The sequence below is a fragment of the Ambystoma mexicanum genome, chromosome 5q, assembly GCF_040938575.1.
Source record: "Ambystoma mexicanum isolate Mex_15411 chromosome 5q, UKY_AmexF1_1, whole genome shotgun sequence".
NCBI classification, from domain to species: Eukaryota; Metazoa; Chordata; class Amphibia; order Caudata; family Ambystomatidae; genus Ambystoma; species Ambystoma mexicanum.
In genome coordinates this window covers 538,836,818-538,908,906 of record NC_090933.1, presented here as the reverse complement: position 1 = coordinate 538,908,906, position 72,089 = coordinate 538,836,818, and positions in this window count along the sequence as shown.

Sequence of the window (72,089 nt, the reverse complement as noted above, 5' to 3'; positions counted from 1 at the left end):
TGGCCAGGGTGGCCAGACCAAATTCATTCCAAGCACTAATGGACCTGGCCTTGCATATAGACTTTCGCATCCAGGAAAGGAAGGCTGAAAGGAAGAAATCCAAGGGAACCCCACCCAAGACGTCCTTTGAGAGCACAGCCAGAACAGACGCAAACCCAAGTGCAGCCCCAGAACCTGAACCCATGCAAATTGGAGCCTTCCATGGACCCATATCACCTCAAGAAAGATTGAGAAGGATCCATACGGGGTTGTGTATGTATTGTGCTTCAGACAAACATTTGGTCAGGGAATGTCCTTTGTCACCTCCTCGGCGTTCGGGAAACGCCAGCTCCCGATCTTAAATGGAGCAGAGATTCGGGAGAGAGATGTTTGTTCCACATCAATTCCATCCTTGAAGTCTCCTGGACAAAACAGTTTGGTGATACTACAGGCCTTCCTGTCGCCCTCCAAAGACAAGACCTATCCCATTCTGGCCTTGGTGGACTGCGGAGCTATGGGAATTTTCATTGATCAAGACTGGGTTGTTAGTCATCATTTTCTGTACGAGACACGAAACACCATGCAGCCGGTGGAAGCAATTGACGGAAGACCCCTCTCTTCAGGACCCATAAGCCTGCAGACTAAAGAGATCCAACTTTCCAGGAGCTATGGGAATTTTCATTGATCAAGACTGGGTTGTTAGTCATCATATTCCGTACGAGACACGAAACACCATGCAGCCGGTGGAAGCAATTGTTGGAAGACCCCTCTCTTCAGGACCCATAAGCCTGCAGACTAAAGAGATCCAACTTTCCATAAACCATCATCAAGAGCGGATTACATTCGACATCATTAAATCAGCCCATTACCCCATGGTTTTGGGAATGCCCTGGTTACAAAAGCACAATCCGTATATCAATTGGTCAGCAGGATCATTATTCTTGGGCTAAGAGTCCTGTATGTCCCACTGTCTATCCCTGGACCCCTCCTTGGTAACTTCTAAAGAACCACCAAGAGACAAAGAAACACCACTCATGGTTTCCAATATCATACAAGTTCCAGAGGCCTATCAGGGATATGCTGATGTATTTTCTACTGCCATAGTCCAAGCCTTACCCCCTCACAGGCCCGAAGACTGTGCCATAGATACGGATCCCTCAGCTGTAATTCCCTTCGGCAGAATGTTCATTCTTTCCGAACCTGAGATAAAGGCCCTTCAGGAATACCTAGACACTAATTGTGAAAACAGCACCATAAGACCCTCGAAATCTCCAGCGGGTGCTTTGTTGTTCTTCATTCCCAAGAAGGATACCAAGGAACTCAGACCATGCCTCGACTATAGAGGCATAAATCAATGCACCCTCAAGGATCGGTACCCACTGCCCCTGATCTCGGATATCCTGGAAGCTGTGAGAGGAGCCGTAATATTCACCAAATTGGATCTCAGGGGTGCCTACCATTTGATCCGTATCTGGGAAGGAGACGAGTGGAAGACCGCCTTTAGAACACCCTTTGGCCACTACGAGTACCTGGTCATGCCCTTTGGACTAGCCAATGCCCCAGCAGTATTCCAACGTTTTATGGATAGGGTGTTCTCTGATATGTTGTTTCTCTTCGTCATTGTCTATCTGGACGACATATTGATTTTTTCCAAGGACCCTCTAAAGCATGAAGGACATGTTAAGGCAGTTCTACAAAGACTCTGGGAACATTACCTCTTAGCCAAGCCTGAAAAATGTTTGTTTCACGTTACCTCTGTGCACTATCTGGGATTCATCCTTAGTCCAGAGGGGATTGGCATGGACCCTTCAAAAGTAAAGACCATTCTCGCCTGGCCTACTCCCACGTCCGTGAAACAAATCCAATCCTTCCTAGGACTAGCCAATTTCTATCTAAAGTTCATAGCCACCTTTTCCGAGATTCTACAACCTATAGTGGCTCTGCTAAAGAAGGACACCCCATTTGTCTGGTCAACATTACAAGAAACTGCATTCCAGCGTTTGAAGACCGAGTTCACACAAGCTCCCATTTTGGCTCAACCCGATACAAGTCGACCCTTTTTAGTGGAAACGGGTGCCTCTAATTACGCTATAGGAGCAGTGTTAAAGCAGAAAATGGAGGACGATTTGGAACACCCTGTTGCTTATCTTTCAAGAACTTTAACTCCTAGTGAAACACACTACTCGGTCCTGGAAAAGGAACTCTTAGCCATTCGCCAAGCCTTCACTGAATGGCGACACCTACTTCTGGGAGCCAGACATCCTGTCCAAGTCCGTACTGATCATCGAAACCTTCAGATTCTACAGTCACTGGAGTGCAGGAACAGTCGTCAGGCACCATGGGCCTACTTTTTTGCCCAGTATCAGTTCCACATTACCCATGTCCCTGGATCACAGAACCTGATCGCTGACGCCTTGTCTCGCCGTCCTGACTACGTGACCACTGAAGATAAGGCATTTCCTAAAATGTTTTCTCCCACGATCTTCGTAGCCCAAGCAGTTGATCTCCTGGAAGAAGTCCCATCGCAAACCCAATCCTCGGAAATATGGAAGGAGATTTCAACAAGAAATCACTGGAAATTAAGAGCCAAAGAAGGCTACTTATTCAAGGACAATGCACTACTCATTCCTACACGGAAGTTACAGCAAAAAATAATAAACCTTTGTCATGACACACTCCATTCCGGGCACCAAGGTATCACCAACACCCTCCGTCTTATACAGAGACAGTTCTGGTGGCCTGAAATGAAGTCTGACGTACAGCAATACATCCATGCTTGTATAACCCATGCCCAAAATAAACATGATAACAAAAGACTGGCGGGTCTTCTTCTGCAGCCCACTCTACCCTCTAAACCATGGGAAATCATCGCTACAGACTTCATAGTGGAGTTACCACCTTCCCGAGGATATACTACCATCATGGTCACCATAGATTTGTTTACCGATATGGCCCATTTTACGCCACTGATGAAACAACCCTCCTCTTCAGAGCTAGCTGGAATATTTCTGGAACACATATTCCGACTACATGGGCTTCCTTCCAAGATCATATCTGACCGGGGTCTCCAATACATTTCACAATTCTGGAAACACCTCTGTCGGGTACTAGGAATCCAACGTGCCCTCTCTTCAGGATATCACCCCCAAACCAACGGAGCCACAGAACGTGCAATCGGACCCTGGAACAATATCTCCGATGTTTCGCCACCAAGGTCCAGGATGACTGGTCTCTCCTGATACCTGTTGCAGAATTCGCTTACAACAACTCCGAACACTCAGTGCTACAGACCAGCCCTTTTTATTGTAGTCAGGGGTTCCATCCATCAGTTTTACCCTCGGTTCTTCCTTACCCTACACCAGTACCTACTGTTGACTCCTGGATCGAAACTCTTATCAACATTCACCGGGAGGCTAAAGAACACTTAGAGAAAGCCAGATTACAGACCAAGAGGTATGCGTATTCCAAGAGAAGACCAGGTCCTTCCTATGCGGTCGGTGACTGAGTGTGCTTGTCATCAAAACTACTCCCCCGACACTTGCGACCAAACAAGCTGGCTCCCCGCTACTATGGTCCATTTCCCATCAAGCAGATTATCAATCCTGTCTCATATCGAATCAAGCTACCTGACTCCTGGAAAAGAATTCATCCAGTTTTTCACACATCCCTATTGAAGCCCTACATCCAATCCTCTCGAAAATCCAGCAGACCTCCTCCTCTGCTGGTTGACAACCAACTGGAATATGAGGTGTCCCGGATGTGTGACTCCAGGTATAAGCGGGGCCATCTGCAATACCTAGTGCAGTGGAAAGGATATCCTCCTAGCGAAAGGACCTGGGAACCTGTGTCAAATATCAAGGCTCCTCGGTTGCTCAGAAGATTTCACCTAATAGACCCGGGCAAACCTGGAGGGAAAGGCCTTCGGAGGAGGCATGCTGTCATGAACTTCAGATCACGCCCCTTTTGGTCCTCCTGGTCCTTGTCTCAACGGGGCTTACATTCCGTACTACTTCCAACATGGGCGTCCAGAGCTGAAGCCCTTGCTCGCTCCATGCGCTGAACGTGGTGTGATCTATTAATAGACCACGCCTTCCGCGGCTCCACGCATCTCAATGCTATTGCAGAGTAGCCTCAGATGTGTGTTCGTAGCTTGCGGTATTGTTTCCTTTGTCCCAGTGCTATTACCCGCTCCTGACCCTTTCCCCCTTCCTGATTCCGAGCATTACTAGCCTTTCCCAGACTCCCGGATTCCTGGACTCCGCGCTCCCGGAACTAAACGCAACCTGGAACCAGACGAGACTCGAGCAGTGCTGTTCAAGACCAGGAGCGTTCGCAAGAAGGCAGCGATCGAAGAAACTGGCAAACACCGGACCCAGGTGAGAAGGGGGGAACTCCTTGACAGACAAGCGCCTACTGAACTAATTATATAGCAAACAGCATTGAACACAGGAGATGGAAACAAAGACATCCCCAACATTTTGCAGCACAGTTTGAGCTGCTGTGAACCTTAAGACCAGGCACACCATATTTGCATTTAAAGCACTTAACTTCCAAGTGATTGCATTCACATTCAATAGCACTTAACTCTCAAGTGATTGCATTGTGGACCACAGATTGTAACCACCCCATGATGATACCAATGATCTGCTTACACATTTTGTGTTTTTGTTCTTATTCAATATACCTAAATATTTGTGCTAAACAAGCTAACTCATAGCCCTTTCCTTGCATTTGGGACAATGGCGGACTCTTGCTTTTAATTGAGGAAATGCTCAAATCAGACTGAATCAGCAGCAATCACAATAGAGTTGACCACAATGGCGACAGCTATATGTGCCCACCATTTCTACTTACGGTAAAATCCCTGCGTTCAACTACAATTTTCCTCTTCCAACTACATTAGCAGTGAGTGCTAGATAGTACCAAAAAGTAATTGAAAGGAGTTTTTTTCAACCTTGCTCCTAAGCACTGCGCCGCATCCGGAATTATTTGTGGAAAACATTGATTGTACAAACTGTTCCAATTCATGTAAAGGTGACACCTACATTTGGTGGAATGTGCCACCAAAGTAATATACTATGCTTTTAGGTGATTAAGCAACCTGGCGTAATATCAAGTCTGGTCCTGCGCTGTAGGTAACCATGACAACTCAAATCAAACACAGAACTGTTTGCGTGTCTGTTCGGGTTTCGTTTTGTTGTCACAATGGCGATTAATCAACTCCAATGGTGTTGTACATTGCAATTGGGCAAAGCACTTGGGGTGGCACCACAAGGCTCCCGCCGCAATAATGTGTTTCTCCTTCCTCTTTTGTTTATTTAATGAGCACACTCGCAACAGCCTGAGAGCCTGCTAGAGGACACACTCTGGTTGCGGACCTAAATCAGGCAGACATATAGGTGAGTCTGAAATAAGTTCTGATATGAGAGTAACAATCGTCTTATATTCCCTGGTAACACCCGATGGAATAATTGTATAACTACTCAGGAGACTTGGCAACACCGAGTTCTCGCAAGAATTGAAAGGAGAAGCGTGCAAGCCACTGGATCGGTAACCATGATTGCAAGGTCTCCAGAGCGATGGCACAGAAGCAGCTCCCGGTGCTCATATTTCATTAGGAGCTGGTGACCTACCCAGCACTCAGAGACTGCTAAAAAATCCCATCCTGTTGGACATCTAAGGCAGTGGAGTAAACTGTCTCATGTAATTTGATATGTATATGTTACTACAAGTTTGCACCATTAAAGCCAAGGTTACAACTCAGCACACAGCCTAATTGGAAACGAGGACTGATGGAAACCCTGCGACTCACCATGCAAGGTGCAACGCTACTCCCGCAAATTCTGCAAACTCCAGGTAGGCCCACGATTCATGGACTGAATAGGAACCGCTGTTTCTGACATATGTGGATGCGCTGGGGATGTGGACTACACAGCTGCGAGGCCCAGAGTGATGCTCCTATATGCATTGGGAGTAGAGGGACAAAAAGTGTTTGCCAGTCTTACCACCAAAGTGGTTGTGGGGGAGGATGATGATGTGTACAAGGAAGCTGTGAGGAGGATTGTCAGAAGATTTGCCAGCAAGGAAAATACAATACTACATAGGATTAGGTTCTATGTTCGCAAACAAGAGCCCTCCAAACCCATGGATGACTACGTCACAGAGTTACATGAGTTGGCAGTCCTTTCCAATGTTGGGAATAATGCTGAAAGTGTGATTTGCGAAATGCTTATGGTACAAACAAATAGCGGGCAGGTGCAGGACAAGTTTATCATTGAGAAAGAACTTCAGTTGGATAAAGCCATTGAGATTGCGAGAGCTGTCAAAGAAACTGCGGGCAGACACAAAGATTTTGCCAGTCGCTCAGTTGCAGCAGAAGTCCAGGCCACTGCATTTAGAGGGAGGCAGGAATAGCAACTAGCTGAACCCAGAGAAGGAAGGTGGGGGGAAAAAGGAGCCCCTCAAATGTCATGGATGCACCAGTACAAAGCATTTGGCCAGTAACATGGAATGTGCCATGAGGGACAAAGAATGCTCCATCTGCAAGAGGATTGGGCACTTTACAATCGCATGCAGGTGGTGTTACAAAAAGGTGGGCACGTACAAGTGGAAGAAGGTGAAGAAGCAAACAGTTTGTCCGAATGGGGATGGAAGACCCACCGTCATAATGGTCAACAGCTCGATAGCCAGGAGACAAAAGCCCCATTGTGTCATCAGGGTAGACAGGATGGAAACTAGAGTGATGGCTGATTCAGGCTCTGATCTATCAATAATACCCATCCACACGTAAAAAGAGATGAGATGGTGGGAAGTCACAAAGTGGAAATACTCAGCACCAAACACAAGCCCATCGTATTTGGAGGCACCTCGGTAAGTTTTTTGGGGTATACCAATGTTGTCATTGATTTTAAAGGAAGAGAAACCAGAATCAGAGTTTATTTGGCCAAGGAAGGTCCAGTGGTCCTAGGGTGGGACAATGAAGCCAGACTGAAGATTATTCTATAGGAGCTTGGCTGCTGCGGTTTGGTCTAACATGGTGACATTGTTAGATTGGTTATCAATAATTTTCAAGATGAGTCTGTTCAGTGTGGATGGTAGCGTCCCACCAGGTTTTGGGTTTGGCCAAGAACAAACCCTCTTAGTCATATAGGTAAAGGTTGAGTAACCCGGAATGAGAATGCGCCCGATGTGCAAAGGTGTGATTTATTTAACAAAATGCCCTTTTACAATGACACGCGTTTCGGTCTCCCATGAGACCTTTTTCAAATCAGGGCCAATGTACTTAGAATCTTCTAGTGCCCCTACCAAGTTTGGCAAAACGTTGTCCACAATAATCGGGTTAGATCCCGTCTGAAAATGTTGCGCGTTCAATAGCTAAGCTGGACCCCAGTTGTTTTCCGATGGGCCAGGAATAATAAAAAAAGATGTGCACAAGATAATGGTAAAAACCATTGCAGTCCCTGTAAAGCACAAGGTGCGCCCGGTGCCGCATTGTTGCTTGCTGCTGAAGGCTGGTTTCTTGGCACCTCTTTTGGTACCAAATCTTTTATCGAAATGCAGAATTCTGCAGAATAACCTACTATTAATACATGTGCCTCCATTTTCCTAGGGTAACTGTTCACCCATAAGTAGAGTACATCCACTTTGACTGTTGAAGGCAAAGGGGACTGTTGTGATGGGCCGTTATTCATTCTTTTTGTGCTGCCTGTCTTTTGCTCTTTTGTGGCATTGTTGCTCGGGGTGACCTGGTAACCCCCTGTAAAGACTGGAGGGGGGTGCCTGTACTTCTGCTCTCTATATGGTAGAGGAGAGGCACAAAGGACCCCAGCCATGATTCTCTATTACTGGTACGTGGTCGAGCAATCAAGGCTTAGCTTCTCAGGAGGTGATGCAGGCTGGTTCTTAAGTACAGTGTAGTCCCCAAGCCCCCACAAAGGAATGTCCACACACTGTATTACTGAAAACACAGTCTTTATATAATTAATATTCAAAGGTATATACACTATCACAATAATGCACTTTGTACTCGGAAATCAACAATGATAAATATATACAATTCTAAAGTGGTACCACCAATATTATCAGATCTCATTAAAGTCTATCAACTATACTGTTAGAATGTCACACAGATCAATAACAAGGAAACCAGCAATATAGATAGGAAGGAAAGCAAGATGGTTGACACAATTGGCAGACTACTAGCCCAGTTACATAGACACAGTTCTGTGTGGAGATCCCCCCACCTGGGCAACCTGTAAAATAAAGATATAGCACAAGCCCAGTCCATATATTGCTCAATCATCTTGTTCTCTCCTATAATGTTTTTACCCCCCAATGTAGCTGGTGGAGTAGAGTTCTTCGAGGAAGCGTCGACGAATCCTTCTTGAGTGACCCCCTTTCAAGCAGGAGTCAAGGATCGTTGAGAGACGCCGAAGAAGGTGAACTTGGTGTCGACGGTGTCGAAGAGAAGTTTGAGGGTGCCGAGGCCACGGCGTCGATCCAGGCAGTGCTCGTTGTCGATGTCCTGCGAGGATGAGGTGTGTGGGGCACCTCGGCAATTGATTGTTCAGGACGGCAAAGAGTTTCAGAAGAACTGTGGCCCAGCAAGGGCATTGAGTCGTCAAAGTCTTTGTGGCCTTCAGGTGGCGGGAAACCCACCGGCGGATTCTCCTCGGCGTGTCGGCGGCCTTGACTCTCTCCGGCAGGATAAAGCGGTCGTCAGTGCGGACAAGGGAGTCCTTCGATTCGAATGTTCTTAGGCAAAGGAGCGGGCAGCTCTGGTCGTCGGTGGCACGGCGTGAAGCGGTCCCCTCTTCTGGTGCAACACAACTTCGACGGGCCTCCAGCGGTTACACAAACCTGCGAACCCTGGTCAACGTCAATAGACTTCAATGGCGGCGAAGTCCGGGTGCTTCACTTCAATCTCCTCGGTGGTCCTGTCTTCGGTCGGCAGCCTTTCGAGGGTCTGACTTCCAGGGAGCTTCGGCGAAGGTCAGCGGTGCTCAATGGTCCCTCGGAGCATGGGAAGAGGGCGCCTTACCAGGTCCTCTCTCGGATCAGTCTTTGACAAATTTGGCAGCTTTCAGATCAGGTCGAAGCAAATGCAACAGCAAGTCTTCTTCTTCCAGCTGGGCGTCGAGGATCATCAGTTCTAGTTACTCGTCAAGTGTAGACACAGCTTCTGAACAATTTCCAGTGGTGAGAGGGCCCCAGATATACCATCCTGTTTCTCATCCACACTGCTGGCTCACACTCAGCAGCCAATCATCCAGAAGGGCATTCATGCAGTCAGTCAGCCAATCAGGCACATAGTGCATTCAGGCCATCCACCTCCCTCTCAAACACTCACAACAAGGAATGTGGATTGGGACAAGTACCCAGCCATTCAACACTACACACTGCATTCAGGCCAGTTTCGGGCAGGGCTGTCTCAGTCTTTGTCTCTCATACCAGAAACCAGACAGCCACAACAAGAAGTGCATATTGGTCATACACTCCATTCACCCAGGTCCCACCAACAGGGTGTACCCACAACATACAGTCACTGGGAAGGCTCCAGCCAGTCTGGACTGGACTTCACAACAACACCATATATGGAACTTCCACCCAACAGTCAGTCAGGGGCAAGGGACAGAGTCAGGGCTTCCCAGGACTTTGGAAAAATAAGGTAACAGGCAATAGATAGTAAGAGGCCACAGGGGCCATCTTGTTTTCTATCAGGAATCCGCTGATTCCAGTGGCAGGACCTGGGTATCCCAAAATGGAAGATACTCAGAGCACCTGTCAAATTCAGCATGGAGCTGCCACCAGCCCATACCCTGCTCTGTGGGCCACCCACAGGTGCCCAAAAACATACACTACGTCACAGGGTTGTACCCCCACCCATGGGTGCCGTAAGGGTATCCGATGGGTCTGTTCACCAAACCAAAAGAGAGAGAGCTGCACCACCAGAAGTCCCACATGAACTCCTGCGTGGAAAACACGACAGAACACACAATAAAAAGGCAGTAAAGGACAAGGGTACGGAGGCCCTGTCCCTCCGATGCATTTCCAGCATCACACCACCAGAAGAAGCATGCATGCTTAAAGTTTCATATTGACCTGGTACATGCCTTGGTGTTGAATGCCCAACTTGTTCCCCTTATATCTCCCCGCGCCTTGGGGGTGGGGGCCTAAAGGACTGTCCTTGTCTAAGTGTCCAAACCCCTTGTGACCAGGTCCGTTGAGTCTTCATCCTTGTTGGCTGCCCATAGTGCAAATGGCCCATAAATCCATCGCCCTGGTACCCCATTCAAGCTGCACACTCCCTGTCTTGGATGTTCTGAAACTCTCATCACAGCTAAGTCATGTGTCAAATGTGCATTCCAGGTACATGGACATTATTAGGTGTAAATATGGCCACATCCTTTGATGTCACTCAGGGAATTGTTCTATCATTACTGCTACAAATATTTTGAAAGCCATGGTCCAGATAACAATTGATTTTTCCACCTGCACCTTCTTCTTCTTCCCTTCCCCTTTGGCCTCTCTTACTTCCTCAGAAACAGTGTAATTGGACAAAGAAAATATATCTGCAAATGTATCCTTCCAAATGTTTTCCTATAGTTCCAGCGATATGTAAGTGAGCCTACCAGAAGGGTTATTTATGGGGATGCTGGTTCTCTCACATCCCCCATTGAAGTGCATGTTGCCGGAAGCCCTGTCATTCCTTGTGTTCCTATTGGGTCTGTCCCATTTACTGGAGTCGGTGTTGCCCCTTCTTTTCCATTTTGTGTAGGGCTTGCAAACCCAGTGCCACCGTAGTTCCCTGCTGTCACCCTCAGCTCTGTACCTGGCACACTCTGGATGGGTGTACCCTTTTCCTGGGACCATGGAACACCCTGTTGTCCCGGCCACAAACTATTGGCTTACCCCTGGGCCTCCACACAGGCTGATTCTCCCTGGCCCTGAAGCCCACTGCCCAGCCATATTCCCATTACTTCCAGTCCCCATGGCTCATTGCCCCCTCTGATGGTCAGGAGTGCCCCCGCGTCCTGCTTGCTCCATCTGCTGGTTCCCACCCTATGTGTTTAGGCCTGCTCTTGCCTCCCTGTGTCCCTTAGTATTCCCGGTAAACTCCTGTGATTACAGGGTGGTCTCTCTGGCAAAGTGGGTTGTTTCAGTGCTTGTTGTCCTTTTATGCAGAGGGTTGATGCTTCCAGTCCCACCGGGGCTTCCCATCTCACAGCATGTACCCCTCCACCCTTGAAATACTGTGTGATTGCGTGCCTTGCATTATGGCCGATACCATGTTGTTTGCCTGTGTGTTCACTGTGCACCTTGTTGGACCTGTTGATGGTGTGCACTCCCCAGTAGTCCCACTGACCACAGTCTGTGCCAGTGCTGGCTGCCCGACTGTGGGTGTTACCACTACATACACCCTTGCTGCCCTTGATCATTTCCTTCTCTTTGTGGGCTGGAATGCGACCCTTGAAGCCACATTCTTTCTCCTGGGTCTAGTTACTCTTTCACCTGCCTCCCCAGCTGCTTGCTGGTGACCCACAGTGTTCCCAGTGCTCCCCTCACTTAGTCGTGCCATTACCGCATCTATCCCCTTCTCCTGCAATAAAGCAAATATTGCTGCTACTTTGCTTGGGTCCATGCTGCCCCTTATTTCTTTTTATCTTATAAAACAAAGTATTATTAAAGCTCATAAAGCCCAAACCATAACAAATAGTTATATTAACTAATTCTGGGAAGCTGTGTGCTCAAGTCCTTAAAACTCAGACACAGTCCAAATCCTGGATTCAACACTTAACCATAGTGTGTGATCCTGTGAAAATCATATATCTCTCTGGGCCAGATTCTCAAAATGTACAGTGTTTGCAATGTGCCCTTTTGCTTCTCCACATGCACTGTAGCACTCAAAATATGCTGCTACATGTTTTCCCACAATCATTGTAAATCTTTTGTCATCCCTCCCTTAATCAGTTTTCCTCTGTTTTGCCCTTTCACATGGATAATCTATTAGTGCTGACAACTCTTATGCCTGTTAATTTGTATAACTATAACCAACATGTGCCAGAAAATAATCATGCAGTTGTTCCCCAATTTCAGTAGTAGGTGTTCCTAGAAGAACTATACATGATTCCTTGTAATATTAATATTTTGTGATGAAACGCTCTTATGTGATGTTGATGTGTTTGTATGTCCTCCTGTAAACAACTTATAAAATGTTTTGTTGAAAAAGAACCATATGTTCAAACATAAAATCAGCAATGTCATCCATTGTGTAATGTGTTTTCACGTTTCAGCATCTCTTTCCCCATACTCCCGCCTTAGCTGCGCTCCAGCCTGCCAAGCATTCCACGCCCCCAGGGAAGCTAAGAGGACTAGGATCCCCTCTCCCCTCGCATGTGCTTCCCGTCTGCCCCATGCCCCCCACCTCCACCAATAGCGCAGCAAGAAAGAACGTTACACGCTGCACATGCTTGCAGTCTCACAATCCCCCACTCCCCTGCTACCCGTGCCACCAGCTGCACAGTCCACCCAGAAAGCTGTGCCACCCACAGAGGCAGCCCACCACTGCCTCCCCTTCTCCTTACCTGCACCAGGAAGTCTGTCGAACCTGGAGCTGGAAAATGCACAATTAGAAGTGCCCGGCCTCAGCCCATGGCCCGCAGGTGACTTGGGGCGCAGCAGAGGCGAGCCCTCTCCCAGCAACACGCCCTCAATAACGAACAGCAGCGAGATGCAGGAGTACGATGAAAGGACAGTTTCTTGGGTGCGGCAGCAGTTCCCCCGGCGGCAGCAGGCAGATGAAGTCCAGCGAGTCCAAAAGATCTTTGTTGGCGTTGGCAGGGTCATGGTGCAGAAATGGAAGAGCTGCTGCTCTTTCTCACTCCTCAGACCCCTTTTTAGTAGCCAATGCCCCTGCTGCTTCCTTATTGTACTGGCAATGGGCATGTCTCCAGCACATCAGACAGTTCCCAGTGGTTGCTCACTGTAGCCTCCAGTTTCTCACACCTTGCAGCGCCTCCTGCCCCAACCACCCTGCAGCCCCTCCACTGGGGAGGGGACCTGCCTCCATTTGCTTCACCCATGAAGGGTGCACTGCCTTCAAAAACAATGACAGAAGCGGGAATGATTTTCAGGTATCCGTTGTTTGGACACATTTCGGTCAATTGCTTTAAAAAGGAAATATGTGTGTACATTCCAAAGTGGTGCTTCACAAATAAATTACAATAATTTGATTGTCCACAGGGACCAGGTCCCCTTCCGATCTTCGTTCTGAACCTCAACCACAATCTTTGGTTCCATGCGTCATCTGCCAGTGCTAAGCGCACCAAATAGAGAGACAGACTTCTTGCGTGCTGAAGTCACTCACTGTGTTTACAGTCACTTTGTGTTTTATCACAGCAGCAGCCCTCTCACTAGACGTATGGTCAGTTTCATTGTGTTTACATTTAAAACAATGTAAAGCAGACACATTTAAAATGAACAGGAAACACATTTTTGTTTAAATATTCCGCCTCAATTACATACAACCTGCTGCCTTAGGCCAGGGCCTAGAAGGCCTTCATGAAAATATGTCACTGATGACCAGCTCATTTAAGGCAGTTAAGGAACACTTTTGCATGGTGAGTGGATTCAAGACTCCAAGGAAATATAATCGGCTAAGGGAATATGAGGGTGAGCGTTAACATGTTGACTTTGGAAGGAAGTGTGTAACACAGGGTTCCATGTCTTTATAATGAAAACTAAATATTGAAATTATATTAAACGAAAATCTAATAACGAAAAATACTAATAACGAAATGCATTGCGTCCAATGTAAAGTGTACAAAAAACACAATTGAAACGACACATGTATTTAACAAAACCGTTGTGCGCCCTGGCAAAATAGAGAAAATAGCATATTTGCACAGCCTGGCATTTCATTTGCAACTGTAAATAAAGCAAAAAAGACTTGCCAAGAGGTGTCCAGAAAGCAGACATTTCCGATTGTCATTGAAAACCAAATTCAATTAAATCCAAGTGAGAATCCGGAACACTGATAAATAAACCCAAAATGAACATCCAGGAACCAAGTCATGAGGAAAACCATAAACATGTTGAAAAAACTCAAGGTAAGCAAAGAAATACAAAAGTCCACCGAGCAGAAAGAGCCAAAATCCACATCCAGGAACCAAGTCATGAAGAAAACCTTAAAAATGTTGAAAAAATCCCAAGCTAAATGAAAATATCCCACCAGAAACTTGCAGTCCAATGTGCCCAAAAGTCCAAAATCCACACCCAGGAACCGAGTCAGGAAGAAATTCATAAAAAAAGTTGAAAAAATCCCATGTTAAGCGAAGAAATCCAACTGAAATCCTGAAGTCCATTGTGCGAGAAGTGATCCCAGGAATCCAAAGAACCAGTGTCGAACTGAATCCTGATACCCAAAATTGAAGAAATCCGGCAACCACCAGATGACAAACCATGAAAAAATGAAAAATCCAAAGGAAACAAGAACTCCAATGAAAGGCCGCCAATCGCGTACAGAGTTGAAGCCATAAATGGCATCAGAGTGTTTCCAATCGGAATTTATTCATTTGTTAGTTATGTTATTCAACAAAAGATGTTTAGTTATTTTTAATTAACTGAAAATGTTTCTTGCTATTTTTCATGTCGTTATTAACACTGTATACCATAACACAGAGCAGGATGGGAATTGTGACAATTTGGTAACAAAGTTCTGATTTATCTCCATGTCGGAATAGATATGTGTACTCAATCCCTGAGCCATCTGCACAAAAGCACTGTGTTATTGTTATATAGACAACAGCAAGGGCCGTCCTGGGAGGTATGGACCACAGACCAAGCAAGTGAGGGATCATCACAACCAGCATGGCAGGAAGTGCAGGTCTAAAAGCTATTGTAACCGGTTATTGTTATTAAAAATAAAATGGGAAAGCATGGCCCTTGGATAACATATGATTCTGCCTGGCCTTTTGGGGAAATTGGCAGTGGGGTTGCTCCCCGTTGCAGTTGGATTCAGGAATCAAGATTGCTTTGTTCCATGCCACCCTTGTGTTATTCAGTTTAATAACTACAATATCAAAAGAAATTTCAAATGTGCTTGAATGATTTTTGTATTTCGTCAATCAGTCAGTCAGAAGTTTATTTCGACAAAAGAGCCATAAAAGCACATACAAAAATACAATACATATCACAACTAAACAATTAGCATCATATAAAACAAATGAATCGGTACATATTGCACTTCCCTGTATTCACAGCTCATTTAATCTGTGCAAAAAATTACGAAGAAATAATGTAATCATGGAGTGAACTTTCATGCAAAATTGGCACAAGTAAAACAAGATCTACAGATATCACTATTTTAGCTTAATTTCCGGTTTAGTATAAAACCTGTATCACATCCAAAAATTCAAGCATATTATAGAAGAGCGACCCGATTATCTTTAAAAATACCGCTGGGATTAACACCCAATGCTAATAGCTTTACTGCAGCTCAGTCCGGCTCAATTTGCGCCAGATCACGAGTTGCGGGGGAGGGCAGTGTTAAATCCCAATTCCCCATCCCAATGGGGTTGAGGAGCGCTATTACCACCGGTGGTAATATCACCAAAAATGGCTGAAAACGGCCAATAAATTGTCATTTTTACCTGCAGCAAAAAGCTTGCATTAAAAATGACATTTTCCGCCCAACTTGCCTTGTTGAATTTTTAACCGTGGATAAGCTTGTATATTCTAAGCCTGGCTGTTAGTACATAGCTGTCATTGGGCCTCATCGAGAGTTTGCCGGACTCCTTAAATGCTGCAGTAATACTGGTATTGCCGCATTTAAGGGCTCAGGCCAAACTCGTGATGAGGCCCAATGACATGCTAACAGCCAGATTTAGAATATGCACGCTTTTCCGAGGTAAACAACTCTACAAGGCAAGTCATACTGCAACTATTTCATTACCTTGGCTCTATAAAGCCATGCTCGGTGAAGAGATGTTTGTATTTAAGGAGATCAGGCATGCCTTACCTTTCCAAGCATGCGCCTGTGAAAATACTGCTTTATTTAGGATGCACTACCCCAATGAAAGGCACACTGCATCAGAGAGCAGCTGGTACGGATTGTGAGAATTATTTATTATATGCTTTAACCACACTAACAGTGGCATCAATAGAAAAATTAAAAGACAGCTTGTCATATAAATGACAAAGTAGTCAATGTGCCAAGAATCCTAAATAACAAGTGTGTAATGCTTTGGTGTCTGTTAATATACCCCTAAATTACTACCAACCATTGTCAATCTGTATATTAAGACGTTTGCAATTATTAGATGGGGCTTAGGTGCTGACATTAAGGACACTCTCCTGGTCAAGAGGGGTACCCCTCAAGTATGCATGTTGCCTCACCCCCCAACTGTTTTCTATTTTTACTAATGACTTAGCACTAAAGCTGAGTGACTGGGACATGGAGGCACTCAAGATTAAAGGGGAAGAGACAAGTATTTTGCTTTTTATGGATGGAGCTGTTTTGCTTTAAAGCACTCATATATGCGTTAGGGAGCATTTTTATTCAAGCACATCAGCAAACGTAAGGAATTAATAATTAATACCACTAACAGAGTTGCAATGGCCTTTCATATTTTCAAACCCCCAAGGATTCGTCTGGAGTAAGAAGGTGTGTTAATATGGTTCCATGTGTTAAAAACACAGCAGAAATTGCAGTGGTTACAAAATATTGTGGCAAAAATGCCATGGTTTTGCCGCCGCAATCCATGTAAAGGATGCAGGGGACACCGCCTCAACCCCCAGGCCCATTATACCATTTAAGGGAGCAGGGGACACACCCGCAACCCCTGCTCCCCTTAAATGATATAACAGGGTTCACCTTTACCGGGTCAACCCACAGCATTTTTGCCGTGATTTCATCACTGCATACCGTTAATATCACAGATGGGTGACTTTGATAACCTAGGTATACATTTCTCTAAGAATGGAACCTTGTCTATTCGGATGTTTAGGAATTGACTCGAGAAGGAGTAAGAGTGAGGTTGCCTATTAGTAATCAATGTTGTGGTCATGCCATTTTCCATCAATTGAGGTCTATGCAGCCCAATGCTAATTCGGTGGTAAATCTGCCGAATCACCCCCAAACACATGTATTGCCACTCAGCTCTGTGGGTTTACTATAAGATCATGAGTGGTGGCATGGTGGTGTTAATCCCAATTTTTTGAGTCCATAGACTGCATTGGCAGAATTATTGCAAGCAGTAGTTCCGTCACTATAAATCTGGCAATTATTTTCCACAATTCTGCTATAGGTAAATCTTCCACTTCAAGGTCCAACTCGTTATTCGTCTGTGCAGTAAAAAATAGTGATAATTCCATTACCGTCAAAAAGAGTGTTGGTAACAGAATGGCCAGCACTTTTTAACACGCTGCTAAACCTGTCAAAAATCCCTATGTATTTTCCCAAAGCAAAGTAATACAAATGAGCTCTGTACAATATGATTACTAGAGTCCAAGGTTTGCCTCTTGTGATTGAAAAACTGTGAAACAAAACAATATATATAGCTGAGCCCTAATTTGACCAAATAAGACCTGAATTCAAGAAGACTATACATATACATGTTTATTTGAACATCTTGCCCTTAGCACAATTAATAGCCTCCTGGCACAAAGGGAGCTAAAAAACAAAAAAAAGAGTGGTGTTGAATATATTGCAGATCTTGTGTTATTTATTTTGGTTTGACCCCTTTGCACAGATCTCAGGAAACATTGGCTGCTTCCATGTTTTTGGACAAACAACATCAGGACAGTAACTGAAAAAATTAAGCATACCCAATAACCTGATGATATTGAAAATATTTTTGTGGCCTCTACATTTTTCAGCAGGGCTTGGAATAAGAAATCCAGATTACTAAAAGTAGTATAAGAATACATTTTTTATGATGATGCTTACTGTTTCAGTTTATTAGATTTGTATCCATTGGTTCCTTTCATGCAGTTCATAAATATTTGTATTGTTGAATTAATGTTTATAAAAATGAAATGTGCATGTATTTTTGTTTATGGACATATTCAGCGAAAACAACTTTAGTTGCAGGGACCTTAAGGTGAAAATGTAATGCAAAAACATCTTGAAATTCACCAAGAAATTCAGGCAAAGGAACCGTAACTTTACGCCCCCTCCTGCACAGCGTATGACAACAATGATGACATCAGAGTTTACATCACTGATGACGTCACTGACGACATCACTGGTAAAATCACTGATTACATCATATATGACAACACTGATTACTTCACTAATGGAAAGTTGGAAGGTTTGATTACAAAGTATTGCTCACCTTAACCTCCTTGCAGATAAAGTTTTTTCAGTGTATTTCAAGGGTTTGTATACCAAGATTGATTTTTTTTCATGTGCCACTAGCCATGGCCTTCGGCCGTGTACACTCTGCATGTTCTCCTGAGTTGTTTGTTTTCAATCCACTTGGTGGCAACGGCCTTCAGTTCTACGCTGCGCAACAGGGTTCATAACGTTAAGGTGCCTTTGCTTGAATGGTCTTCCAGGATTCATGGGTTTTGTTGCATACAATTTTCACCTTAACGTCCCTACAACTAAACATTTTTCCCTGAATTTGAAAGTTCTTATTACAATGTATTGCTCACCTTAACAGCCCTGCAACTAAAGTTGTTTTCCACCTGAAATTTAAGGGTTTTGTTATACCATAGTTTATTTTTTTTACAAACCACTATCCATGGCCCGTGGCCACGTCTTCAGCTGTGTCCACTATACATGTTTCCCCTAATATGTTCCTTTAGACCCACTAAGTAGCCACAGCCTTCAGCCATGGTCACTATACATGTCTTCCGGGCCCACAAGCCAGGGCCATCGCTCCTGGCCAGTGAGCACAGCCTTGGGCGGTGCCCACTGTATATTTTAAAGCACTGGCATGCCACTAGCCATGGCTTTCAGCCATGGCCAGTGGCCACGAACTCCGGCCGTGTCCACTGTACATGTTCCTTCATGATGTGTCTTTTGGACCCATTAGTTGGCCACATCTTCACCCTTGGTCAATATACATGTCTTTTAAGCCTACTAGGCAATGCCTTTAGCCCTGGCCAGTGAACATGGCCAACGGCCATGCCCACTGTATATTTGAAAGCATGACCCTGTCACTAGACTTGGCATCTGGACAGGGCCAGTAGCCACAGCCATTAAGCTGTGTCAACTCTACACATTCTCCTGGTATGTTTCTTTTGGACCCATTAGGTCATGTTTCTATTTGTAGTTGTGTTTACCAGATAAGCATGTAAAGCCGTGCTCAGAATAAAGAAAAAACTACCCAGGTTTCACATGAGCATCCACACTAGCATTTAATTTGTTCATACTATAAAATGCAAATTTGAAAACCAACCCATAGTGCACATTTACATACATTGACCATTCACCTGGAGATTTAACTACTTCCCTTTACAGTGCTCCCCTCTTCTGTTACACACAAATGATGCATATGGGCCAAAATGTATTAACAATATTACCCGCAACTGAAACACAGTTCAACCTGTTCTCGGTGTTGTAATCTACAATACCCATAAGCCCTCACCATTCACTATGCCATTAGAAGCTGTTACAAATGGAAAACCAAAAAATCTTTCATGAAATATTTCCACAACCCTAAACACATTAATGACGCTGTTGTAATGCATTGCTTTTATAGACACTTGCAGTGATATGCACCTTAAGGCAAGCATACAATGAAGCATCACACTACCAAAACGTCTGACACATTTTGAAACTTTACAAACTATCAAATGGCAAAAAATAAAGCATCAGCACAACAGAGTTTCTGCAAACACAATGACAAGTGTAAACAAGTGTAAACAAAATAGTGCATACAAAACTTTTCTAAAAGCAATGGAAATGAAGCAAAGTCCTGAAGAAAGTGTTTTCATCCACATTACAACACTGAAACCGGTAGACAGTAGTTGCTGCATTTAGGAGGCTAAACATTCTTTATTAAGCCCGAGCAGCCATTACTCTCCACTTTGTGTTGATTTACAATAACTATCTTCAGCAAGTTGAGAGTTGGTGTCTTCATTTTAGTCATTAGTGGCTATTGTTTTAATATAACCATTATTTTTTGTAAACTAGAGAGATCCTAGGAAAATTCAATAAGTCTATAGGATAATAAAATGCTTGTACCCTGAAATAGACTGCTGCCATAGGTGTTTCTCCTTTGTTTCTTCTTTTAAACTGTCGGGAATGAAAGAGCGTGGTCGAGGAGGGAAGGGTTTGTAATTTTCTCACTGTACTTGATTCATTATAGCTACCTAGTTGACAAATTGTCTAGGTCTTTCTCTTTCTAGTCCTATCTACTTTTAGATAAGCAGCACATCAGTGCTTCCTAGCATTCGTTAATCACGAGGTAGTTTTAGATAGCAAATTGCTCTATCCTTGTGTCCTTCTGAATGGTTATAGCTTTCAGTTCCTCCTATGACCACAGGGTGACTAAGAAGTATGTTGCAGAGCAGTTATGTTCAGATGTGATGTGCCTTTTTTGTGTTAAAAACTTGATCAGTTAGGGCAAACTCTTTTTCTCTGTTTATTAATATATTGGCCCCCATCCGTGTTATTGTTACTTGATCTCTCCCCTGCTAACACATACCACTGCCACTGTTTTGTTTAGACAAGCAAGGGAAATGCATATGCAACAGATTTGTAGAACATTTATAAGTGGCAGTTGGTGTGTGGAAGTTTAATATGTTGATAGGGTCAAATGTAGAGTTTTTTTTTTAAACTGATAGGTGGATATATGTGTGACTGTTTCAAAGCAGGCAATAAGGGAGTGATACAAACATAATAGTAAATAGCGTAGAAGGCCTGTCTTGTGTGACGGTGTGCACCTGCAATCTGGGTTTTTTAATGATGTATTGGGTGGAGCGGGGAGTGCAGAGACCCCGGATAACCATTCTTCTTATTGTATGCTAAAGAAAAGCATTTGGGACTGAAAATTGTTTCTGTGCTTTTTTATTTTTCTCAAGTATGCAATTGTCCATTATTTCCATTAGCATAGCATACATTGCTAATGGGAATGTTGGATAATATTATTGAGTCTAACTACTTTACAGTAAAAATGTAAAGTAGATGGATTTTATAAGCTTATTTTTTTTACTTCTATTTTTAAACTGTGAAAGGTGGTTCCCAAAGGAAACTTTTCTTGTGTTTTTTTATTTTGTTTTTTTCTTCTTTTTTATTTTCAGAAAAGGTTTGTAAGTAATGTAGAGGAGATAAATAAAAAATATTTTGTTTTTTTCTTCTTTTTTATTTTCAGAAAAGGTTTGTAAGTAATGTAGAGGAGATAAATAAGGGAAAGGACACCAACCACAGATATGGGCGGGCAGGTGAACAGGGGAAGATGTTGGACGTGTGCTAAATCTAAGGTAGGGGGCAGTGCTTCTCATGCTCCTTGATTACAGCCTCAAAAGCACTTTGAAACTGCTTAACCCTGGATGGTGGTGTGTTGCAGTATATACTGTTGTAATGGAAAGATATGTATCAGCAGCCTCTTCTATGGCTTGCAAGGTAGCTGGTGAGATTTTCTGCACCCCAGGAGTAGCCTCTCTGGTGGCAGTATTGGTTGACGAAGATGACGAAGGAACAGCATTTCTGAGAGCATTGAGGTGGTCCACGTAGGAGCACTGCCCAGGTTGTCCGTGACTAAGTACAACATTGCACTCCTCACTTTGGTAGACTTAGGTACAACCCCAAAGGCGGTAAAGAACTGCCACACTCATGGTTCTCTATGGGTGCTAGAGGTAGGCATTTCGTCTACCTCATCTTGCTGGTCCACTTGATTGTTTTGTGCATCCGTGCAATTTTTCAGTTGTCTAGGTCCTCCATGTGGTGGTGGTGGCTTTTGGGTTGGAGGGATGGCAATAGCTGATACCATTTTTGAAGATAAATAGCAGTTGTGCTAATATTCTTCCAAGCATGTGGTCTCTACTAGATTACTAATGGATAATCAGTAAGAATTGCAGTTTCAACCTGTCAGCGACGCACATACTAGTTTGCAAACACGTCATCATGCCATGCACACACGCGTGGTCACATCACACTGTCCGCAAAGTTAGCAATTATGTCAGACATTTGTGAACATCGGCGAACAAAAAACAGTGGAAAAAGTTGCACAAAGTTTATAGTAGTGTTAAAATTGTTGCTATATTGGTGGTAAGTATAATATTAGGAAGTTGTAGCAAATTAGGGTGCACTGGTAAAAACACATGAAATTCATTGTAGACGCGGTCAATATAACCACAGCTCAAAAAAGAATAAAAGAAAACACAATACACACTACATTTTCAATATTATTAAATACCCTGTATGGGTGCCTCTTAAAATCTTAAACGAGCCTTTGTGTTTTTACACGAAAATTGTACCCAAAAAACAAATCTTCATTGCGACAAGCTGTCTACTTCTCCAATTCCACTACAAATTTCCTTTAAAGGATTCAAGGAAACTTGTAACATGTTCTGTGCTCTTCCCATAGATGCTCTGTTAATATTTGTTTCCCAAAATTAAAATATCCTGTATTCCCAGTCAAAAATATCTGTCTGCAATACATAGATGGAGCTCTTCTTTCAAAAACTCCATCCAATGTGCTATTGTAAAACCAAAAACATGTCCTCAGCCAATGCTTCTGATAAACGTTCCCAATTTATTCCACATCATGATTAGTTCTATTCTCAAAATCCCACGCAAACTTATGAACAATGAGATTCATCACCTGACAAAATCACTGAATGGGTTGTAAGCATGTTCTAATTTTTTCCACCTCAAAAACATATTTCAAAAGTGTCCACCAATAACAGTATGCATACAATCTGCAAACCCACGTCTGCTAATAACACACCTCTCTCTCAGGACAATGTAAAGTAAATGCCACCTCCCAAAACTATAACATCTTTAAAAATGATCCTTGGATCACCCAATCACAGGTTCTTTCCAAAACACTTTTCTCATTGGTGCACATTTTTCATCTTTACCTGTATGCCAGCGGTTACCAAATAATTAAATGGGACCCAATAACCGTGGGTATCCAGCAGCCGTTATGGCTGTGGTTATCGTAGCCCACCTGGAATACACAACGTCTTATTGGATGTCAGATAGCCACGGCTACGTTACGCACCGATATTCATGACTACAAATAATGATCCCATATTATTCATCACCATACTTGTGAAAATAACAGCAACTGTGTATCCGTGGTTTTGATACACACCATAATAACGCGACGGCCAATGCCTGGTGAAATAATCACGACTAAAAGCCATCACACCAGGATAATCGCGCCTACATTATCACGTGGGTACCAAAACCCACTGCCTAGCCGTGAAGAATCTACCGCAGCTACGCAGCACCGCCTCTCATTGGTCAGGGGCATAGCCACGATTAGTGACACATGTGATGTTGCTTCCCGCAGCTACACAATGCATCTCCTGATGGTGGCACATCTAATGATTCTTCCTGCGGTTACATGAGGCGCGATGATGCATAACATGGCTACCCAAAAAAGCTTATGATTAGTCAGGGGCGTAGCCTCGGCTACATGAGGTACGATGATACATAGCCACCACTTCTGATTGGTCAGGAGGCGCAACTGTGGTTATTCACCACACCCACAGGAAACCTCTTAAATGTTCTCATTGCTTTTTGGTCTTCCACTAGATCTCTCAGTGTCCCAAAAAAGCAGACACCTCTAAAAAAAAAAAAATATGTTTCCGATCCCTGTGCACCCTCCCATGTTCCCAAACATCTCTCCCTTGTCTTGTGATTTGTAAGTACTGTCTATTCTTTATTTTAGCTTTTTTTTTTTTTAAAACGTTTGTCTTTAAAATGGCTTAGTCCTTTTTGTCTTGTCTTTTTATACTGTTTATACATTTTCCTCCCCTGTCCGGCAGTTGGTAAAATTTCTAGACATAGCAGTAACAGCAGCAACGACATCCAGTGCGTCACCGTTTTAGGAGACGATGAGGATGTCACCTGGGTCACAACGCCATCACTCACCCATAAGAAGATGTGCAGGATGCACAAAAAAAGGACAGCTGGAGGTAATATCTAGTAAAGAAACACAGCAGCCTGAAAACGGTGGAGGAGGTCCAGTGTATCTTCTGTCATTAAGTCCTTTCTGCCACAGTGCCTTTGCACATTGGTGCTAATTCAACATCTGGTATGTGTACACTATGATGAGGTCGACAAGCCCTACCGGCAGGCACACCAACGGCACAAGGTTAAGGCCCATGGGTCTAAAGTGGCATGCTGTTGTTCCACCAGCGCCGCACCCACCTCCTCACCATCGACATCATTGGCTACACCCAAATTATCTCCAGTTTCATCTGCACAGCCCGCATCATCTTCATCCAGCGGGGCACCGGCAGCCATACCAACAGCGACCCAACCTGCTGTCATTAGCTGGGCAATCAATTTAAATGAGTACATGGTGCTCTGCCTCGTTTGCCACAACAGGATTGCCACGGGAGCTGCCACTCTTGATGAGTGGGCACACCAGGGTAGATCAACACCAGGCCAATTTCCATCAGAAGGATTTTTTTTAAGTGCCAATTTTCCCACTTTAAAAAAAATTCAAACACAACAAAATTAAAAAAAACAACAAAACGAAAAACATAGATGTTCCTTTTTTTAGCCCCCTGTTACATGTTCCATCCCTAATGTTCTCTCCATCCGAGTTCCACCCTACTTCTTCCACCCACAAAAGAGCTCTTTTCAGAACCAGCCTTCCAGTCACAAAAATAGAAATAAACACAGACTGTATAAATGGATCAATAACCCTTATATAATATATTTTATTCATGTTGCACTAAAATGTAATAGGATCATACCTGTCAGGGCTTTGAAGAAAATGAAAAAAGTGTGCCTTTCCAGTGTTTATGCATGTTCACTAATGTCATTATTCTCCCCTTGCCCTACTCACATCCAAAACCACCTTCCATCCCTCTTTATGATGCCCCCTGCGCTCCCTCTGTATCCACAGTATGTTTCCTGTGACACATTTATAATTTGCATATTTGACGATATGGGCATATAGCACGCATTACAGCTGTGGCCATAGCCGCAGTTAAAGTAAAATTTATGTTACAACATCATTATTTCATGGATCTTATTCTCAACAATTTCACATACTGTGCTTTTTCCCTCTACCAGCCTCTAGTTTGATGTCATTTGACCTTTTCCACCACTCTACATCAGTTTTTTCAATTGTTTAAATGTCCGCTAACCATGACTACAACTGTATGTGTCGTGTGTATGTTTAGCCGGAGCTATTGACAATTTCCAAAAGCAACGGTTATTCAATATTCTTCAAGGCATACTTCTTCTTTCTTGTGTCTTAGATGCCACAATTTCACATAATGGCCCTCATTACGACCCTGGCGGAAAGTGACTGACCGGACCGCCACAGCGTAAATAGCGTTTCCGCCATTGCACGAAGGAGCAAAGTGCGGCCCATTCCGACCCATCGGGCACGAGCACCACGGCATGGCGGAAGTGCAAAGTCCGCGATGGCGGAAATGACCCCAAAACGGCCCACACCGCCGCCGTACGGCGCCCTAGGTGCAATACCGCCACCCATCTTAGCGGACACCGCAGTGAGCGCCAACCGGAAAGTACGGTGACCGTAAATATACGGAAACGGAAGTAAAAACATGGGCCCGGAACGGGAAACATCCCGCCGTACACCTATAAAACCACAAAATCCACACAACCACTAAAAACACTACCCTGAGACACACCCCAACCCGTCATCCACCCTAGCGAAACCAAGAAAAATGGGAAAAGTAGCGAAGAAAGCGTACGACCGCAAGCGGCAGGTCCACTTCTCCCGTGAGGAACTCACCGTGCTAACAGAGACCCTCCAGGAGAATGCTGCCGTCGTCTTCTCCATGCAAATGACCAGGACGGCACTTGCGAACAAGAAGGCCATATGGGCCCTGGTGGCACAGCGTGTAAGTGCGGTGGGGACCGCACCCCGCAACCCACAGCAATGCAGAAAGCGATGGGACGACCTGCGGATACGCGTCCGTAGCATACTTTCTGCCAACCGCAACATTGCCACAGCCACCGGGGGAGGTCCTGAATCACCCATCAAGTTGACCCCCTGGGAAGAAATCTGTGCCTCCACCATTGGAATGGAGAGCATAGAGGGAGTCGGAGGGATGGAGAAAGGAGTGCAGACATCCGAAGAATCAGGTAGGTGGCCCAAATAAAACAATGCTAAATCCACAATTTCCAATCATGTGAAGTACCATGTGTCCCCATAGTGCAACAGAAACACATGTCCAGGAGAACGTCCACACACATTGGCCTGATAGCGCACTTTAAAACTCACAATAAATACATAAATAATTAAAAACCCCTAAAACACCCACTACACGTGCAGCAGGCACACCCTAACTGCAGGCTGCCAAACAACTGCACCCTCACTCCACACACAAATGAAAGCACCTCCAAGGCCCCGACCCAAATCACCCTCAGGTACCACCCCAATGCATGTGATACAATGCCATTCCAATTCCCACAGACCCATTAATAACCCTCGCCCTCCTTTACTCCACCACAGGGTCCGATCCAAACGACGAGCATCAGGACACCCCTACCAGCACACCTGCAAAGAGGGCCAAGACCAACGGCCAAAGACCCTCCACCTCAGCTGCACGGATCAAGACACGGCAGCAGCACAAATCAGGTGGCAGCACAGAGGAGGGAACATCAACAGGCACCCCAGCAGCCAGCATGCCCACAACACCACCACCACAGGTCCCCCAATGGATGCCACAGAAGGCACTGCCTCTGGTGGCAGCAGCACCATAGGTGACACCCCATTGATGGCAGCATGCTCCGACACAGAAAACGGGGATGTCGAAGTCAGATCCATCCATGACCTGTCCCAATCCCCCTGTCTGTCCCATCCCGTACACCATGAGGATACCACGCAGGGGCACCCACAAGACGACGACTGGCCATCCCCCACAAGCCCTGTGGCAAGGCAACATGAGGTCACCAGCCCCTCTGTGACACCACCGCAAATGGCCATGGCCCAGCAGAGGCAACAGTCCCTCGACCAGTTAATCGTGCAACAGCAGCAACTGGCCACGCTCCTCAAGGACCATGCCGATGAATGTGGGGGCACTAAGGCAGACATAGAAACATCAACTGAGACACTTAGGGCAGAAATGGAGAGAAGTACAGAGACACTAAGGGCACAAATGGAGAGTAGCACCGAGAGCCTGAGAGTACAAATGGAGAGTAGCACCGAGAGCCTGAGAGTACAAATGGAGAGTAGCACCGAGAGCCTGAGAGTCCAAATGGAGAGAAGCACCGAGAGCCTGAGGGGGGAACTGCATGCGACGTCCAAAGACGTATGTGCCGAACTTGCCGCAGTGCGCCGTGTGCTCACTGAGCTCTCACAAACCCTTAGGGACATGCATGGACGTGAGCAGGCAGAGACATCATCCGTTGCAAGTTCCGTCCAGGGCAGCCCCCAACGTAGATCTGGGAGGAACCTGCGCTCCACAGGCAGGGGTGCCCCTGATACCCGCAGAGGGGGCTTGCAATAGCGACTGCCCACTGACGATGAGCATCTTTGGACACTGGTGTTCGGGGGGGAGGTAGGAGGGTGGAGGGGGTGTTTTGGGCTCACTTGGGTGGCGGGTCGATAGGGTGTTCAACATGATATCACATATGCCATAAACAATGCACGATCAACCAATGAGATGTGTGGACAATGATCTTTGTGTACTAGGCCATCATAGGCGTACAGTCCATATTGTGCATGTACCAGACACACACAGTGCCACGAGTACCGTGTCCATGTATCAGCCACCAGGCGTGAGTGCTAGAAGCATGCATCAATGAGATGCTGACGAATGTCACGGCCCTCCGGTGCCTCGCAGACTCCTTGAGGTGCTGCCACATCCCCACCCTCATCATTACCATCTTCAGGTGCTTGCAGTTCTGCGTCAGGGGGCATGGGCACATTTCTACGTACGCACATGTTGTGGAGCATGACACATGCCATGACCATCTTTGCAACCTTCTCATGGCGGTACAGGAGTGCCCCGCCAGACCTGCTGAGGCAGCGGAAACGAGTCTTCAGTAGGCCGAATGCCTGTTCAATGACTACACGGGTACGTGAGTGGGCATGGTTGTAGTCCTCCTCATGCTGGTCCCGTGGGTTCCGGACTGGTGTGAGGAGCCATCTCTTCAGTGGATATCCAGCATCACCTGTATGTGGACGATAAACGTATGATGTGGAATGCCATTGCTACGTACGCACACCCCCCCCCCCCTTCCTGCCAGGTCATTGCCGAATCACATACCCCACATCATCATGCATGAAATGAGACTCACCGAGTAGCCAGGATCTGTTCCCTGCGTGTCGCTCCATGTAGCGTGGTATTGTAGAGTTCCTCAAGACCATAGAATCATGGGTTGATCCAGGGAATCGGGCACAACAATGTGTAATGATCCTGTTGGAGTCACACACCATTTGTACATTCAGGGAATGGAATTGTTTTCGGTTGCGGTACTGGGCCTCCATGGCATGTGGGACGACCAATTCCACATGGGTGCAGTCGATGGCACCAATGCAACCCGGTATGCCGGCAAGTGCATGGAATCCCACTTTTGTGTTGGTAATTTCCTGCTCCGAGCGTGGCAGAGAGATGTAGCCGTCTGCGTGCTGCAGGAGGGCATCGAGCACTTGCAATAGTGTCCGTGAGAACAGTGGCTGAGAAATGCCATGCAACTGTCCGACTGTGTGCTGGTAGGTGCCTGTGGCCAGGAAGTGGAGTACAGACACCACCTTCAGTAGGGGTGGGATGGCGGTTGGGCTATCTATCATGCTGACAAGGTCAGCCTGTGTCATGTCCACAATGGCGGCTATGGTGTCCCGGTCCAAACGGTAGAGGGTGTGGATCTGCTCAGCAGTGAGGTTGAACGGATGTGCTCGGAGGCGTGGGATTGCGGGCTGCCTGCGTGGTGGTAGTGGCTGTGCTGGCGGCCCTTGCTGGCCCTGCCTTGGCCTCCTCCTCCTCCTGCGTCTCCTCCGTGCGGCCGGTTGTAGTTGGTGTTCGTCTTCTTCTTGGAGTTGGAGTACTTGCAGTGCTATCAGGTCCCCCAGGGCCAACATCGCGAGTCCTGCCGGTAGCATTTCGGAGTGGGTGTGGGAGGAGACTGGGTGTGCAATTTATGTGTTTTCAGGCTGTATGGCCTCCACCTGTGGTGATTCATTCCACCTGTGCAAGCTGCTCTCCCCTTTGGCCGAGCACGTCCCGCACACAACGCTGCAATTCGAGTAATGGCATCTTGCTATTGCAATCATGTATTTGTACCCGATGGCCGTGTAACATTGGTTGATATGTACATTCGGCTATGGTCCCATTGTTTCACATACAATCTTTGCAGTCGCGAACAGACTTGTGAAGGGTCAGTGGAACGTAGTACTCGAGTAACGGTAGGCCCTCATGCATCACTGTACCGAGTTGCACCGACGGGCGGGGCGTCCCATTTGTGGGTGAAGGCAGTTGCCATTTTCACACACAGCCGCACTAGATGGATTAATTTGTGATTTCAAACGGCCACAGATGCCTTTTCGACGTGATGTTGCAAATGAGGAATTCGAAGGGCGGCGCTTTCGGTTTTCAGCTAGCGGCGAGGAGATGCCCACAGGTCTGACTGCAAATATAACGTTCTATTGTTCAATGTCCTTGAGACAGGGGCCATGGCGAGGATGCAATGATTGATATGAATAGTTTGGGATGCGCAATTGCGACGTGGGCGATGAGGCCGGACGTTCCCAAATACATGTTACTTCACAACACTGGAATTCCGGGCTGGGGCACTGTGGATTTTGCAGGCTGCATAACGCACAGACTCAATGGATATTTCTAATGTTATGTGAGTAAATATTCAGGCGTTTTTATACCGGGATGAGGGAATGATGAATGGATGCATGGGCAGATGATTTGATACAGAGTTTGCCATGTACAGGGCTTCTTGGAATCTGTCCGCCTCCCCTGCGCTATGTGATGCAGGGCTGCCATAGTGGGACCATCGTCTATCTGGCCTTGTTGAGCCCTCCCTGTCTCGACGCGCCTTCAGACACTTGTGTCCATGCACGTTAACATTCCCATCTGATGGATTCTGTTTTCACAGACGCATGCACAGGTACACTCGTTTGTGATGGTGTTTGCATCTCGATATAGATGGTTATGAGTCGCAAGTGGTTTTGGGGTGGTGATGATCCTTTGGAGTGGGCTAGCATGCATATGGCTGTGGATTTAGTGTGATCATTGAAGTGAGTTGTTCGAATGTAGTTCTGATGGCCATTCTGTTCTTTTTCTTTTCTTTTGGTTGACAGGTATCTCCTCCCCTTTTGCCACTGCCATCTGTATGCCACTCCTGCAGATGGCTTTTACTCCCGACACCTGCTGCTTCGTGTTAATCAGTGGAGCAGCATTACGATCTTATGGGACGATCGCCAATGGGCCACATGCCCTTACGCAGTACTAGTGGCTCGGAGCAACATTTCGGCCTTTCAGCTGGACTAGTGCCTCCCCATTGGGACGGCCCTGCGGTTCTGTGCGCTTCCATGTTGCCTTTTCGTACGTGAATGTGGCTCTGTGTACCATGATGGAACAGGGCGTCACACAAGTAGTAGCTGGTCATTTCTTGCGGATGCAGCCCACAATGGTGAAATGTGTTTTGGAGTTCATGGCCTAATGGCTGTATGGGCTTGGTGATTTTGTTGTGCATTAAATTTCTATTCTGATATGGGCCGTGTAGCGTTCTTCTTTGCAAGTGATGTGGCATATTCCTATTTGGGGAGCGATGTATTGTGAGGAGATCTGCATTGGGTTCCAACATCGGAGTTTAGTTGCGTGGTACTGTGCTGGGCGCGTTCGCCTACGAAGCCCAGTGAGGTCAGGGATGGGGGCTGCCAATATGACTGTTTGAATGTTGTCATGCTCAGGGGCGGGGGATTGGGTTTTGTGTAACAGATGCCGGTCAGCCAGGTGGACTGGTGGAATGATGTGATTTTCGGAATATTGCTGGTCAAAGGTGCCTGTGTTTGCGTGCGTTTCTTGGTGGGGGACTGTGGTCATGTCCATTGGGATGGCTTCTGTATTCGTGCCATCTGTGCCCTGCAGCTCCCATTGGCCCCTCTTGTGATTCTTTTGTTCGTTGGCATGCATGGGTGACTTGTACATTTCACTGGTTGCATTGTGACTTCATTGCACCTACGGGGAGTTGTACTTTGTGGGCAGGGAGCGGTGTACAGGCACTCAGTGGGGCCGTTTACGGTTGATTCGCGATGCCGTACTTCTCGCCATGGCGGAATGGTACTTTCCGCCGTGCTTGATGGCGTTAGGTACATGTCCGCTAGGGTCGGAATTCGCGTACCGTTGCGCCATGGTGGTATTTACGGTATGGCATGGCGCGCGCGCGCGTACTTGGTGCAGTTAGCGTTGGCGTTCACTACGGTGTCGCTAATGGCATCGTACTTTGCGGTGACGGGTCATAGTCGCACCGAGCGCTATTCGATGGCGGTATTGCATTTCCGCCATCGTTTTTCGATTTCCGCCAGGGTCGTAATGAGGGCCAATGTCTTCTTTCTCTCTGCCCAACCCTAGCCTGATGTCATTTCATGCTTCCACCCCCTCCAGATAGTATTTTTATACAATTTTCGTTTATGGGTAGCTGCTGTTATTTCCTGTTATAACCGCGGCTCTCTCTTACATTGAACAAAATCAGAAATGGCAGTTTTCATTTCTGAAAACCCTCTATTATGCAAAGTACCATGGGAGATATCTCGATAATTTTGGGAGAAGGGGCACTGATTTATCCGTCAAATATTTTTAAAGTACTGGAGGCAATAACCCCAAATCCCCCTAGAACTTTAGTCAATGCTTCGTGCCCAAGGTGTTTCATACCTGGTCCAATTCTGTTGAGCAGTTTTTGCTGTGCTGTCTTACAAAAATTGGGCTTTTTGTCTGTGGAAAAATGAACATGGACTAGACTTGAAAGTATGTTTTTTGTTATCTTAGTAACTTTTTTAATTTTTAACAAATCTGTCAGGTTGCAGGAGCTGTGAGTATCATTTTGTCGGCAAAAGTTCCAAAACCATTGTAGGAGTCAAATGTTATTAGCAAATCATTCTTCGGATTTCCTATAGTACTTAATGTGCACCTTCATTATAGTGCCACAATTGCTGAACTATAATGGCCCTTCAACCAAAAATAAACTTAATTTTGATTTGATGAATAATAATAATAGAAAAATCAATTCAGTGTTGCACAGAAATGTAAGCACTAATGTAGTAAAGCAGCATGGAAACAAAAGATGCTCTTTAAAAACGTACTTCACAACATAAACAGGTCCATTGACTTCCACAAATTGTCTGCCAGTAAAATAAACCTTTTACCCTGGTGCACTTGTTCTTCATCACGGAGCAGCTGATTGACAAGAAGGTCCCCTTAATATGGATCTTCAAGCACTCTCTCATCACTAAAGAGGTAGATATCTCTTGAAACATACTTGAAAAGAACTATGGTCATGTGTTACACTATCATCTACAAGGCACACACCACTAGGCCTAAATGGTGTGACATAAAGGAACAGGTCTCCACCAACATCCACAAGAAGACAACAGTTGGAAAAAAGGTTAGTATGCCCAGGATTGTATTCCACAATAAATTGACAAATATTATAAAGTTCAGCGCATTTGGGAAGTTGTGTCCAGCTTGACTTAGTACGTCCCTGTTGCAAACGCCAAGAGCTCATATATATTGTAAGAGAAGCGATTCACAATAACGTACAAAATGGCATTATGGTGGAATTACATTATAGAGGGCATCAATGGTTGCACACAGTGTTGGGCCGGTCGTGGTTTTGAATGTGCGCTGAGTTTTGGGGGTAAAGGTTCTCAGTGAGTGAATATTAAAGTTTAGTATAACCGTCATCCATCCTGCTGATAGCTCTCGACAGAGCATGACGACCACAAAACCAACATTGCACCGGATATCTACCGGCTTTGGATATTGTAACTCGATGACTGCAGCTACATGCCTCGCACTTAACAGTAGGAATAGTGGGGGAAAGACATTCACTTGCGGGGACAATGTCTCCTTATATTTTCTCTAGAATAATTAACATTCTGTCCTCTGTCTTCCAACATGGAAAATACCTGTTTTTGAAATGTGCTCAATGCGCAACACACCGTGTCTGTGGAAAGACACACAAGGTCTGCAATTATTGCCTTCCGAGAGATCACTGCTGATCGTTTAAGCTTTCTAAGCCTAAAACACTCAAAGATTGGCGGTGAAAATGCTGGATGGCTTTTGCTATGCATGCTGAGGCATCTTCAGACTACTCTGCCAGAGCAGAAGAGTCTGAGCCAGAACAGGATAGCCCCCATTCCACTTCGGAAGCTGAAGAGATATCTGATTGGGAATCTCAATATTCCTATAGGCCAGTCCCAAGCTCTGAACAGCAAGCATCGTGCTCTGCAATCGAGACTCACCTGGTGACACGGCTATACACACTAAATCAGGTCACAGCAACATTTGGCACCCTCCGCAGGAACGCTGAGCAAATTTAATGCTGGGTGGCTTTTGCGATGCATGCTGAGGCATCTTCAGACTACTCTGCCGGAGCAGAATAGTCTGAGCCAGAACAGGACAGCCCCCATTCCACTTCGGAAGCTGAAGAGATATCTGATTGGGAATCTCAATATTCCTATAGGCCAGTCCCAAGCTCAGAATGGAAAGCATTGTGCTCCGCAATGGAGACTTCATCTAGTGACAAGGCTAAACACACAAAATCAGGTCACAGCAACATTTTGTCACCTTCCGCAGGAACGCTCAGCAAATTAAAACACATTACGGGGTTAAAATTAATTTTGTCGGCAGGAACCTCTGACGCTTCCATCAAAGGATCTGAAATCCTCAGTGGAGACTGCAACCTCAGCAACTTCTGATTGGTTTAACAAAGGACATGTGTTCCTATAGTTTCTCGTGTGACGCAAGGTCTCAAGCCTACATCCACGCCGACTGCATCCACACCAATGGATACTGCAACTAAAACAAAACAACAAACACAGAAAACTACTTTTTCGACGCATGTTGGAACAAGAAAACATGCACATGTTGAAGCTAGTTCTTCTTCTTTGTCTGATAGTATAAAAAAGAAGAAAATACCGCAAGAACAGGGCAAGACACAAGAACATGTTAGTTTTCCACTGCAAGAAGCCTAGGGTCTTCAGCAGAATTTACAAAATAAAGGTTTGTGGAAACCACAAACACAATGATTTCTTTTATGGAGATGTTAGAAAAATAGCCTCTTAAACACAAAAAATGGGTTTTAGAGGAGGAGGTACCTGCAAGACAGGCCCAACATTATAGAAGGTGCTCTGGTCGTGTGGCACTTGCATCCCCATTACCTAGTAGAATGTACTGCCAATGTAAGTGCTAATATTTACCTGAAGTAACCACACCCTTCCTCACTGGAAAGATGTACACATTTGCCCAATTCAATTTAAACCATCAAACTGCCACATATGTGGCTATCTCAGACCTCACCACCACCATTGACTCCTCCATGTTTGACAGGCATAAGAGAACATCATTGGCAAATAATGAATCTTAAACTCAATTCTGTCACAAAAAAAACCCTGCACATCTGACATCTGCCGAATGGCACATGCCAGCGATTCTATCACTAAGGCAAACAAGAGGGAGGAAAGCAGGTACCCCTGACAAGTACCTTAGAACAAATGAAATTCTGTGGGCAATGTTCCATTTACCATCACTCTTGTCTTCAGGCGCTCAGATAACATTTTCAAGATCTAGTGATATGAAATGGGCATTCCTCCCTTCTCTATATGGCAGCAGCAAATCAAGTTTCTTCCTGGTGTTGTTGGCTCCTTGCCTCCCATGCATAATTCCCCATCTAGTCACCATGTGCCAATGAAAGCAGCGCTTTATATATCCTAGTTCCTAGTGTCTTCCCTAAAATCGTAATGTCTATATTTAGGAAGGAAATGTGTTTGTTAGACCCACAAAACCTCACATGTATGCCTTCCTGCAGAATCACTGAAACTGTGGCATGGGTCTGGAAGGACCTGTCCGCTTAAAGCATCATTAAAGAGTCTAGCAAGAATGGGGGCCACATTTGAATGAAATAGTTTGTAAAAATGAACCGTAAATCCTTACTCCCCACACTTGACATATCGATAATTCGAATTGCTCTTTCTTCAGGAGTAATTGCCCTCTCTAAAATTTCAATTTCCTGATCCCTCAACCATTAGAGATGAAGCCTAAGTAAATTCTGCTGCAATTCTTTTCATTGTGTGAGCCCTTTGCCCCTTTTATCGTTGATACTCCCAACAATGCACACCCTCTGCTAATTCTGCAACCTACCTGTCCAAATCTGATTATTAGTTTCTCCCTCATGGGCAAAGCGTTTGTCTTGGAAGCAAGACACACAGAGCAACACAGGTTTGAATCCCAATCCCACGCTTAGAAATCACTTGTTGGTATTAAGCGCATTATAAAAGAACAATTATAATTATAATATTTTTGCTTCAAGAAACAAAACTTCCATACAGTCTTTATTTATTTACACATTTATAACACGCCTTACGCACGGAGGCAGACGGACGCTAAACGAACCCACTGTAAAACACATAAAACATAAAGGTCAATGCATAAAACACCATAAAAACAAGATATCATACTAAAATAATAAAAACACAGCTAAAACCAGACAATGAATTGGGCAAAAATGCAACATAAGCAAGAATATGAAAGCAGAATTAGAACGGCCAAAGCCTCGGTAAAATAGAAGATGTTCAATGCCTTCTTAAAAGGTGCAAGAGAGCTCTGAGACTGCAAGTGGGATGGCAAACTGTTCCAGATATATCTTGCAAGAAAGTTTAAAGCACATCTGCCTGCTCCCTCCAGTTTATAATGCGACACATAAAGCAGCTTTCTATGCTGAATCTTAAAACCCTAGCTTACTGTTTTACACTCAGATTCTGCTTAAGAAAGGCAGGATTCTTTCCAAACAGGCATTTAAGCTTGATGGTGAGTAGCCTAAACATTAGCCTCTCCATCACAGGCAGCCAATGCAAGGCCCTTCTGCCATGGTAACGTGATCTCAGGCTTTAAGCGAGCCACTGTCATCACTGCGTTGTTCTGCACCACTTGCAACTTTGTGAGATTCTTCTGGAAGGTCCCTACAAGCAGGCTATCACAATAATCCAATCTTGCTCCCACAATTTCATGAGCCAAAGTGGCAGCATTACTTTCTAATATGTAAGGCCGAATCCGGCCCCACAACCTCAGATAATATGCTGAGGAAGAAATCACGAAATTCACTTGATCCGTCACGGACAATGTAGAGTCAATGTAGACTCCAGAGGTTTACATTTTTGGGAGCACCTCGATTGGACAACCAGCTATGATAAAACTCTAATAAGATGCAGGAAGTAAAACTAAGTTATGTACCAACTCAAAGTAACTCAGTCTTAGTCTCATTGAGCGCCAGACCATTGTGCTCCATCCAACGCTGAATGAGATCAAAGACAGTATTGATCAAAGCCACATCAGATATATAGTCATCAGACAATTTTAACAGTATATGTGAATTGTCTGCATAATTTGTGTAAAAGACATCTTCCTCATCATGCATCACAAACACTGGTTTCATAAAACACATTAAAAAGTGTGGGAGAGAGGCACGAGCCCTGTGGAACACCATACATAAGCTCAACTGGACTCGCTGACACGTCACCATTAAAACTCTTGCTGTTCTGTCTGATAATAAAGGTACAATCCAATCAGCAGCAGATCATAATAAACATGCCTCACACTATATTCTCTTGAGTAAAATGTTAAAATCCACCAAATCAAAAGCTGATGAAAGCACTATTAATAAAAGCATAGAAACATGTCCCTGGTCCATATTAAGGGGTAGGCTGTATTTCATAACCAAGAGGGCTGACTCTGTACTGTGATAGCCTGACCGACTGGGGCGAAGAAGGTTATGCTCCACCAGGTGAGCCTGGATTTGTAAATATGCCACTCTGTCCAAATATTTTAAAAGAAACAGCACATTTGTAATGGGCCCATGTTGTGAGCTAGAAATGCTTCTAGCTCAGACCTTCTCAGTTCATCGCTTTAATCAATGTTGCTCTGTCTGCTACCTCTAGTCCTAAGTGTTGCTGTATGTACCTGACATCCTTCCTGAGGGCTGCTTCTTTTTCTCTCCTGGGCTTTTGTTCTGGCCCTTATTCCATCAATCCCCCTCCATGGTTCCATTGAACCCCCCCCCCATAATATGGATTTGGTAACCTTTCTGGTATCATTCAGTCGGAAGTATTCCTGTATCTTATCCCATATGAAGTGTGTATTGACCCTGAATTTCATTAAGAATTATTACATATCCATCTTTCCTTCCTCTCATTAACTGTCCAATAACCTGTGGTTTAATGCATCATACCATGGTCCAACCCGGTGTTGAATGAATAGCTGAATCCCCTAAACAAGGTGCAATTTCCTTGTCCACTAAGACAAGATACATTCTTATGAATTAATCGTGCACCAGGGAGTGAAATGTTTCTTTATTGTTATCTCCCTTAAGTTACCTTCATGAATCAATGAAGTCTAAATTTGTATTTAATTCCTTAAAGTTACAGGCATCCTTCCCATGGGCCTCCTTCTTTGGGTTCCCATCTCATTCAAACTATCTTCCTGTGGGTCAATACAATATTGCACCCCCCCCCACAAATAATGGGCCATCCCATTTACCACAAATTTACCTAGGAGCCAGATGGTCTTCCTCTGAAATAAAATCTGCCCTACTTTAGCACATTACACTGAGACTATTGTCCGTTGGTTCTCTCAGTACGTCCCTAAAAGGAACAAGTATCAATAGCCACTATTCCTTTTAAACTTGCTCATCTCAAATAGAAAACTTGCAATCACAGCAATCACCACTCCTTTCTTCTTACCCTCACTAGATGCTTAGTATATCTTAACAAGGATCAATCTCCTCGGCTGGTGCCTTCCTCTGGAACAGCCTCCCTGCCTCTCCAAAACTTGAAAATTGAGCAGAACCACCTCTGGTTCCGGAAGCAACTCAAGACCTTCCTTTTTGCTTCTACTTTCTCTCTTCCTCTCCCCTGCTGATGCACCTGACTTCTCCACACTCTGGACTCCTGGTCACTCTCTAAACTGGGGCCCAGGCTCCTGCATGTCCAGTTGCCCTCAAACAGCCTCCCGGCTCCCCAGCTCTTAAGGGTCTGTATCTGCAACCCTACAGTCCCTTCTCTCTGCAATTATAAGCCAACCGAAGGCTGCACTTGTGAGTTAACTGCACTTTCCCCTTCCACTCCCCCCTGGCACTTCTAGCCCATCCCTCTTCCACACACTTGCATGATCTGAATGACACAAAGCCTAGTAAGATCATTATTTTGTCTGCCATTGTTTCTCCTTCCTTGTCTTATCGCGCCTAGCCTAAAAACACTTGTGTACAGGCACGTTATGAATGCCATATCATATCATAGCAATCACACTTCCCTTAAAGCATGGCTCACTGACTCCTACAATTGGGTCACCTGAATGCATACTATGTCTAATCCCATTTTTATACAACCCTTTTAAGCTGTTGAGCTGAGTCTTTACATTCAGGGTCCCCAGCCTTAAATCTAGCCTCATCTCTACAACTGCAGATTTGTCCACTTCTCTAACAGACACCATGTGATCCTGTAGGCATCCAATTTCATAAGGAAGAGAGAAAAAATTGGAGATGTCCTCCCACTTCCATGGAGAGGTCACCAACCCCCACAAAACCTATACCCAAAGTAAATAAGAAAGTACACAAACCTACCCCCTCCACTTTCCACTCGCTCCATCTCATCTCCCTAACTAGCTAACTCTAGGTAGGGGGATGCAACTCCTCGTCTAGAATGGCTTCACTGATGTACATGCATGTTTCCCAGTACTCTTCATCTCATGGGACCACACAGCCTCACAAATCTCCACCACCTCTGAACATCCCCATCCACACTCACAATTCTCTACTGTCACCCACGTCTGCCGGGTGTCAATTCAGTTTGGGTGGCCCTCCTTAAAAGTTTGTACTGATAACCCTCCCTCTCCATCCACCAAATTGCCCTCCTAAACCTCTCCATTTAGTCATGCAATCTCTCTTGACCCCCCTTCTTCACTCTCAATCATCATTGGCTGTTTACCCGCCTTTTTTTCTAGCTTTTGCCCTTTTCCCCATCCACCACCTTTTATTTTCTTTTTTGTAATTGTGCTTTTTTTTCTGTCCTTTATTGCTCACTTTTCATTTAACGTTTTGATTGTATTTCTTCTTTCATTCTCCCTCCCCACTGTTTCGCTCCTACCTTTCCTTCTTCCTTCCTTACCAATATACTTATTTTTCTTGACACCCTTATCCCCATGTCCCTCTCCATTCGTTTTTCCTTCCCTCTGCACCCCTCCATTGTATGCCTCTTTTACCTGTTTTCCCTTCATGTATCTTCTGCCTTTTACTTGTCCTGTTCAGACCATTATTCTCTCTCTCCTTTCTTCTTCCCATTTTCATGACCCCCCTATCATTTCACCATTCACCTCCTGCTACTGTCTCTCCATGTGTCTGTCCCCTATATGTTTTCTCCTTTCTTTCCCATCCTCCTTCCAGCTCCTTTCATCTCTATTGTATCATTACTCTCTCATCATGTTTCTTTTAATCTTTTTCTCTTTTCCCCCTCCTCCTTTACCTACATATATAAATGTTCCCCCATTCGCCTTTCCTTTGGCACATCCCACATACATTTCAAAGATTTTACAACATCTTAAAGATCAATCTACCAGACCAATTGTGCAGACTGTTCTTGGTTCTCAGTTCCTTTCTGTGGCTCTCAAATACTAGGAGCCTCTCCCTTCATTTCACAAGTGAGGGTGTGACGACTCTGCTAATATTTCCTGTGGGCTCTAAATTCTATTCACCCCCATTCGATTCAAAGTACAGGGATAAGGGATATTCCCAGTTATATTTGATCCCTTTTTTATTAGCCTTTGTGTTGATCCTCAACACTGTTTGTTTGAATCTCAACAAAGTAAAGGGTGATAGGTCTTGGTAGATACAGACCTGTTGAGGTTAAGTAGTATGACAATCACTTATTGGAAACATGATGTATTTTGTACCTTTATTAAAATAGGGATGGTGTTAGGTGGGGCCATAAGATACTTCTAACCCACTGAAATGTTTAACCCCTATGGAACCTACGTGTAGCCAAACCCACTAACCTATCCCCGATTCTCGTAGGTTTTGTAAACTGAGATTATGTTATGACGTCATTGAGGAAACATTTGTAGTACTTAAGTAATAGTTTTTTGTTAACATGTTGAGACCGACAAGATTGTATTACTTGTATGCTGTTTGAGGGGTCATTAATGTTATGAGTACGACTTTGTAAAGAGCTTTCAAAATGTGCCATTTTATTAAATCAAAAAGTTTGGATGAACGCCTCACTGTGCCTACCCTAACTAACATTTCCCTGCCTAAAGCAATTTATGGAAACACTCTAATAAAGGATCGCTGTCCCTTATACTTACACATTCAACAAAGTAATAAGGACATACATGGCAATTCAACATAACAAAGCAACATTATAATTGAACCAGTTATATGTAAACAGTCCTGGCTTATGCTCTGGGTGAATTCCCCTTCCACAGATTCCACCAGGCTCCTTGTTCCACAGTTCAAAAGAAAATAAGAAAATCCTGGTTGATGACAAAGTTCTATCACAGTCCTTTTTAACTTCCACTGGACAATAGCAAGTTCCAATACAAAAATGTTTTTTCTCATATTCACATACAAATGTATCTCAGGATAATCTTTTCCACAAGGCAAAACAACTTGTCTTCGGCAGGGTGATTTCTGACACAACTGAATGCCTTCAAGAAATGTAACTCATCTACAGCTGGGTTGTACAGTTCTTCCTTCAGCACCATAAATCCCTAAGGTAACACACATTTTTTTTTTTTTAATTGAAAAACTACAGTCTTGACATTTAGAAAAGACTTTTGTTTCAAGACAAGTAAATGAACAGACAGTGAAGAGAAAAATGACAAGAAGAAAATTACAATTACAAGGTCCGGACCAAAATCATGAGCTGCAATCCTTCACAGCAAAAAACATCATTGCCAAGATTCAGGTAGCAGGCAAATTCCTATTTCCTTTGTTGCATTTTAGGACAGTATTAGTCTGAATAGGGAATTTCAGAAGTTCATTCAGATAATTAACTATTGCGCATACATATTTTGGATTATTGCCAGATGAAATCGTGTGCCACTGTGCTGTCATGTCTTCGTCAGCAGGTGCATATTGACCCAAGTGTTTCGAACGGATCGCACAGATTGTTTGGCAATTTAGAATCAGATGTTTTGTAGATTCAACTGCATCCAAGCAAAAGCGACAATAGTTATCACTTGTTGCAGGATTTTTCCTTTGCCATAGAATCTCTTTTGACTGCAACGTGTTTAAATGAAAGCATAGGAATTGCTCGCGATAATAGCGATAATAGCATCGTAGCAGATAATTAGCCTGTGTATTTAGTTTTTTCTGATCAGGTCCTAACCAGGCGGCTGCTACCAATTTTTCCTGTTTCTCTAAATTGATGATCCATGACCATATTTCAAACTTTCTCTTGGCATGTTGAGGGCGGCGAAAGAGGTCAAAATTGCTCATTTCAGCCGCATTGATCCAGTCTTGCACTCTTGAAAGCCATTGGTTCAACAAACATCCAGTTTTCGGCTGTTCAATGCTCGCAAAGATCTTATATGCTGGAGCACCACCAATCTCTCTTATCTTCCGCATTAATGAGATGGATTTCCATATCACCTGGCTGAATAGCGAGTTCAAAGATAACTTGTGTCGTATCAATATTATGGAGATGCAGGATGGGAGGTTGAGGACACGCCGCCAAAATTGGCCCTCGAGTTGGTTCCATATTAGCTCGCTGATGTTCCAGCCCGCTTTGGCGCCAAATGTGAGGATGGGAACCACCTTTTGCTGGTAAAACATTAATAATGGTGTGAGAGAGAATTTGCCATAATCTTTGTTTATCTTTAATGCTTGCAAGGCTAGTCTTGAGGTTTTTAGTTTTAGGTCTTGTATCCACTGATCTTCACAGATTGATGTATTAATCTGTACTCCTAAATAGCGGATTGAGTTGACTGAAGACAGGCACTGATCATCAACTTTCCATTTGAAAACTCGGTCTTTCTTAGAAAACCCAGGCCCAATCGAGAGAATTTTTGTTTTGTCTGTATTGATGGTAAGCTCGTTGTTAGACAAATACTCATGAAGACTGCTTAATAATCGTTGAAGGCCGATTTGTGTTTTATCTAATAAGACCAAGTCATCGGCATATGCGATATATCTCACCGAGATTCTGTTTATTTTTGGAGGAAAGCTGTGGACTTTCTCTAGATGAGACGGAAGGTCTGCCAAGAAAAGTTTAAATAGGTCTGCTGCAAGTGGGCAACCTTGTTTGACACCTCTTGTCATTAATATATTGTCAGACAGCATACCAGCTTTGTTCAGACAAACTTGGAACGACGTCTTTGAGTGAAGCGCAATAATTGGATTTAAAATCTCAGCCGGGCAGCACCACTTGCGCAATTTAGACCAGAGCAAGCAACGATTAACACAGTCAAATGCTTGCTTCATGTCTATGAAGGCAAGATGAAGCTTGCCACTTGTTTTGAGTGCCTCTAGTTTCAAATGTGTTAGTATTGCCAAATTCACATCCACACCAGTTCCTTTCGAAAATCCTGTTTGTCGAATGTCACAAATTCCTGTATTTTTCGCCCAGTTCACCAATTTCAACCTATGGTTCGAGCCGAAGAGTTTACCAATTGAGTCTAGTAATGCAATAGGGCGGTAGTTTTCTGGAGCCTCCCAGCTGCCCTTCTTATGGATAGGCACCACAATGGCCTTTAGCCAGGAAGTGGGTAATATCCGGGTGGAAGCAATTTTCTCGAATAGACACTCAATAAAGGGAGCCCATTGACTTGTGTTTTTTTTTAACATTACATTACTCACCAAGTCTGGACCGGCTGCACGGGAGTTTTTTAACTTCTCGATAATTCTGACAATGTCTATTTGTGACATTTTCACATCCCAGAGCACTGGGTCATCGGCCAGGTCTATTGTGGGCCTATTGCCGTTTGAGTTAAACACTGCTGAGAAGTGTTTACACCACCTATCGCCCGCAATTGTATTCTGGGTTGAGTTTAGAGTGTTTAGGTGGCCCATGTTTAGAATTTGCCACATATCGTGGGTGTTCTTGGTGATTAGTAGCTTCAACATGAATTCCGCACAATCCTGCTCCACAATGAGTTTGTTGGATCTTACCCAATTTCTGTAGCTCGCTCTTCGTTATTTTATTGCTTCAATCAGTTGAGAAGAATTAAGATTTTTTTTTCTTTTTTAATAGACGCACGTCTCTTCTCAACTCTTTCTTTTTGTCATCTATCACTTTACAGAATGGATGAGTATGATTTTTGACTTTTTGATGTAGATGTTTTTTATCTACAATGTAAGTTGACAGAAGCGGAGTATAGTTCACGCTGTTATGAAGATTCAGTAGTCTTTTGGTTAGGTTGTCAATTATGTTAGCACTCAGCCGAAGACGATTACCACTGGAATTTGCTTCTATATTTCAGGGCGTCTTCCGGGACTGCTAATAGGCATCCAAGTTTCAATAGCCTATGATCACTATTAGGCATATTCAAAGTAAGAAGATTCATTATCTTGGGCACAAAGTTCTTAGAGACCCAAAAATAATCAATGATACTGTGAGATGACTGTCGGTGCCATGTTGGTTGCACCGGAATATCGCCTACAGTGGCACCGTTTAGCAGCACACAATCCCTCATCTTCATAATATCTGCCCAGAGTTGTTCTTTCGCACCCAGGTCTCCATAAGCAAGTTGTTTATAGCTTTGGCTTTTCGGGTCGTGATGAAACCATGTGCAGTTTAAATCACCACAACAAATGATCATTAGGTTGTTCAATTTCAGGATTGTCTCATCCATTAGCTGGCAGATCACATTAATGAAGGCCTTTTCATTGATTTTGGCGGGGTTCCAATAACAGTTGATGATCAACAATGATGTGTTTGCCCTCGCCGCATTCATTGGTGAGTGCAGAATTATCCCTTGAATAAATGGATTTGGATTTAGGCATGTAGGTGTAGACCAATTGGCAGATATTCGTACCATTGTCAAAAGGCCAGCACTTGGAAGTCCTTGAATGTTTCTGATGGCTGGGTTCACAAATATTGAGAAACCGTCTCTCATCGGCACTTCAGACAGCCATGTTTCTTGTAGACAAATAGCAAAAACATCGACCAGGGGGACGTCGAAACCCTGAAAAAGATGACAATGTCCTCTGGTATTCCACGAGAGGATTGAGGAAGGGCCATCCACGAAAGTCAATCATTGCTAATTAAACACTTGCATTCTCGGGCGAGCACCTTGGTTTTCATATTGATAGCTCGTTTGACACTTCCTCGCTTCCAACGCTAGGCTACTACGTAGCTGATCCACATTCACAGTTTTAATTTCGACTGGATTGCATTCCGAAGATTTTGAGCAGATATTCCCATAGTGTTGCTCCGGTTCGACTGAAATGTCGAAACCGAACATCAAAAGATCGTCCACTGCTTTAAGCAGTGTGTTGCGTACACCTGCCGAATCTATGTGTAGCAAAACTGCATCGGAAGACTGCTCATTAATATTAATTGTCGTCCTTATGAATATTTTCCAACCTGAGTTTCCGCATGCGGTCAGCTACTCGCTGATCCTGCGGTTTATGAACCCTAGAAGTGAAACGAACTTGCTGTTTACGTTGGTTCGTTGTCAGTTTTGGGTTCAGGGTCAGGGTAGCCGCATATGATTTCTTCACTTCCAAGTTACATTGAGCTGAATTTGTTGCTCGATCAGCATGCGATTGCCGGGAGATGGCTGACATCCCATTATTTATGGCTCCAGCTGATGGATGTAAACTGGACACGTTTACAGCGTTGGAGGACTGTGACTTCACGTCGTCATCTGAGTTTGAGTATGTAGAAAGGTTGCATAATGCAATTGATGCTGAGTTTGTTGATGTCACAGATTGGCAATCATCTGAGTTTATGCGCCGCCTTTTCACGCCAGGTTTGGAAGACGTTGGGTCACTATTCTTTTGAGATGGTATGACGACCTTGGTGCTGTCACCTTTGCGCTTAAAAAGCCCCGTTCTCGGAGGTATGGTAATGTTTCGTATGAAAATTTTCGTGGAAGAATGAGTTTGTTTCATTGTTTTCTTCGTTATTGTGGTAGCTTGGTTTTTGTTGTTTGTTTGTGGCTGTTTCTTGACTTCTGTTGGAATAACAGATGTATTCACTGCTTGACCCACCACGCCTGTTTTTGCTGGCCCAGTGAAAATGCCAAATGAAGAAAACACCGATCCTTGCATTGCCACACCAGATGAACCCTGTGGAGGCGGTTTCGCTTCAGCCAGAGGCACATAAACAATTGAAGTGGGCTGATCGTTAGTTGGTTGAACTTGGCGTGAAGCAGGATTAGACCCGGGCTGATCAATTCCTGCCACCATGCTTTGAGTGCTTTCAATTCCGATGTCGCTGGTTGAGGTCTGTTTAGTTTGAGTCGTTTTTATTAGACAAATGTCTGGTTCATCTTCGAAGGCTTGAGATTCACCAAAAGTTTTGCAAGAGGGGACAGTAGTTCGAGTAGTGCCTCCTGAATTATTTGCACAGCGATCTGAACATAGCAAGGGGGCTAGTTCTCTAAGCACTTCCAAGAGAGAATTTATCTGGAGCTCATGACGCTCCTGTTGCGTGGTGACTAAGTCACCAAGACGTGATTGCCACTGCAAACTGTTGTCTTTTTCTTCATGCATCTGTGTTTGAACTACCTTGGTGAAATGTTCCAAGTTATCAAGTTTTGTTGAAAGATTTAATAAAACAGCAGCTTGGTCGCGGATCGTTTCATTCAATGATTCGTAAAGTTTTACAAACGGAATCATGGCTTGGGATGAGGCCGCCAAAACGTTGTTGTGCAGCAGAATAGCAGCACCCATCGAAAGATTGATTTTGGAGTGAGGCGTGTTTTGTCCAACTTTTCCAGGACTTGGGGCAACGGGTGAATCCGTCAATGTGGAAAGGCGCTTAGCTGGCGTTGCAGGAAGAGAGGCAACGTTAGGTTTTTTTATTGTTGGGGGCCCTTCAGGTTGTTTCGCAAGGGACAGCAGATTGATAGTATTATCATTTTCTTAGGTGGTGTTTTTTGACATTAACAGAGCGTTTATGGCTGCAGAAGTTGTATGTGATCTCTGTGGTGACATCATGTTTTTATAAAACATGGTAGAGGAGGTCGTTGTTACTTGCGGTTTGTCAGAAGTGCAAGACTGTGAATTGAGCACACGTTTATGAGCATCCTTTTGTTGGTAGGATTGGAACGGTGCTTCACAGGAAGTAATAATGCACCCGTTTGCAGGTTTTGATGCGAGGTTGGAGCTTCTTATGCCTTGAACTGTGGCATCTTCACAATGTTTGTTGCATTGGGTTGTTTTCCGTAGGGGGCCGTCCACCGTTGCCTCAATTGTCTCAATTGGATGTATAGAAGCATCCGACGGGATTGGATCTTTCGTCGTCATGTCGAACGCCTCAAACTGGGCAGTGGCTTTAACTGCCGAATTTCTCGAGAACGCCGGTGGAAGTATTGAGTCTCCAGCGGGCCGATTGTCACTGGGGCCCACATCAGGTATTTCCAAGGATCTCATATTGATTTCATCTGCGCTGTGTGAGACTTGTTGCTCTTCTGAGGGGGCATATGCCAGGTCGTCAGATTTAGTCGATGGCAAAACTACGCCTTCAACCGGCCGTTCATGTGCGTAAAATGTTGCATCAATAATTTTGGTGTCAGTTAGGTCGAATGGAGAGAAATACTTCTCCTTTGGGTCAGGTTGCCTTAATATGACATCAGCTGCTTCATCGTGTACAATTAATGGAAACGGGATCGGCTCCAAGTTTGCCAAAGAAAGGAGTACCAGCGGTCTTGGTGGAATTACACATAACGGCGAGCCTTGCTGCCTGTTCGGAGAATCAGTCACATCATGTGTAGTGGAGCTTAAATTCGGACATGAGAGATCAATAAGCACAATTGGAGCTTCATTGACAGGGTTTTGGTGCACTTGAGCATTGATAGACTTAGGCAGAGTCAAATTTAAGCTCAGTGTTTGTGGAAGGGCTGAGTTGTCATGCAAGGCCGATTCGCTTACCTTTACGCCGGCAGCAGCTTTCTCAGGCAGCGCAGTCCAGGGATTTAGCATTCCACGCTGCTGCAGCCTCTTGCGGCGTGTCTGTGGACCACTTGAGTAGCGGATTTTTGGCGGCACAACCATGTTAGAGGTCGTAGCCTGGGCTTCCTGAGCGCCCTGGACGAACTGGACAAACTTGACTCAGCCGGACTGCGCGCCGCGCTCCGCGTGGCAAAAGTGTTTTTGAACACAGCGGTGAAAATAGAATCAGGACTCCAGGCACTCCAGTAGCTGCAGCTCCTCTCAGGGACAGGCACACACGAGCGGGTCTAGACAAACTGGACTCAGCCGGACTCCGCGCCACGCTCCGCGCGGCAAAAGTGTTTTTAAACATAGCGGTGAAAATAGAAACAGGACTCCAGGCACTCCAGTAGCTGCAGCTCCTCTCAGGGACAGACACACACGAGCGGGTCTGGACAAACTGGACTCAGCCGGTAACACACATTGGGCCTCATTACGACCCGTGCGATGTCGGAATGAAGGGGGCCGGTACAGGACCGGCCCCCTTCATTCCGACAGGGCTGATTCCAAGCTTCCCATCGCGGGACCCGGATCGCACGCCTGGTAAAACCAGGCGTGATTTCCGGGTCCCGCGAGGGGAAAAAGGAGGTAACAATGGGGCACTCATAATGTGCCCGTTGTTACCTCCATCCCCATTCCCATTGAGCCCTATTCTCTTTGGGAATAGGGAATGGTTCCTGCAAGGAGGAATGACCGGGTCCTCCAATGTTGGAATAACCTGGCCATTCCTCATTGCAGGAACCCGGTAAAGGAGCCCGGTTTGGCGGCAGCCCTGCAGCTAATAGCTCAATGGCTACCGCCAAACTCGTAATGAGGCCCATTGTCATTGTCAGGATGAATTATGCCAAAAGTGCATGCCTTCAAGAAATGTAATTGTTCCACAACAGCTTGCTACAATTCTTCGCTCAGCACCAGATATGAACCATTGTTTATCAGGACCATAGTTCAGCACCTTACCAACTGCTACTTGGTCTCTTTCTAGGCCAGGCCTACTGCTTCAAAAGCTCACCATCTGGGTTTACTGGCCTGCCCAAATAGCTCTTTATAAACAGCATGTGCTTCAGTGGTAACAGCAACTGCATACCTTTGCAACAACTTCATAATGTTCTTTGATTAGCGGCATGAAACTTTCATCAACCTTTTAGGGAAACAAGGTTTACTTTTATGCTCTTCAAGATTCCTTGGCAAATGATGCTCCTGGCAATATCTTATATTTCTCAGGGTTTAAGCTCTCCTGACTTGGGTAATAGTTGTATGCCTTTATCATTGACATTTGTGATGTCATCTTTGATGTCCTGAGTGTTAGTCTTAGCAGTGTACGGTGGTGGCATGAGTTATGGCTGCTTAGCTTACCATAACTGGCAAATTTCTGAGGTTTTTTCGGTTTTACTTGTAACCATAATGTTCCGTTAACTATGTTTTTTCATTGAATTTCATAGGTTTTGATTAGTGCCACTGAACCATTATGTCCCTTTAACAAAGTTTTTTCAGTTAATTTCATAGTTTTTTATTAGAGCAACTTAACCATAACGACCCTTGTTTTTTCAGTGAATTTCATGGGTTTTTACCAGTGCATGCTATTTTCCTACAACTTACTAATATCATACTTCCCCAATATATCAACATTTATGTCCAATTTAAAAAGTTTCACCTTAAAATTCTGCCATTTCACGCCTTCTAGCATAATTTCTAATACTTCTATACCATTTTTCACTGTTTTTGTGTCCATTGATGTCCGTGAACATCTGACATCATTGCGGACCTTCCGGACAGTGCCATGTGACCATGCGCTCGCGCGTGGCATGATGATGTGTCCATGAATTCGTCCGCACTTCGCAATCGGGTTCGTACTTCGAAGACAGTTCGGAACTGCATTTTCTACTGATCTAGGAACTTTCAAGCTCAAAATGTACCCTTGCAGAGCTCCTACACCTAAACTCACTCATTATCCATTAACAAGCTAGTACAAAGCACATACTTGGAAGAATATTAGCAGAACTTCTATTTATCTTAAAAATGGCATCATCACTGCCATCCCTCCTCCCAAGAGCCAACACCACCAAGAGCTGGAGGATCTACACAACAAAAAAAGTGTTGTACTTCCAAAGAATGAAGACGACCAAGAACATGAGGTAGAGGAAGTGCCTACCTCTAGCATCCAGAGAGAATCATGGGTGTGGCAGATCTTTACCACGGTTGGGAATGTAACAAAGGCTAAAGCTACCAAAGTGAAATTCACTGAGTTCAACGTTGTACTCATTCGCGGATTACCTGAACAGTACTCCAACAGGACCACCGTCATGCACCGCCACACCCAATCCAACCACTGCATGGCTCTCAGAAAGGCTGTCTTCATCCACCTCATCTTCTTCAACCAATACTGCAACGACACAGCCTACTTCTGTGGGACACAAAATCCCACCAGCTACGTTGCAAGCAATTAAAGAGGCTATTGATCCATATCTTTCGAAGAAAACAGTCCTCTGTATGTACTGTAACACACCACTCTGCAGGGGGGGGTAATTTCAAAGTGCTTTTGAAGCTGTAATCAAGGAGCATGAGAAACACTGCCTCTACCATGGAAGTAATATATGTGCAACATCTTCCCCTGTCCACCTGACCATCCATATTGGTGCTTGGTGCCTCTTCCCTCATTTCCCTCCTTACCATACGTTCTAACCTCTCCTGCAAAAAAGAAATACATCAAACATCAACAAAAGGAAGGTTCCTTTAGGAACCACCTTTCACATTTATAGTTAGAACTAAACATTAATCTTATATACTCCATAAACCTTACATTTCTCAGTAAAGTACAAAGACTCAATAAGATTTTCCAACATTCCCATTAGCATTTTGTATTATGTTAATGGAAATAATGTGGTGTTCATCCCCTGTTCCGAGACTGGAACGGGGACGGGGGATAATGGCCCGGCAGCCCAAGTTATCGGCCCAAGCAAAGCAAGGGCAGATAATGAGGGCTCCGGACCGTTGTCCCCCTTTCCAGCCCCTGCAATGGGGATGAAGGGCATTGGCATCCCGGGTTCCCAAAGCGGTGGTGCTAAAAAGAAAAAGGTGTAGGAAGGATAATCCTTGGAAATGGAAGAGGGGCTCCGTACAGAGCCCCTCTTCCCTTTCCATGGCAGCCTGCAGGAGGCGAAGAGAGAACGATAAGACCATATTACCACGAGCACAATGTATTTTCCCTTTCAAACTTATCAAACTTTTCGAATACCTTTACCATATAGCCAGGTGGACATGGCCACTTTAACCCCATTTGTCGTCTCTTGTGGTCATGGCCAGTAGCCAGTTTGTCCGGGTCATGACCTTATGCCATGACCCGCACAATCTGGCCACTGCCCATGGCCACATAACATAACTATCAAACTTTTCAATATCTTTACCACATAGGCGGTCCCAGGTGGACATGGCCACTTTAACCCCATTTGTTGTCTCTCGTGTTTATGGCCAGTAGCCAGTTTGTCCAGGTCATGACCTTATGCCATGACCCGCACAATCTGGCCACTGCCCATGGCCATAGTCACCAAAAGTGTATCACTATTTTTTGTATCTACATTATGACACTTTTCAAAAATTAAAACATGGGCATATTTGAAAAATCATGCTTTAGGGTCCTTGTCAATGCTCCTTAAATGAGTTTGCTGGATCCCCGTCCATGTTTTATTTTTTGAAAAGTCTCAAAATGTATGTACATACAATAGTCATATAATTTAGCCCCCACTTGACAAAATCCATTGAGACTTTACACAAACATTCAAGGTTCGGTCTTTCTGGAAACGTTTGTCCACATTCGTCAAATGGCAACAAAATTATAAGCCATTTAAAAATGTTCAGACTGCCCCTCTAAATTAGACCCCTCTTGACAAAATTTGACAAAATCCACCAAACTTTACAAAAACATTAATATCTAGATCTCAAATGTATTTGCAAACTTTTGTGTAGATTCGTCAAATGGCACCACATTTATAAGACTTTACAACATTTTGCACTCTCTTGACAGAATCCCACCAATCTTTGCATAACCATTAAGAATCAGGTCAAGAATACAATTCCAAACTTTCATGCAGTTTTATTGAGTGGCAGCAAAGTTATAAGCCATCCAATAACTGCTTTTCACCAACCCTGTAATGCAGAAATAGACATAGATGTTCCCGAACATCTGAAGTGTTCGCGAACATCACAGGACTGTACCCGAACATCCGGACTGTTTGTATACTTGGGGGATTAAAAAGGCCTGTTTTTTGGATTCTTACGGCCATATCATAACCCATCCTTATCACCCCTCACCTCCCCAGAGATTGTTTGATAGGTTTGACAAGTGCAATGTTGTGTTTTTAATATGTTTTTATGGCATTGCTCGCGGACAACAGGCACTGTACGCGAATCCAACATGGTGGGCATTTCCAAAAATCTGACACACTTCATGCTTTTCACCATCCAATCAGTGGGCGCGTCCGATGTCCATGGACATCATGTCATCCTCTAGGCCAGTCGGATGCCCACCCGCGGACCGAACAGGGAAGTGAAAATCCGTCCAGCGGTTTGTGCTGTAGGCATGAGCAAAATATTGTGTCTATTGCGTCTGTAAAAAAATAAAAATGGGGAACCCCTATAACTTTGCCCCCCTTGACGAAACCTCACCAAACGTGAAAACAATTCAGAGCGTGTCCTATACTGTATTTGCAAAGTTTGGTGAGGATTTGTCCAGGAGGAGCGAAGTTATGAGCCACCAAAAAATGTTCTTCCTATGAGTTGAGCAATTTAACCATACTACACGGCGAATATATATATATATATATATATATATATATATATATATATATATATATATATATATATATATATATATATATATATATATATATATCACACAGCCACAGTAGTGGCTGTGTAGTTATGGTTAAGTTGCTGTTTCCATAGGAAGAGCACTTTTTGGGCGGCTTATAACTCCGCTCCCCCTGGACGAATCCACACCAAACTTTGCTAAAAATGTATATGGCCCACTTTTGTAAAGTCTGCTGATGTTTGGTCCAGGGGGGAAAAGTTATAGGGGGGGTCCCAAAACATCTTTTTTCCCTATAGACTGAATGGGGGAAAAACTTTGCGCACGCCTACAGCCCAAACCACTGGATGGATTTTCACCACATTTGTGGCAGGAGCAGGAGCAGGAGCTTGGTCCTGAAAGCGTGCTTTTGTAAATTTGGTGCCAATCCGTCCAGTAGTTTTCTTTAAAACGAGCAGAAAGTGTGTCTCAAAAAATGTGATATCTATGTCTGCTCCGCGGACACACTTCTCGCTCCACGTACAAGATACCGATTGGCTAATCTGTAGCGTCATGTCCGCGGACATGTGGCGCCTTCACTGATTGGATGTTGAATGGCGTGAAGTGCGTCAGATTCTTTCGCTATGCCCGCCATCTTTCATTCGTGTCTTGGTGTACGCGGACATTGCCGCTAACACATATAAAACAACACACCATTGCACTTGTTAACCTTAGGAAATACTGTTTCATAAGGTGAGGATTAATGAGGCTGGGGTGGGGTGTGGCAGCAGGAAGTCAAAAAGTGGGGTTTATTGTCACCAAAGTCATACAGTAAATTGGAAGTTGCTGCTCCATATAGTGGCCACTAAGTACAGGCGAAGGATTACTGCGTCTGTGTTACAATGTGTTTAAAATAATATTGCAGACAGACTGGCGTCCTAGAGTTTGAAATCTGAGGCAGCCACCTGCACTGTTTGATGGAAACAGCGGGTCTGCAAGTGTATGGGAGTACCAGTTCTCATGCATGCATTCAGATATGTTGTTGCAAAATCAGAATGTATTTTCATTCTGAGTGCAGGTCACTTGGTTTGCTTTTTTGGTTGCGAGCTCAGTAGGCCCACGCATGCGACTGAACCCATAAGGGTCAATTGTTTTCTGACCTTGAGGCAGAGGGAAAATTCAGTAAGAATGCAGGGAGTGAAAGTTTGGAAAAAATACCATTTTATAAGGTAAAGTATTGAAAGCGTTTGTAAGACTCATGTAATATCAGTTCTAAAAAGATTCTTTGGTGCACGTACATTGCTGTCTGGGTTTAACGAAGACAATGGAGACGGTAAATATTGTGTAAATTTATTTTTGACGACTCTACACCAGAGCAAGTTTTAATGTTTTATTACCACAACAATAATTTGGCATTGTAACAGAGGTACTATCTTTCTGTGTAGTTGGCATTTTTTTTGTTACTTATGGAGATTGCAGATTCTCGCCCTTTGTAGACTACCACTAGGTTAACCCATGTTCACCGCTATTATTTCTTTAAAATGTCATGTATGACCACATCAATTTGTGTATCAGTTTACACGTTATTTTTGTCTTTTTTGCAATTGTATGATGAAGGTTGGGTATTGATATGCATTTTCTGTTACGTTTTCCGACCAGCTACATTCTGCCATACTGTGATTGCCATGGATTCCAAATGCCAAGTGATGGTTTCTTTCCACACCGGATGCACGTACTTGTGACCGGCTGCCTAACCGTTACAGTTTTGTGGGACGACAGGCCCGGACCCATTTGTCCATACGCTGGAGTGGCCATTAGGAGTAACATAACATGTTTTATGGTGGTGTAGGCCGAAGTACATGCCGACGTCTTGGAAATCACTGTGCGACCGAAGCGGTTGCTTTATCGAAAGCAAACATTTTGCGTATGCGAAAAGAACAATGTGTGCATCACAATTAACATTTTCGAAGATGACCCAAGAAACAAAGTTAATTGATTGAAAATGGGAATAGTCAGATGGTGTCGAACAGTTTATTGTGAAATAAAAGTACTTTACAAAATCTAAAATGTTCATGTTTTCTTTTGCAATGCAATTAATTTTTTTTTTAGTAGCACACGTTACTGCTTTGCAAATCTAGATTGTTAATTACAAATCTTATTGTGTCTATGTCCTTTACTGAGAAATATAAAGTAGATGGAGTGTATGGGACTTATTTTTTTAAAAATATGTTTACACTGTGAAAGGTGGTTCTTACAGGAAAATTTACTTTGTTTACGGATGGCCTTTTTTTTTAAAGAACTGCTAAAAAGGAAATTTGCGAACGGAAATAAGGAAAGAGGCACCAAACAGTAATATGGGGGGGAGGGTAGGGTAGGTGGAGGGGGGAAAATGTAGTGTGTTTGTTATTTGTAAGGTAGGGGCAGTGTTTCTCATGCTCCTTCATTACAGCAGTGGTGCTGTTTTTTGGGGAGGAGGGATAGGCTTAGCTCATGTCGTTTTCAGATAACTAGAACTTTTGCTAAAAGTATGTAATGTGTACTACATTGCTAATGGCTGACTACGAATGAGTGTTGTAGCTGTGCAAGGGAAATGTTGAAGGTGGATGTTCCTACATCAATATAAAATGTATTTCCACACTGTCCACGAGGCATACATCTTATTGTTAAGTGTGTACGGATTCTCGGACACGTCACCGTCCTGTACGCCAGCATATGTTCATGTAGCATTCTCCGCAAGGTGTGCAATTAAGTCAGAAGTTACTTTACATTATGGTTATGAGCCACTACTACAAAACGATGACCTTTAGCAAAAAAACTTTGTTAAAGGGACGGTATGGTTAAGTTGTCCTACTAAAAACCTGTGAAATTCAGTAAAAAAAACTTTGTTAAAGGGACGTTATGGTTCGCAGTAAAATCGAAAAACCCCTGAAATTCGCCAGTTATGGAAAGCTAAGCAACCATAACTCGCGCCACCACAGTGCACAGCTAAGACTAACATCCAGGAAATCAAAGATGAAATCACACATGTCATTGATGACATCACTGAAAGTTTTTTTTACTGAATAAATATATATTTGAAGAAGCAGGGAACCATTGATGGATTCCTCAAGAGGATTTCACTCCAACCGAACAAACGCCAGCACGTAACTCCTCAAAATGTAAAAAAAAACTACCAAGAAAGTTAGCAAGTTTTCATAGTTTCCAGTTTATTTTATGACCAAAATTAGTACAAAAAGAGAAAAAACATGTACGGGCCATTTTGCAGCGTCCTCGCCACTTGTTCAGATTCAAATGTAAAAACAACTAATGGCAATACATATACAAACATTTGGGGCCTCATTACGACTTTGGAGGTAGCCATGCCCTTAATGAGGGCATGGCTTCCTCCAAAACTGTGTCCGGGTTCCCTGAATGGGGAATTACTGAGCCATTCCGAGTTTGGAGGGCCCGGGAAATTCCTCCTTCAGGGAACCCGGGCCCGGACCTTCCCCATTCCCATTTGAGCCCCCATAGGGCTCAATGGGAATGGGTGCGGGAGCTAACAATGGGCCGATTACGACCGGCCGTTGTTAGCTCCCTGGTCTCCTCGCGGGACCCGCTCCGGACGTCCAGAGCGGGTCCCGCGAGGAAACCTCGTAATACTGTGGAATGCGTTTAACGGCACCAGCACCATTACGGCAGCCATTTTGTAAAGACTTTCCATAGTGTGATTTTACATTTATCTGTGCATCCTGTGGCATATGTTTATAAATACGAAACGTCAGGAGTAAAGAATATTCTCAGAGTAGGGACTATTGATAAATCAATCTAAAAAGCTATTCCAGAATGTTTTCAAATGGTTTGCCAAAGTGTTCCATTATTATAACCTTGTATAGAGTTTACTGAATCTTAAATCGGCAAACATGAATTTAAAACCAAAATTGTCAATAACGCTATTCCTAAAGTGCTTAGTGCATACGGTTTCTGGCTGCCATAATCATAACCCACATTCTAAAGTGCTTAGTGCAATTTCTTTACAATTGCCATTGTAGTTTACATCAAATGAATCATAAGTAAACTTAAAGGATATTTGCACTTTTTGGCAAAGGAAATGGACACACGGCCAACATACTGGAAATGCTTAATAAGTACAGTTATATAGTTGCTATAGCAATACACATTGGTTTTGACAAAATGCATAGTGCATGTGCTGCATAGCTGTCTTTTTCAATACAATAAATTACATGATGTCTAGACTTAAAGCCATTCCCTACCTCCTGAGATGTCTAGACTTAAAGCCATTCCCTATCTCCTGAAGTACAAATGACCAAATAACAGAAATCGGACTGTGTTATCTCCTCAATACATAACATGATTTTAAAACATGGCCCCACTGTAGCGTAATTCACCATAATTTAATTCACCTACATAGGTTGTATTGTATATGTAAGACCTCAACAACATATATAAAACAAATAATTGTATTATATTGCTTCAGAAAGAGACAATACTGATTTGACAAACATTTTGCCAGAAACAAACAAATAAACAGGCCTAACTGGTTAGTAAAGTGCATATTGCTTATCTGATCTCGTAGACAGGTCTCTATGCGGTACTAATTATATATATTAATTTGAGGCCTCAATAAAACATTAGTCAATATAAACAGGACAACTGTTAAAACGAGACTAAAATCCACAGTCTAACAATATATCTCACATTATCAAAATCTACCAAAAAAGTTTTATCAAAAAAGTTCTTTAAATGAAACACCATTCCATTAGAAAAACAGCTGACTAATTCAAATTCACATTTCGTGCAAATAGTCAATTCTTTTTTGAGATAAGGGTATGGGGCAAGCAAGTGCATACATTTCATTTACACCACTTAATATACATTTTGCATTCTTTCATCCCCTTAGGTACCCAAAAATGTGTACAGTTCTTCGTCGAGATTATGTTCCCTTTGGCTTTTTGGTTTCAAGATCCAATATGAACGTGGTTTCCATTTGGCGTAGTTCAAACTCTCGATTTCCCCCTCAAGGATTTTCTTTAATATGATGCAGACCAAAAAATCTCAAACTTTCAATTTTTCGCTCATGGACATCTCGAAAGTGTACCGCCATTGGATATGATGCATCGAAATTCATCGATAACACAATTAGCACAAAAAGTGTGTATGTTTTTTAAGTAGCACTCTTAGAGTCAGTGCTGGGAGTAGTGGTATCTCTCAAATTTCTGTTTCTGGTTAGTGGTCATGGGTATCACCTGCAATGGAATAGACATTGATGTCATTGATCATATTTCGAATATGAATGTTTCACTACATTACATTTCGCACACGTATATATAATTTATTAGTGGTGGAGTCATGGAGATACATAATCTCTAACATGCTGGTTCACGGCAGTGGTGGTGACAGACACCATAGTGGTGTGTTTTTTCATATGTGTTTGGTTCACGGCGATATAGTTAAAAAGGCCTAATTAATCCTTAAGGCCTAAAGAGGTACCTGGAGCAAAAATCTACATATACAAGTCCAATATTATTCTGGCTGGATCTTCAATTGTGCACAGAATAGAGCATAGTGGTTCGTTATAGCTATTCCAACAACAAATAGAGTTCACCATACACTTACCAAGCTAGACGTGATTGGTGACTCAATTATTCAATTATATATGCAAAACCATTCTGCACATTTGTATTAGTGGAGGCTGGATTCTGTCAGAGATATTAGTTTTTACAGCAACAGTTGTCAAGTTTGTTTCCAAAACTATTGCCATTCTCTAAAACATAGAGGTTTGCCACAAACTTCATAGTTTCATTCGTAATTTGATGCACACAAAACAGGCCAATGCATTGCTTCAGTTTTAGTATAAGGTGCCAAATTACTGCCTACACGTCCTGAACTAAAATGGGTGTACGGCAAAGGTATTCTGTGCAAACTAAATCAGGTGGAACAGAAATCATCAGTTAGTAATTGCCAGTATATGCTTCCTCATATAAAGATTTAAGGCATATTTTCATAAATTTCCTAATATTTTCTGCATGGGAACTTAATCAGATATTTCAGTAGGATTCTCAGGACTCTGCTTTCTCCATTGAACTCTCTCATTAGTGTATATGCGTTCATTTTTGTCTGGGTCGTAATCCAGTCATCATCATAAACCTTATGCTTCACGCGACCCAGTTTTGCAACTGAGTCTTCTATAGTTGCATTCAAGTGGGCCAAGCATAAGGCACATTTATCTTCCAGTAGTTTAGAGGCTATTCTGAGGTTTTTCCTTGCATGCTCCCCAATACCTTTTAGGGCTGGGACGAATCTGCTATAAGGGATTTACAGAATAGACTTAACAACTTCCATAGACTCACTGAATACATGTGCTGGGCACTTTCATCTAAGGAGTAGGTCTATTGAACTACATTTGTATTTTTCACTTTAAGATATATGTTCTCTTATCATGCATATATTCATTGGTGCCAGCTTTTGATTTTCTCTTTTGGGGCAAAAGTACCTGGCATATGTCATTCTTGCAGCTAGTCATTTTTTATCCCTTTTCTGTGCTGCTTAAATGTGGTTAGTTGGGGTTGTGCGATATATCACAACGGTCACCAAGAGATCAGTCATAAAACAAGGGGGCTTGTAACACGCTGCTTAAACAACATGTGTGATCCTTGGGAAATAATGTATTCTCACTGCGCATTGACTAAAAACATTGTGAGTTGTCAAAGTCTGCTATCTTTTACACATAATAAAAAAGAAATAGATATGTTCATAGCTAGGTTTACCATTAATGCACTAACCGGGAATTACACTGCTTAGATTCAAAGTGAGAAAGGGGCAGCCCCCTCAGGCCAGGTTGCCTAATAAACAAGGCCATGTTACAAGGCTGCTTAGAGCAACATGGCATGAAAGGCCGGGGTTCTTCCTCACTTTGAAGCTAAGCAGTGTTGGTCCCTGTTACTGCATGGATGCGAGACAGTCCACAGTCCAGAATGCTGTGTGTTTTCTTAGTTTCTAAATATCTCATAACACACTGCATCCGCATTATTTTTTTTAAACCATGCTACTGTCAGTCATTGAAAGTTTTGCATGGAGGGACACTCTGGCATTTCAATATATAAGAAAAAACACCAGTTGCAGGGACGTTAAGGTGAGAACTTAATGTAACAAAACCCCTGAAATTCTGCTAAAGCCACCTTAACGTCGAGCCCCCTGTTGTGCAACCTATGACCACAATGATGACATGACAGATGATGTCACTGAGGAAATCACTGGTGACATCATTAATTAAATGTTTTATGAGAACACTGATGACATTACAAATCACATCACTGATGCCCTCACTGTTTACAACACTAATTGCATTGTATATAACTGATTACATCAATAATGGAATTAGACATAACATCATTTATAAGTTAGCTCATGAAATCTTTGACTACTTCAATAACAATTTAAGCCATGGTCTTGCCATGACAAAGGCTGGGGTCACTGGCCAGTACCAAAGGCTATAGCTAGTGGTTGTTTAGTGTTCAAAAATACCAATATGCATGGTTAAAAGCCATACCTAGTAGCCCATCACTATTTTCAAATATACAGTGGGCAACGTTTAAAGCTGTAGTCAATGGCCATGGATAAAAACCATAGCTAGTGCCCATTAATATGTTATAATATGCAGTCTGCACAGCCAAAGGCCGTGGCCACTGGCTAGTATTGTGTTGAAGTTTATGGCTAGTGGTTGGTTAGTGTATATAATATACAGTGGGCATGGCTGAAGGCCATAACTAGTGTCTGCTTAATGTTGTATAATACTTAGTGGGCTCAGCCGAAGGCCATTGCTTATTGCATTTTAATATAAATAATCTACAAACTGCTCAAGGTCTAAGGCGATGGCTAGTGGTCCATTTATATGTTAGAATATATAGTTGAAACAGCCAAAGATTGTGGACACTGGTCAGTATTGTGTTAAAGTCCATGCCTAGTGCCTGATCGGTGTATTTGATATACAGTGGACATGGTTGAAATCTCTAGCCACTTGTAAAGACCAATATCTATGGTTAGTAGCCTGCTAGTGTTTTTAAATATTTAGTGCACATGGGTGAAGGTTGTGACCACTGTCCATAACTGAAGGCCATGACTAGTACCCATTCATGTGTTAAAATAAATTTGGGCATGCACACTGACAATGGCTGAACGCCATGCTTAATGCCGGTTACTTTTGTAATGTAATTATTGATGTCACCAGGGATGTGATTTTTGTTGTCATCATTGTGGTTATAGGCTGCACAACAGGGTTGCGAAGTTAAGATGGCTTTAGCTGAATTTCAGGGTTTTGTTGCACTAAGTTCTCACCTTAACGTCCATGCAACTAAAGTGTATTCGTTGAATTTCAAGGGTATTGTTATTCCATACATAATTGACATTAATAATACAGACAATTGGACTAATAAAAATGATGTATCATGTGTAGAAAGTTAAATAAAAAGAAATTTTGCAACCACATTCCCCCCAAATAAACCTGTCCTTAAAATAGTTTGCTTGCATATTTACTTACATTTTTTAAGTTTTTACATTTGTATGTACTGTTGATGAATAAATGTGTATTACGGCTTTACAGTACCTGTGTACAAAGACTACCCACAATATATCTTAAAATAAATGTTTACAAGAGTACAGGCCATGTGTATATGTAAATATGTTTTTTTTTTAAACGGATGTATAGCCATGGCTACCAAAGATGCATGCACGGCTAAATGCGGCAATGACTGGGAGGGGAGGGAGGTCTACCCCCGGATTCCATATGGGATAACCACGGCTATAATAAAACATGTAAGGATATGTTGTTTTTTGACACACACTGTATTGAAAGGATCAATTAAAAGTCTTTTGTCCATATTTACAGTAATGTGTTATTGTCTATTTTTATAACTGAAAAGTTGGCCCCGAAAAGGACCGTTTTGCGGGATAAGGAGAAAGAGGTAGGAACCCGGAAGGGAAAAACACAAGGATGCATACATATAACAAAACGTTAAAAAATGAACATTTATTTTTTGGGCATTTTGTGTTTTATTTTCTAAAGAATGGGGTACAAAAAATGGACACTTCAAAATATACCTAGTGCTGGCAATTGGCCATATGTTCTGAAAGAGCCTTGCCCCAAGCGTCTAGGGTGCCACCTCCCACCTCGATCAAGCTGTGACAGGTTTTGAACATCAAAATAAAATTAGAAAGATCAGGTGCAGGCAGGATGGACTGAGGTTGGGTGCTAGTTGGTGGAAAATAGCTGGTAATCATATTGAAAGTCTGTTACACAGATTTCCTGTCCAACACCGAAGTGTTGGGGCTTTGCATGCTTTCCTGCATCTATCCCACAGACATCCCTGGGTGCATGCAGCTTATCCAGAGGCAGGTGCAAGGCGCCCCGTTGCTACACCAGGCAGGTGCAGCTAATGTGAGTATACAGCCAGTGGCATTTTCTTTTCTCGATGAGTCTGCCATACATGGGTTTGTACACATGGCTAGTACAGTGAAAGGTCAAGTGGCTGAGTGAGTTAGTGATGTTCCCTTTGACGACTGGCTCATTTACAATGATTTCCATAGTGAATGTACAGCTAATACGTATCAGCAGACGCAAACACCCTGGGATGCGTTCATTGATATAACAGCACACTAGGGAATATCATGGCTGCTGAATTGACTGTGGCTACACCTGTTCAGTTTGCACTCCCTGTGACTGCAAACATATATATTGATGTCTGGCAAAGCAACTTCCTGTGCCTACAATGGTGCTCACAGGTAAGTGTGAATCATGTTTCAGGTCAAGTGAGTGATCCTGACAAACAGCCACTACATCGAAGGAAGGCAGCAGGCATGCTAATTGGCCAATCCAAATTTTAGTAGGTAGTGGCTTTATCCGATATCACCAGACTATTTGAATTCCCTGTTTATGGAATGTGTTCAGTTCATATCCTTTAACAGGTAATCATTGGGGGGTGAATCTGATGGCAGCAGCCATAGTGAGTCCAGGTCTACATGCACTTGTAATGTTGCCTAGTTGTATCTTGTGATTGGGCTGGTGGTCTTGCACAAAAAACACATATGCTTAGTGGTCAGTGCACCGGTAACACATGTGTTGTATTGCACAATGTTCTTGTTGGACTCCCAAGTGTGGATTCTGAAAAGAGCTGCTGTTGCATAGCACTCAGGGGGGCACACATTGGCGGTGTGGTCAGCAGTGATGCTGTCACTGTGTGGGGTGCTTTGCAGTGCATTGGCCTGAGGTGAGCAGGTCCATCTGCATTGGGTAGGGGAAGAGACATGGAGATAGGAGTCTGGTGAGTAATTGCTTGCAGTTGTTGAATGCACAGGGGGGCACACATTTGTGGTGTGGTGCGCAGTGATGCTGTCAATGTGTGGGATGTTTTTCAGTGCGTGTGCCTAAGGTGAGCAGGTTCAGAGGCATTGGGTGTGGGGAGTCATGGAAATGGGACGCTGGTGAGTCATTGTTTGCAGTTGTTGCATAACACTCACAGGGACCCTGCGTAGAGTGTCATTGGGTGCAGGAATGTGCTACATGCTCTGACCTTGTGTTTTCATTTATTCTGAGGCATTCTGCTGGGGAAAATTGTTGCTGCTATGCAAGAACACAGGGCTGTGGAATGCCTGAGTGCCACACCTCGGCAGCATTGGCTGTTTTGAACACCTGCAGAGAAGGGCATTGGTGAATGACTGGGGACAGCTGGAGCAGAGTCTCAAGGGAAAAGGGCTGAGGTGAGATGGCATATGACTTGCACTTTTCTTTTATATTGGGGTAAGGCACACCTAGGGTGGCTAGAGCAGTGATTGTACCAGTTTATATTCTATGCTGTGCCTTTCTACTTGTGTTCTCCTCTGTGTTGTTGGTTTTCTGGCTGCACAACAGTTGGTGGTGAGCATGTGGAAGTGATTACATTGATTGTGTTGTGTGCTTTGTGTGAACAACAAGAATTATATTGTTTCCACTTGTTCTGACAGTGTCAGTGGTTTGTGCAGTTGATCTGATGGCTATGGACACACACACAGTTTGCCAAACCCAGACACACATGTTCAGGGCATTGTTATGGGCTAGGAGGATTATCTCAGGTTCATCATTGAAGGGCACCAGGTATGTGGCTTCACTGTGTGTGCTCCACAGGGGCTGTTATTCATGTGAAGCATGTTCACATGAGCTTGTGGCATGTATCCTGTCCCTGTGCCCTTTGGCCTGCCAAGGGGATTGGAAGTGCCTGTGGCTGAGGGCGATGTCCCTCCTGCATCTCTACTGGTACGCCACGCCACGCTGTGTGGCACCATTGTGCAGGACACAAGATGTTACAATGATCTTGCATACTACTGGTGGGGCATATAGCAATACTAGTGGCAGTGTAAGTGTGACTTGAGCACCACAAATGTGCACACCACTATGCACCTAGTTTCTATGTGTGCTGGGTTATACCTTACCTCAGATGGGGTGGCAGGATTCCTGAATGGCGCAAGCAGGTAGGCAGGGTCCGCTATAGTGGTGATTGGCAGTAAATAATGGTATTGTTTGTGCTTCCAGGGAAATTGCCATTTACAATGATGATGACTCCCTTTGCATCACAGATAACCTGTACATTGATTGAATGCCAATGCTTGCGGTTGTGGTACATGTGCTTGGTCACTCGGGGAGGGGCTGTAGCGCAACATGCATGCAATCAATGGCTCCCAGTACCCGTGGGAAGAGTGCTATGCCATAAAACTCCTGCCACATGCTCTGCCTTTCCTGCAGTGTGTGTGGCATGTATATATAGCTAGGCAGACATCATGCAATCCATTGCAATAACTGGTGTAAGCACTGTGATAGCATGGCCTGCGAAATGGCCCGAACAACGGCGGATTTGTGCTGAAATGAGGCTGTTGCCACAATATGTAGGGCTGTCAGCACTGTCTCCAGGGGTGTGAGTTCATGGGAACAGATGGTGGGTGATATAAGGTCTTTCTCCCACTCCCAGACCAGGTCTAGGATGATATGGGGAGGGAATCTGTACCTTGCATAGACCTCATCATCTGACATCCCAAAAAGCATTTTGCAAGGATGGAAAATCCTGTCCCTCACCATCCTCGTCCTCCTCCTTCTTCGATGAACATGTACAACTAGAGCTGGATTAATCCCAGTGGAGCAACTTTAAAATGGTGTGCATTGTGTGCTTATATACGTTGCCTTTGCACTTTGTACGTTTGTACATTGCATCATGTATCATGCGGCGGTGAGATAACGGGGTTTGTTTGTGCCTCTATGCTCCAGGGAGTTGTGGTTAGTATTCCATGAATTGGGTTCTGTTTGCACTTAACTGGGCATGCTATTTTTATACTTGGCACCCACGTTGTTCCTTGTTCTTCCTCATTATGCTCAGGAAATGGGGAATATGCATATTCCACCCCCTATTTGTTTCTTTGTGCTTGGTCCTTCCCACGCTTTGTGCAGTGTGTCGGGCAATGCGTGAAACATCATGCAAAGTAGGGAATGACCCACGCAAAGTCCCATCCATGAATAGGTGACATGAGTTTTGCGCACCGCAAAGTGCACTGTTTCTGCGTAAAGCGCCTTTGCACCGCGCAAAACATTCTATGAATTAGGCCCATATTATATTTATAAAAGTAAACATTAATGGGTTTGTGACTGGGTTTGTGACTTGGCAAAGCTGCACCAAATTGTGCATACTTAACTGTTGGGACTTTCTCGATAATACTGGCTACATGACATTTGGACACCCCACTGCGTTCTGCGGATTTCAGCAAAGGTCAACATTGGTTTGTGGGTTTGTGGCTTGGCAAAGTGTTGTTCCTTATATAATTCCACACTGTTTCGCCAAAGTGTGCATAGTTACCTGTTAGGACCCTCCAGACATTACTGGCTACATGACATTTGGACATCCCTCCCCTTTCTCTGGATTTCAGCACCTTCACACATGAGACGGTTGTCTGAAATCTGCGAAACATCAATGTGGTCGTAGAAGGATCGGTCCTCAACCCTAGAATGCATGGTGTTTGGGACATTTGCACACCAACGAACTGCCCCACGCCAAGGTGAGGCAACAGGTGGGGAGAGAGCACAGTAGGTCCGTCTATGCCGCAGCACACCCACTATTGCCTTCCCCCACTGTCCGCTCTGGGGTATGTCAGCCAGCCATGCACGCTCATTCTCAGTGCAGTTTACTTCAGAGTGCAAAGCATATGAAGCATTGAGCGAATAGGAACAGAGACCTACAGTAAATTGATGAGAGTGTTGTAATGTCTGTCCACAGAAGCCGTTTGGAAAGCGGGTACTTTATGCTAGTAGAATATAAATGAGGCACCTCTCATGCAGAAATATACAGTAGCCACCTTGGAGGAGAGTGTCATGAAAGAAAGCCACGGCTATTAAGGGCGGACCTGAGTGGGGCCTGTCAATAGATACCCAATGGCTTATACTTCCTGGACCAAAAAGGAGCCTGAATTGAGGAAGAAATTAAACATTCTCACAAACGACTTTGAATAAACAACCATCCTAAAATGGATATCTGAAAATAATTAATAGAGTATATACATATATATGATAATAATTGTCAAACACTGAATGCGATGCACAATGTAGAGGAAATTGCTCGTAAAAGATACACACAAATATGCCTCTTAAAGCAGGACAAATATGTGGAACTGAAGCACTGCGAGTGCACCTATGCACAACGTGCCTACTTATAAATATAATGATTACAGGTATCAGATCATGTTAACCTTTTCAAATGCTGTTATGATGTGTCAAAACAGAAGGCACTCGCAGCAGAGTACACATCCCAGGTATAAGCTTCGCGAAACAATGAATGCCACGATTTGTGTCACTAAACTGGTATTATGAAAAAGTAAACATGAAATGTGGCTACAATATGAAGCAAGCACTTGAGGCAAGATTTAGAGTTTGAGGAAGACAAGCCTATGATTTGCAGCATTGCTCAAAGATTACAAAGCAGGTACTGCGGCTCTGACATCTATTCTCTGTGCTCCTGAAGGCTTACTTTAATAAAGCGGCGCGGTGCAGGCCGCACAATAATAGCTGTTTGTCATATATTGATCGTTCTCCAGTGTCTCTCGCTGAAAGCATGTTTATGCTCCAAGGAGAGGCGCATGACAACACCCGGTGAAAGACACAGCATATTAATGAAAGGTGAGCTGTAAAAAAAAAACATGCACTGCTCGGGAATTTGAATAAATCAGGCAGTAAAGAGCGCCAGAAGGCTGGAGATCGTGAAAATGCCTTGAAGGCAAGCTGCTTGACGGCAGATGCTAAACTGCGATGATGTAAACACACCTCTCCTTAATGTGTTCGTAAATTCTTGTAATCAGCAGCTTTTAGGTTCACGTCTCGTCCTGCCTTTTAAAATGGATGCCTATGTCTATGATAGCTACATTGGAGGCATGGTAACTCTTGTTTAACAGACAAACAGAAACAAGGATAGATAATCAGGCCAACGCCACAAACCTATACAAAACTTTAAAATAGATAAACAGGCCAACGCCACAAAGGCTGGGGCCAGAAAGCAGTGGGCAAATCTAGGGCCAGTACAAGGTGCCAGCTCACACATAAATACAAACTAAACCCCTACAGGGGCTAACGCTGGGCACAATCAAGGGAATAGCCAAACTAAGGGGAACAGTCTATGCAGCTAGGAAAGAACAAGCAACCACTTTTGGGGGAGACCTGGACAGCCGGTAACCCATCCAGGTCGTGGCGGCACGGGCCAGAGGGGGTAACCTCTGGACCTGGTGCCCAAAAGTATGATATTGTTATGATATGCGATTATTGTTTATGTTCCCATAACCATATCTGTGACAATAAAATCCTACGGCCTTTTATTGCCAACAATTGACCATATTGTTGTGGTGTAATATTTCATGGGGAGGGCAAGGGCCGTAAGACAAGACGCACACACCCCACAACAACGAATGTAAGTCTGCTGCATATGGACCCAACAGTTATACATAAAACACTGGCATGCAACTGCAAGTGAATGCATATGCCAGTGGCCAGCTCCACTCGACACCCGCTACATTCGATTCCATTACTTGTGGCACAGACTAAGGGAGCCCGAACTAGAAATGTAGCAAAAGTGAGGATTTCGCCAATAGGTGCCAATAGGTGCCAACAAGAGTCAAATACAATGATTCTAACCGACGTTGCCCTATTTTCCAATTGCCTTCTACTCAAGATCCGATGGCTTAATTCAAAATAAATGATTTTCATCAAATGATAAATACGAAGTTCAACGTGATGGATACTTGGCTCATTAATAATATCACACCCCGTCCGTCTTTAAAAAATAGAAGCGGAAAATGCCTAAAGCAATGAATGAATACAAGAAATGTAAATCGTGTGGGAAATAAATAAATAAATGAAATAAGTAACCTCCCCTTTCAACATGAGCCAGTTGTATTAAACTGGGACAGTGGCCACAGCACATTAGAAAGCCGCTTTATCACTTATGCAAATACATAGACAGGGTTTATAGGTATTACAGCTCGTGGAAAATTAGATTGCTTGGAACTTTTTTTCTTCAGGCGATACAGTTTGGAAATTAAGTCTGCATTCATAAAATGTTAATATATTTTCCGAGATACTCGGAGAGCATGCAACGAATCAAGGAAAGAGGATAGATACATAATCCTCACCTCGTCATTTTTTATATTTGTTTTTTTTTTCCAAAACAGTTACGAAGCTAGGTTTGCGGATCCTTGAACATTCATTATAAGTAAGACAAGGACAGCAATCACATGGAGACAGGACTGCATCATATGTCGACAACAAGCTCTTCCTTTTATTCTGTTGGTGTGTATTTTGTTTCACATTTTTGGGAAGTTTAGTAATGCTTACTCGTATGATAAACCAGAGCGAGATCTCAATTTTGTGACACATTGGCTATTGTTGTATGCATTGTGCTTTGAACTTTAACACATCAGCCAACAATGACAAAAGCACTCCCTTCTGGTGGCTGTAGCACGGATACTTTTAACCGTAGCAAGAAGGTACTGATGATGGCCCCCGTTCACTTTCCAAAATCTGCAGCAGGCAGCCGTGGGCACCAGTGAAATGACCTTTCTGAAAGCTTCTGGACCATGGTGGTGCACACAATGGCTTTGTGTAAGCTGTCCCTATGACTTGTTCAAAGGGGAATGACCCATTCAGATGAACCATACCCCTAAAGAGCCTGGCTACAGGCTCCACCTCTGAGATATAGAACCAGCAGGTGGTGGTGCCGAGTTTCTATGCCCAATCTGTGAAAGTGCCTAGTAGTGTTGAGCTCCCGTAATAGTCCAGTAGAAGTTTGTAAAATCAATGAACTCTAACAACTAGTGGAACAAGATGGTATTCTGCAATACTGTGCTGACTATGCATACATGGAAGGAGTAAAGCATACTGTTCCCAGTCATTATCAAGCAGTCGGTGGAGTAGCACCCGGATGAGACACATCAACCTATTCAGCATGCCTGTTCTTATTGGCTGACATAATAGTAGGAAATCCCCACTCATGTAAGCAGAGCTGTTCACCCCTTATAGACTGCTATATGGGCACCCCAGATTTCCACGGGGGCATCAACCTTCTCAACCACTAAATTAAAAGGTGGTATTACGAATCTGACTGACCGACGAGGAAGCCACTTACCATAACCTTTGTGGGTCTACCTAGGACCAGTGGCATGTGCAAATGTCAATGGTTACCCCATCCGACCATCATGGTAGGAGACAGTGACTCCTATCCCGAGGGGTGGAAGAATACCACACACGTCTACCTCCAGCTATTGCACACACCTTTGCTGGCCCTTTCTACTTCATGGTTGTAAAGGAGGGTCAGTAAGACAAACAGGCTGGTTAGACAGCGGAATTCTGTTGTGTATTTGAACTCAACTGAGTATTACTTTGTGTAGATAGATTAGAAAACCGTTGAGAACTTATTTCTGACACACGTCACACACAGTCTTCTGCATCCTCTAGGTGTCTCCTGGCTATGCAATGAGTGTTGAAGTACTCAGGGCCGTTGCTAGGTTTGTAACAAATCCGGGGCTAGAGCCCATGCCAATGTATTGTAGTTGAGCAGCAACTGGAGATCTACCTGTTTGCAGCATTAGCCATACAGCCACGGCTTCTGAAATATTTTGAAAAACCCCTATCCATATCATACATATTTCAGCACCATTTTTCCAAAATAACCAGTAAAGTACATATTGTCTTGGGGAAATATACTATGGGATGCGAAATCTAATTTCAGTGGTTACATCTATGCTAAACCCTTAAGCTACCTATTCTAAACTACTCCTTCAACATATATGAGGCCATGGTCAGCAATACCCAACAAAGAGTGCACCACTGCATGCATGTCCCATGCTGTTATAGCCACCCTCAAAATACCCTAATTAAGGACATAAGGAGCCAGTAAAAGGACTATGTTATATATCAGGTTGACTATGTTATATATCGGGATATCCAGACAAACCCAAAGGAAGGTCAAACTCCATGAAGGCACTCAATGGGTTCCACAGCTTCCATTAAAAATTCCACACTTATCCTTCGTGACCAGCAGAACACACAAACAGACCATGCAGCCCATTGGAAAATGCTCTCAGATTGAACATTTGAAACAGTAAAGTACCTGTCTGGGCTGAATGTTAATTGTCCCATGAATCCACAGTCCCAACAAACAACAAAGGACCACATGTTCCTGCAGGTCCACCTGCTTCCAGCTCTGGCAACGTCCAAGTCCGGCCATTTCTGCTATCATAGCAGTCGATCTACAGTACCCTGAATCAGAAGGTGTTTTTGGCAATCATTAGGCCGTAAGACCCAAAGCTTGATAAGGAGTTCTACCTTTGTTCGGACCAAGACATTTGTTTCCCCAACATTCAACTGCATTACTTGGGCAAGAGCCATCATACTTCTACCCACCTCATCACTTGAATCATGGGCATCACAGCATAGGGAGCTCACACTGATAAGAAATTCTTCTAAGCAGGACCCATTCAAACCAGAATCATGGCAAGGACAGAGTGCTCGCCCCACAATCACACAGGTAACTCCACGATCACTCATTATAGAAAGAACCTTACATGGTAAGGTTGCCCACTCTTCCCCTGCTGCCCCACTACTTTGTCCAAATTGCACCAAACACTAGGGCACCCTGAGGCCATCCCAGTACTCTATTCAATCAGGGGAAAACACAGTGATCACGGATAGGGAGTTAGCAATCTTTAGAACAGCGCTGTCAGAGCCTACATTTTGTTTCCTAATTACTGGGCACATGAATGGGGCCATTTACATCCCACTGACTCCCTAATCAACCTAAGGGAAGGGTGGGTTAGCATTGCTGTGGACCAAGGCCTCTCTGCTGCCTTTGCACTGGAATCAAGATCCTGCTCACTGGAGGTGAAGGAACCCCTGTTGATGGCAAACAAAGTTTCTGGTGTGAAAGAGCAGAGCTAAGGACTCACTTGTCGCTGCAGACTCTGGATTGGCTCTTCCAGCAACCAAAATGTCTAGAAGCAGATGAAACCCTATTGTATTACATTGAGACATCTTTAAGCCAGTTCGACTTACACGACTCAGATCAAGCCACTTTGTTGTGCTGCTTTGACCACTATGCTCTTACAAGTGCTTAACTGCTCTTTGAGCCATTCAGACATCTGACAGGGATAGAGCTTTCTGTGGAAGGGCTCACTGTGTCTTCTTACGCGAGAACTTTCCATGGTCCTTTTCTTTGTGATGTTTTGGTTTAGCTATTTAGTCTACGTCTCATGGATAAATGGGCGAGCATTCCCAGACACCACCCCGCCTGGTAGCCGAAGCCCAGGCCAAGTAGCCGTGGGGGAAACTGTCAAAGGAAGCAGGAAAAAACCTTCCAAGGAAGGACAAACCTGTGTGATAATTATCCAGTGTGAGGATCCAATTGTAACATCAGCCGGTGTGCAGAACCAAGGAAGTAAGTCAATAGGCGAGGAAAAGGATTCAGCACAACAGAGAAAAAGCAGCAAAGGGGAAGGAACACAGGGAGCAAGAAGAACAAAAAGAGGTAAGGAAACTAAACAAGAATGTTACCAAGAACTGGGCTGAAAATGAATCAACCAGTCTTGAGATGCGAGGCGCTCGACTCAGGTCTGCAATTAGGTCTGCAATTAGTAATCACAGGCTTCCAAGCCGGCGAGGAAAGTCCGAAGACTAGACTGCTCAGCCTGGCTCACGGAGGGAAAGCGGGGCACCATACTGGAAGCAAAAATGGTGCCCGCGAGATGGGTCTGAAGCTTCCAAAAGGACCACAAGGACCATGGATGGTAGGGCATGACAGCATTCCCCCTCCGAAAACCCTGCCCACCAGGTTTACCAGGATGTAGATGATGGAAACGGCAAAGAAAGGCTAGTGCTCGGGGGAAACTCTTTCCATTCCACAAGGTACTGTAGCTGTCCTCTTCTGTATCTTGAGTCACACAATTGGGCCTTTTCATACTCTGGTTGCTGGTTGTTGGCAACAACTGGAGGAGTAGTGAGTTTGCAGAAAGGAGGCATGAAACACTGGATGAATGTGTTTCCAGGTGGCAGGTAAGTGTAGTCGAAAGGCAACAGGGTTGATGACCTTGTCCACTAAAAGGGTCTTTGGAAGCGGGGACATAGTTTGCTCGGACATAGATGTTTATGCAGGTACTTAGAAGACAACCAAACCGGATCCCCTACAGTATGGCGCTTGTGATTTGTGTATTTTCTTGCATTTTCTCTGTCCTTGATCAGATGTTCCTTCACTTGTTTGCGGATGGAAATGAAATTGGTAATCCATGCTTCTACTGTTG